The sequence below is a fragment of the Poromitra crassiceps genome, assembly GCF_964638095.1.
Source record: "Poromitra crassiceps genome assembly, chromosome: 26".
Lineage (NCBI taxonomy): Eukaryota > Metazoa > Chordata > Actinopteri > Beryciformes > Melamphaidae > Poromitra > Poromitra crassiceps.
Window position 1 is genome coordinate 7198602 of NC_139640.1, and position 69817 is coordinate 7268418.

General features: G+C 43.5%; 2 protein-coding genes across 3 annotated transcripts in view; one reads left to right on the forward strand and one right to left on the reverse strand.

The window, feature by feature from the left end:
* Positions 1-1701, forward strand: part of LOC310798688 (threonylcarbamoyl-AMP synthase-like) — a 6647-nt gene extending 4946 nt beyond the window's left edge. The window contains exons 5-6 of the mRNA XM_083661245.1: positions 71-201; positions 1402-1701. Of these exons, the coding sequence (XP_083517371.1) occupies positions 71-201; positions 1402-1471 (201 nt within the window). The 3' untranslated portion in view covers positions 1472-1701. The remainder of the gene's footprint in view (positions 1-70; positions 202-1401) is intronic.
* Positions 1702-45430: 43729 nt separating this feature from the next.
* On the reverse strand, positions 45431-60567 carry LOC310798684 (glycoprotein endo-alpha-1,2-mannosidase-like protein; the record flags this gene model as incomplete). Of its 2 annotated transcripts, none has more annotated exons than XM_083661241.1 (4): positions 45431-46067; positions 47013-47089; positions 57647-57756; positions 60039-60567. In XM_083661241.1, the coding sequence occupies 4 exons, from the start codon at positions 60565-60567 to the stop codon at positions 45431-45433; spliced, it is 1353 nt and encodes a 450-aa protein (XP_083517367.1). The 2 variants fall into 2 exon arrangements, with proteins under 2 accessions (XP_083517367.1, XP_083517366.1); XM_083661240.1 differs by having other exon boundaries at positions 57605-57756.
* Positions 60568-69817: the final 9250 nt, after the last annotated feature.

The window sequence follows — 69817 nt, forward strand, 5'->3', positions numbered from 1 at the left end:
AATCTTGAATCTTGAATCTTGAAGTACTACTGATAAAGTGTATTATCTATCAATGCTGCTGTGTTTGCAGGAGTTCCAGGACCTCTGGCCCAAGCTAGCAGTGGTGGTGGATGGTGGACCAATAGGAGACCAGAGCCGCCTGGGGTCAACAGTGGTCGACCTATCAGTACTTGGCAAATACCGTGTCATCAGGCCTGGCTGGTGAGTTCAGCCACTTTCTGGTTGGCTTTCACTGGTTCCATGAGAGCCAGTTTGTCATGGCCTTGCCTGATATTGTGGCAGACAGTCACAATTAAAGTTTGTGTACACTGATAAAAAATATGTGTGGAGTAGGCGTATTGCATTGTGTTTGCATGCTTCTGGGTGGGGTCTGAGGGAAAACATGGCTAACTTCAGCGCAGGACCACGTTCGTCATGTAGCAGGCGTCATGCAACTCAAGCCCATTCGAGGAACAGCCCAAGTTTGGCAGGTTTAAAGATGTTTTCAATATCTTCAATCTCTGGCAGATGTTCAGCTGTGTAAAGGGCTCATTATACTCGAGCAAGCTCCGTGGGGGTGGAGTTCCGCGAGTCTCCGCGAGTCACCGTGCGGACCTTGCGCTGGGGCAGATGCTATTATACTCAGAAGTGATCAGCCAAGTGATCAGCATGTATTGTACAATGGTAATAGTGAGAACAGCCCGTGAAAAGTCGCAATGAAACGCTATTATGTGAGTGCACTTTCACTCTCAAACGACCGCACATCAGCACATGAAGGAATCACCAAACTTGTTTTTACTGGAAGCCGTTTTACTTCTCAGCCCTGATAGCCTACTCTGTGCTGCTTTTAATCTCTCTCAATCATGCTCTCAACACAACACATTTACTTGGTGAAATGACTAAAAACGAACAGTTGCTAATCAAAGTTTATAGTCTACCACATGGGTCAAGAAATGTGGTGAAAACACAGCTCAGTGTTCAGGGCTCAGTGGCTTGAAAGCGGCCATGTTTGGAGAGAAGCCGTGCGCTGCTCGCGCTGTTAGAAAATAAATCAGGCACACGGTGGGCGCCCTACGGAGGTAGCGAATAACCACGCCCAACAAATTTACGTCATTTGACGCGCCCGGCCCTCGCTCCACCCCCGCGCCGTTCACGGCAGGGTGAGCATAATACAAGCTTGACACTGCGGATGACATCATCGCGGATGACATCATCACTGAACTATTAGCCTCAGCCAGGAAGGATGACATCATCACTGATGACATCATCACTGATGACATCATATCCGTTATCCATTCCTGACTGACCATTCCTGATTGAATGAATGCATGACTCACCCCAAAAAACCCTTTCTTGACCGTGACACGCCTGTTTATTGAGACAGTTTCTATTGAAAGACAATGACCATGATTCTCTTTTCAGTGCCCTGTCTGCTACGGTCGACGTGCTGGAGCGCAAATACGGACTGTCAGAGAACCCTGCAGAGGAATGACCTTTGACCTCTCCACACTCCATATCTGACGCTGAGACGCACAGCCAGCTTTGACCCAGGGCTTCTTCAAGATGTTCACATGGAAGAGTGTGTGTTCTCCGGGAACGCTGGATAGGCAGGGAAGTCTGAAACGAGCCTTGTTTCTCCTGTGGTTGACATTGTTCTGGTGGCTGCTTTGAGGAATGAAGACCGTTTCGTTTTTTGGATGACCGCATTTTCTGCCTTTCTAATTGTCCCTTAACCCATTGATACCTGATGCAGCATTTGTGTGTGTATCCCTTTAAGACCGCGTGACGCGGTTCGCGGTCTTGAAGGAATACACACACAAATGCTGCATCAGGTATCAATGGGTTAAAGGATGGCTTTACCGATTATCAACCCACTTTGTATTAGGGGTGTCAAAAATAATCGATTATAAGATGCATCGCGATGCGGACGTGCACGATTCTGCATCGATTCACAAATGTCAAAAATCGATTATTTATTTTTTAATTTTTTAATAATCAAATCAAATATAATAGTACATGCAGTTGTTTATTTTAATTATGGATAATAATACAATGCAATTCCAAAACGCACTTTTATTTTAAAAGTAGCCACACAGTGAGAAAAAAGAAAGTGAGAAAAAATAAATCATGTATTGGGGGGAAAAAGTGATGCATCGATTTAAGATGCATCGATAATCGTAATCGAATCGAATTGTAGCCCTCAGGATGCTGTTACAAAGAGTCGTCATCTCCGACAGGTTGCCCAATTTGCCTTCAATCTCCTCTACGCTCTGTCCCGAGTTACTGCAAATCCACAAACTGGCCCGCAACCTACGGCTGAAACAAGTCCATCAAATCGTCGGTTGATCTACAGAAAATTAAAATGGATTATAATTTTGGTAATAGTTTGTAATTTATCAACGCAAAAACAACATATTTGCTAGTTCAAAAGCTAACTAATGAGTCAATAATGGTGCATTTCCTCCTCTGGGGAAAAAACGCTCCGTTGTTACGTCACAAGTTTTACGTCGCAGCGGAAGTTCTGCTCGAGATGCGAAATCTGCTCCGAGGGCGGCTGTTATTGTTTATTTAAATTTTTTAAGTATCCCGCACATCCATGGAGAATTGCATAGAGAGCCTTAAAAAGCCTTAATGACTTGCAGCTGGTGGGGGCGGAGTTTCTGCAGGCAGACAAGAGGAGGATTTTTCTCTTGAGGAAAACAGAGAGAGAAGGTAAACACCGCCCATGTGTTTATATTACCGAGATTATAATGATACAAAGTGGGTTTATAATCGGTAAAGCCATGCTTTTAAGGTGAGAAGTTTGTGGGAACTTCAAACTTATTAAAATTTCTCTTCCATCTTCATCAGTTTTATTCAGAAACATGGAAGGTCACACTTGTTTTTTGCATTAGAAATTAAAACGTGATGATACATGTTCTATTGTCAAAGCAGTGCGACTTAACTCAGGAAGTAGTTTGAGTTTTTATTTTTGGATTATGGTAACGGTTGTTAGGTCAAGCAAACAGGCCACTAGCCTTTTGTCTTGTTTGAAGAAATGTAGTCCTTTTTTTAAATCCGTTAATGGAAAGGGATGGAAGATTGCATATAGAATATAATTACAGATTGAATTCTATTTATTGGAGTGGAGAATTTTTCTTTTTGGGGGGGGAATTGCCAGATGTCTGCTTTTATGATTTCATGCATGTCTGGCTGCCTAATGATATGCATCTTAACTCTCATTACCAACGATGGTTACAGTAGCATCGTTTAAAGTGGTAATGAAACGGTCACAGCATCATGTAAACTACCTGACATTTTGAAAGTGGGGAAATCCTGTGGTTGGCACAGTGGACCAAGAGGGTGACCTGGTTTGAAAATCATCTGCAAGCTGTGCTTTTCCCCCTGATGGATTGTACAACTTTGTAATGGCAACAGTAAATCCTTCATAACTTTTTCCTCATTGCTGTCGTCTTGATGCGTAATGAGTCATTTGGATGTAATGCGCTCTTTATTTTTAGATGTCGGGCTTTGACTGATAATTGATTCTTAATGGAGTGGGAAATCAAGGGAGTCGGTTTTAAAGAAACCAGCACAAACCACTTAAAATTGCCCTTCACATGAAAATCAACCAATGATTGCATATATTTGACATTTAAATCCTTTTATTCACGAAATAGCCTTTCTGCAAGTGCCATTTACGTCAATAGACGGCTTGATTTCTGTCCGTATACGACCATATTACGAATGCATAGTACTCCACTCAGCTGTACAGTTTTATTCATAACACCAGTCCAAAACAATGATTGACCTTGACCGTGTCCTTTAAAAAAGACTGAGTCTGTTGTGTCACGATGAAAATGCGATAGAGGCCTGGGTTTCTGCGGGCCCCTAAAAAGTCTAAAATCCAATCAGAATTTTAGGCCTTAAAGCAGTGATACCTAACTGGCGGCCCGCGATGGAATTGCAATTTTTTTTTTTTTTTTTTTTACAGTGCACCTGAACGCAACATGCAAGATCCCCGCTGAATAAGTGTCCAAATGTTCATGTCATTCTGGCCAATACTCCACTTCTGTTATAGCATTTAAGTCTGGAATATGGAATATCTTTCAATAATCTATGATTTAGCTGCTAAATTGTCAAATACAGCCGTCTGCTCGCTACCCAGGCACTTATGTATGTACTTAACCTAACTAACTATCCGGTGTGCACAACATTGTCAGACTAAACTCCGGCTGACACCCCAAAAACCTGCAATCTGCTATGGAAAAATGTATATTGATTGTTTATTAACTGGCCCCTGGCCTTCTATCATTTCACGAAAGTGGCCCCCGGGCAAAGCAAGTTGAGTATCCCTGCCTTAAAGTGTTGACTTAAATTGTTTGGGTTAAGAAGTTAACATTTTATTTATCTGTAACAAAACTACGAAATGAAACCAACATGGAACCAATAACCTCTAATGCAAACTGTGCAGCCTGGTCAGAATTGATCGGCGCACACCCAGCTAGTGTGTTGCCATAGAGACAGTCGGCATGTGTGGGAACGCCCACAAAATGTTAAACAGCTGGCGCGCAAGTGGGGTAAAACCGCCGATATATCTCAATGGGCTGACTCACCAAAGGACGGTGCTGTGGCTCTAAACTACAGGTTTGGGGGTTCTAGAGCAGAACACAAGACGTCTGCTCAGATGTGCGTTTACTGCGGTGGTTAAAACCCCCGATCGTGTCTGCCTGGGCTGGGCTAGCAGCTAAATTCTAACTTTGCTGAATGGATAGAACGGGGGATTTAACCCACCCTGACCACGCCCCCAGCCAGGCTGAGCCAGCTAACCCAGCGTCTATGACGAGACATCGCCTCAACCTATGCAGTGTTTTGGGCGAACATTACTTGAATCTAAAATGGGTAGGCCTAAGTGCAAGTTTAATGAGATCTGGCTTGAGAACAGTGAATTTAGGTGGTTGGTTGAAGCCGGGTGAAAATAACAAATTTGAAGTCAAGTCTTGGGCAAGAAAACGCTAGTGGTGCCCTTAAATGGTACATGTTATACCCGGATGTTGTATGTGGGCATGAAACCGAAACCGCAGTTTATGGTGTCAGAAGTGGGATTGGGAAGTATACTGAGGCCCAATTCCAAATCCGCCCCCTAAAGACTCAAGCCCTGAACCCTCAGTCCCTCTAATGGCCGCCATCTGAAAGTGGTTGAGTCATCAAGTGTGGAAGGGATCCACATTGGATAAATAAGAGGATTGGGACAGCAGAGCCCTTTGCACTTGACAAGATGATGTTGACTCTGGCACGTTTGGGGTTCGCTATATATTGTTTATTGTCAAGACGCTTTGAGGAATAGACTCCCTGATGAGTCTGTTCTCATCCAGGCTCTGGCTCTACAGAGTGGACAACAGGTCATTTATAAATAAATGTAGCCTACTGCAAAATCTGCAATCTGCAACATGTGTAATTATAATTAAAATAAGCATAATAATGACATGTCACCCAACATTATACACAATGTCAATACTGTACAATACAGATTCAGTAAAACTATTTCTCATTCATCAAAAAAGTTGTGGATTGCAATTGTAATAGAAATGATCGATGATCATTCTAGGATTGTGTAAAATAACTACTTGCATTCCTCTGATATATTTTGTCTAATCTGAAATCCCTATTAATGTAATGTTTCATTGTCAATTAAGGCATTCCAGCGCACTCGCAAACACCGCGTTCGTTTCGCGCGTGTGTTCTTTTATTTTTTTGACAGATATTTGCAGCCTTCCCTGTTTTATACGTCACAACGCTATGCATTGTGGGCAATTCCCTTTCTGTAAGTGGCCACAGCTCCTCCCTTATAATCTAGCAGAAAGGGCCCTCAGATTTTGAGATAGGTAGAACAAATGACAACAATGATTTTTCTTATCTTTAGGGTCTCCCATTAATGAAATTGATTCTTGTCAAATTTATTTTTGGGGAAAAAATGTTTTTTTGGCTGTTCTTTAGAACTACCCCAATCCCTGAAAAAGAGCCAAATTAGGCCAGTCCGAATAGGGGAAAGGCGACAAAAAAGCCAATAACTTGAGAATGCTCACTCTTTTCCTCATCAGATTTGCTGAGGTATGAACCAGGTGGCTGCCCTACATCACAAAATGTAAGGGGGCAGAAAGGGCTCACTCCGAGCCCTCATTCACTTTGCGCTTTCACATGCGACATCCCTAAAAGCCCTCACTCCCTTCACGTGAACGCGCCTCTAAAAGGGCTTGAGTCAGTAATCACCAGCTCTAATACGGCTGGTGATTGGCTGTCATGTAGAGGCATGCAGGAAATGTTACGCCCACTTTAGCCAGTGTGTGTTTGTTGAGAGGCAGGCAGCGTGCGGTGCGGAGACAGTATACAAGGGCGGAGCAACCGATGGAGCTGTATGGGAAGACGGCGTGGCGGAAAAAAATAGCGGCGGCAATGGCGTTTGAGTGTGCGAGTGAGAATGAATCAGAAAGTGATGAGGATACAAGGGATCTTGAAAATAAACGTAATCGTGTATCAAGTAGTAACTCAAGTGACGGTGGCTATCAGGAAGTGAAGAAAGTGAGGAAAGGGAGTGAGGGTTCATATCTTGTAGGAATGAGAGCGACGTCAAAAGTGGATGGAATTTTCAGTAACCTGCATGAGTTGGGAAAGTTTATGGAAAGGAAAGTTGGTGTGGTAAAAGCGATAAGGGTAACTAGAAGTGGGTTGGTAGTAATAGAGTGTGTGTCACAGGATCAGGGAATGAAAGTAATTGAGATAGGTAAGTATAAGCAGTGTATGGTTGAGTGCTTTAAACTAAGCAAAGAGCCGATGAAGAAAGGAGTAGTCAGTGGTGTGCCGCTTGATGTGGAGGTGGAGTTATTTGAGGAACAGGTAGAGAGTGTGTATGAGGCCAGAAGGATGTCTAGGTTTGTAGAAGGTAGGAAAGAGGATAGTTTATCTGTGTGTCTGTCTTTTAGTGAAGGGATTCCGGAAAGAGTGTTCCTGGACAGTGTGAGCTACAGGGTGAGGCCCTATGAAAGGGCGCCACTCAGATGTTTCAGTTGTCAAGAGTATGGGCATGTAGCTGCGGTGTGTAGAGGAGATAAAAGGTGTGGTCGGTGTGGGAAGGAAGATTGTGATATGAGGTATGGCAAAGAGTGTGAACAGCAGGTGAAATGCCTGCATTGTGAGGGAAAGCACTATACAGGATCAGCACAGTGCCCAAAAAGAATCCGAGAAGGAATAGTGAGTAAAGTCAGAGAAAAGAAAGGGTTGTTATATGCTGAGGCTGTCAAAAGTGTGGAGAGGAAACGTGAGAGGGTGGAAAGAAATGAGGATAGCGTGGGTGTACAAAAGGAACCGAGAAAGGAAATGGACAGATCGAATCAGAGTAATGTTATCTGCATGGATAAGAAGCGATTCTTGGCCTTTATTGCTATGGTGTTGAACTGTGCTGCAAGTATAACTGGGAAGACTGAGAGGACTGAAATGGTGGTGGATGCTGCAAAGAGGTTCCTGGATGTGGTGGATGTATCGGGAACAGATATCGATAAAATACTGAGGGATGCATTTGCGTAAACTCAGACAATTACGTCTGAGTGTTAGTATGGACAATATTTATGAATGGGAGCATTTTGGGAAGAAGAACTATAAAGAAGACATCAAATTCCATTTGACCTGTGGAGGGCAGTAATACGCCGAGTAGCGTCTACACTGCCGGAAATCAAAAAGAAGAAGAAGAAGACAGTATACAAGAAGTGGAACTAGCAAGCTAGTAACAGACAGTCCTATCCTGGAGTACCATATGGCAAAGATGATGAAAAGCAGGGAAAGAAACGAGAGGTGGGTCAGTTTACCGCAAGTTGTTGGAACTCTATCCACCTTATTTTTGAATGCCCCACTGTAAAAAATAATTGTGCGTACAAGGTCCGGTTTAAGTGACTTATCGTTGCAGCTTGCCATTTCCTAAGATGGCTGCCTACACTCAGTCTCTTGTACCCTGGCTGAATTGAACATAACTTGGTCAATAAGTATGTAACATACGAAATAAAACAACCCGTAATATCTTAATTTTATGTAGAATGCAGAGGACATGTAACTGTTTAGTTAAACTTGTGTAACCGAGCGTTTTGGGTTCTTTATATATAGTTTGTGATGAAATGTAATGAGTCAGAGACCGCTTGTTGTTGGGAGCTGCTGCCACTTCCTTACTTGGTCAGGGGCGAGAGAGTGGCGTTTCCGGACATCAAAACAAAACCTTCAAATAAATAGCTTACATACCTCCCCTCCCCCAAAAAGAAATGTCCTCGTTTCAAATAAAGTACAGCACACAATATATATACATCAACAAACAAACTTCCACGCTATAGAACACAGGGCTTTTTACCTTACGAACCTGCGAACCAACGCTAATGGACCATCTCAGACAATGTCAAGACATAGTGTTACGGTTCATACAAAGTGAAAAGACAGACAGGAAATATGCTCATGACAGTGAGAGGAAAAACACGGTAGAAGTGGCTCCAATGCACCGATGTACGTAAATGGAGGCAGACTGCTGCTGTTCTCTTCCGCTCTATTGCACAACCATAACCACACAGTCTCAGTACAGTATGACACACTATTCAGCTGATCTACAGATGCAACTGAGAACGATAGCGGACTTTACACACTATACCGGGTGCGACTACAGCGAGACAGAAAAAAAACATCAGCGTCACACTCGTCAGAACGACACACTCCGTTGTGGCTCCCCGCTGATGCCCGCAACACCAACAGTCCCAGTGTCTCCAGTGAGCAGCGGCTCCTCATCCAGCGACTCCCCATCCTACGACCTCGTACTACCGCGAGCCGAGGGAGTATGAAGAGGTGATCGGACGCTGCTTCCATTTGAAGAACCACCAGGCATGTGCAGTGTCCCTAGGACTCCAGTCAGGAATCCCACACAAACCTTCTCCCACCTGGGCTACCTCACCGTGAAACATGCTCATTACAGAAAAAAACAAGTCAAACAACATGGCAAAACAACATAACACTTCCAGAACAGTTCAGAACTTAGGGCACCCTTAAATCAGTCCATGGCGACCCAGCTGAACTCCCAGAACACCATGCTCTCCGGCACGCAGCTCCAGAGGACGTCCATCCACGCGCTCCTCCAGGCTCTGCACCCGTGCTCCTTCACCGACCAGCTCCCTCATCTCCACCAGACAGCGCTGCCTCACCGACCGCTGCGCCGTCGCCTGCTCCTCCATCATTCTCCAATGCTCTTCCCCATAGCTCTCCACGCTGGGGAGGGAAACTCCACCACGGCTAGCCTGAGCAGCAACTGCTAGCTTATTCCACGTGCGGTGTTTAGCCAGTTAACTCTAGCCACTGCACAGCTAAGCTAACCAAACAGTGCTCACCACGGTCCAACACGTTCAAATAAATAAAAACTGCGGGTCAGAGATGACCACCGCTAACCTCACCTTCGACCACCGCTGCCACCAATGTAACCGAGCGTTTTGGGTTCTTTATATATAGTTTATGTGATCAAGGTCAAGGTCAAGGTCAAGGTAAACTTTATTATCCCATAGGGAAATTCAGGTGGTCAAAGGTGCAAACATGAAAACATATAGAAGCATAATAATAAACCATAAATCACATGAGGACATCGAAGGTGCAAAAATAAAGCATGTAAAAGCATAAAAACATTAAATCACGAGACCTAGAAATTTCAGTTTTGTGCACTGCATGTCTCCATGCAGCTCACACACACACACACACACACAAGATAAAACATGAGGCTACAGTGCACTGTGCATACAGGTAATTATCATCGCCCTAACATATTAAAAAGGAGGAAAAAGAAACAAAAGACAGGCTATTAAGTTTTGCGTTTACTTTTTGTGCTGTCTTGTTCATTCAGCATTCTGATTGCAGATGGAATAAAGGACTTGCTGAACCTCGTGGTTCTAATTTTCCTTTGCAGCATCCTTCCTTTGCCCCGGTGGCTGAGTTGGAACTTGCTGTGTAAGGGGTGAGCAGGGTCATGGATGATGCGCTCGGCCTTGCCCAGAATGAGATCTTGCACAGCTGGGCAGCAGACGTCTGATCACATCCGATGACCCTGCTTGCCATCTTAATCATGCACTGCAGCTTGGCTTGCTATGCAGAGTAGGATAGGCCAGATTAGGCTGTAGATTAGCTAGATCCCCTATGTCCCAGTTAGCTCTGGTTAATGCTTAGAGTAGTCAGTTGTCTGATCTTCTCCCCCCCCTCTCTTTCTCTTTCCCCCTTCCTCCGCTCCTTCCCTTCTTCCCCCTTCCTGTTCTCCCCTCTCCCACATTTCCCACTCCCCCCCACCTCCTCTCTTTCCATGCTCTTTCCTCCCCCACATCCCACTGCCCCCCCCTCCCTTCTCCTGCTCTCTCCTCCTTCTCCCCTCCTCTGCTCCTTCTCCTTCTCTTCTCCCCTATTTTTCCAAATCCCTGCCACTTCCTGCTCTCCCCTCTCTCACATTCCCCCTGCTCTCCTTCCCCTGCACCCTCCCACCTCTCCTTCTCTGCCTCTCTCCTCCTCTCTGTCCTCTCCCCTCTCTCACATTCCCCCTGCTCTCCTTCCCCTGCACCCTCCCACCTCTCCTTCTCTGTTCTCTCCTCCTCTCTGTCCTCTCCCCTCTCTCAAATTCCCCCTGCTCTCCTCCCCCTGCACCCTCCCACCTCTCCTTCTCTGTTCTCTCCTCCTCCACATTTCCAATTTTCTCCCCACCCTCGCCCTAATCCGGGCCCGTATCCTACTGCCTCCCCTCCCCCAACCCTAGACCCTACCTCTACCCTGGCTCTCCCTCCCCTGCACCCTCCCATCTCTCCTTCTCTGTTCCCTCCTCCTCCACATTTCCCATTTTCTCCCCACCTCCTCCCTCTCACATTCCCCCTGCTCTCCCTCCCCTGCACCCTCCCACCTCTCCTTCTCTGTTCTCTCCTCCTCCACATTTCCCATTTTCTCCCCACCCTCGCCCTAATCCGGGCTCGTATCCTACTCCCTCCCCTCCCCCAACCCTAGACCCTACCTCTACCCTGGCTCTCCCTCCCCTGCACCCTCATCTCTCCTCCTCTGTTCTCTCCTCCTCCACATTTCCTATTTTCTCCCCACCTCCTCCCTCACATCCCCCCGCTCTCCCTCCCTCCTCCACTCTCCTGCTTTCTCCTCTTCCCGGTGTTTCTTCCTCTTCCCCCCTTCCCCCACTACTCTAAAGCATAGTACACATTCTACTCCAAAGCATGGCACCCACTCTATCCCCTCCAATATTTCGCCACTATTTAAAGCATGGCACCCATGCTCTTAGTATTTTGCCACTATTCAAAGCATGGCATCCACTCTTCCCTAAAGCAAGGCACCCATAAGCTCTATATGTGAACATGTGCTTATTTGGCAAAAGGACTCACTACTAAAGGCTTGCAGCCAATTAAATTAGGCATAGTTTGGTTGCTAAGAAATTGACATATGTCCGTTTGCAAGATGTGCGTCTATATTTCTCATTCTCTCCCCACCTCCTCCCTCCCCCTGCTCTCTTCTCCCCCACACCCCCCCTCCCCCTCTCCTGCTCTCTCCTCTTGCTCCTTCCCCACCTCCTATACTCTCCAACATCTCCCATTCCCTCCCCACCCCATCACTCTCTCACATTCCCCCTGCTCTTCTCCCTTCTCCTGCTCTCTCCTCTGCTCTCTCTTCATTTCTATATTTTCTATATTATCAATTGTTCAAATGTTATCTTCTGTATATTCTTGTTACTGTTGTGTCAGCTAGAATTAGCTAGACATACTTTCTGTGAAGCCCTCTGAGACATGCTTGTGAATTAGGGCTATATAAATAAACTTGACTTGACTTGACTTGGCTTGGCTTGGTCTTGGTTGTGCATGTTCCCAAACACACAGATCAGGCTCTCAAGGATGGCCTTGTAAAACAGTTGCAGGATGTAACGGTCAACATTAAACAGTTTCAATTTTCGTAGGAAAAACAATCGCTGATGCAGCTTTTTGACCTTAGCAGTAGCACATTCATTGAACTTCAGCTGGTCATCGATTTCTATCCCTAGATATTTATAGGTCCTAACTCTTTCAATCGGTGCCTCGTTAACAAGGGTAGGTGGAACTTCTCCTCCACTCCGCCTGAAGTCTATGACCATTTCCTTTGTTTTGGTCACATTGACCTGAAGGAAGTTGTCAGAGCACCAGTGCTCCACCTCTTCCTCAAAGCTGCTCAGGGAAGCATCGTCAGATTTGAGGAACCCCACCAGGGCTGTGTCGTCTGCGTACTTAAAGTAAGTGTGAGTGGAGCCTAAAGCTCGACACTCATTGGTGTACAATATGTACAGTATGGAAGACAGAACACAGCCCTGGGGGGCTCCTGTGTTGATTAATTTTAGAAGAGAAACCGCTATGTTAAAACGGACCTGCTGAGAGCGGTTCAAAAGAAAGTCATTAATCCAAATAATAAGCCTAGGATTCACATTATAATCCATCAGCTTGCTCACCAGCAGGTGAGGTTGAATGGTGTTGAACGCACTGCTGAAATCAATGAACACTATTTTCACAAAACTGTGAGGTTGTTCTAAGTGTTCATATATGCTGTTGGTCATTGTCAGCAGTGCATCATCCACCCCCCGCTCTGGCCGGTACGCAAACTGGTAGGGATCTAAGGATGTTGAGACTTCATTGAGGAGATGTTTCAGGACAATTTTTTCGAGACATTTCATGGGAACAGAGGTTAATGCAACCGGCCGCAGGTCATTCATCTCCTTAGGCCTGTTGTTCTTCGGCACAGGTATTATTAAGGAGCGTTTCCACTGGTCGGGGATTACCCCTGTATCCAGGGAGCGCTGAAACAGCTTTTGAAAAGGAAAAGCAAGTGAGTCAGCGCATGATCTCAGGACCTTGCAGCTAATGCCATCTGGACCCTGAGATTTATTGATGTTAACATGTAAAAACTCCCTTTTGACCTTGTCCAGAGTAATTGTGATTTCATTAGCTGGAAGACCTGTGAGTTTATCAGCTGCTTCAGCCTGCTGTGTTGAATAATCAACGGAATCAAATCTACAGTAAAAACTGTTTAAATCATTGGCAAAAACAAAGTCATCATCGACAGTCATGGTGTGCCTTTTGGGTTTATAATCTGTCATAATTTGTAGACCTTGCCAGGCTTTCTTTGAGTCGTGGTGATTAAAAAGAGACTGTATCTTGTCTCTGTAGGCAGCCTTGCATTCTGTTATTTTTTTCCTAATTTTACTTTGTACAATTTTAATTTCCTCTTTACTGCCCCCGGAGCTGAACAGCCTCTTTTTCTGATTCAGCAGTTCTTTCAGTTCCGGAGTAACCCAAGGTGATGAAATAATGAGTCAGAGACGCGTGATTTCTAACCCCACATAGGATAAGCAATAACCACGCCCTGTGGCGCCGGGATTGGCCAGGAGCAACACTGGAGGGCACGCAGCCCAGCGATTTCATGAACCAACTGAATAGCTCTTGAGAACAAACAGCGATTTCGAGAGCGGACATTGAGAGCGGACATTGAAATTAATTATGGTCACCTACCTTCCTTAGCATAGTAATAATAATAATAATAAGTATAATAATTGTAATCTACACAATGTACACAATCTACAAAAACATCCAATAATATAAACGGTGTTGTGTTCACGTTCATAGCTCATATAATATAATGTATCGTTAATTTCAAGCTCAATTCTTACCCAGAGAAAAGGTACAGCACTGAAAATGTAACAAGCAATAGTTTTTTAAACATCTTTATTTTAAAAGATGAAAAACCCCAGGTGCTAGTCCCAAGCTTCAATGCTCCTGGCCAATCCCGGCGCCACAGGGCGTGGTTATTGCTTATCCTATGTGGGGTTAGAAATCACGCGGCGATTACCCATGAATGCACTGCGCTCTTAAAGGGATATTTATCGACGAGATTTTTGCCAAGCTGGACCTGATTAGTGATTTGCTCCGTTCGCCCAGACGGGTGTCAAGCTGTCAGCAACAAGGCTGGGAGGATCACACCGGAAGTCACACTCTTAAATAATGATTATAAAATTTTGGCTCTTATTTTTGCTAGTAGACTCAAAGAGGTTTTGGACACTATTGTAGTGGGTTGGATTGTGTGCTACTGTACCTGATCCGGAGTTCATGTGTGAAAATAGCTTGTGTGTTATACTGTTCTGTGCATGGGGGTTAACTGTGGGATCTGATATGTCTGTGGGGATTTACGGGGGTCTGTGAAGGGAGCATAGAGCCAGTGGGTGGGGTGAGAGAGGGGTTCACCTGTGATTGGCTGGGGGGAGGGGAGCCGTGAGGGAGAGGGGAACGGCTCGGGTAGTGTCCTCTAGTAAGAGAGTGGCGTCAGAGGAGGACCAAAATGCGAGACTCATTAGCCAATGAACAGCCAGGAATGGGTCTCGCGCTACTTTTGCATGCTAAAATAAAGCCGATAATGTACAATTTGATTCATTTCAAGGGATGAAAAACCCTTTCAAAGTACATCACTGTCTATTTTGCTGCAACTCGACACAGTGCTGCTTTTTTTACTCAAGAGTTCCACTTTCTACGCCCCTTCAGATGTCCTGAAGAAAAACAAAAGGCAGCCATCTTTTTTCATCGCGTAGCCTAGGCTAGCTAATGTTAGCTTCCCATAGCTCCTTGCAAAGAACCATATCTCGGGAACGGAAGCACCTACAGAGACGGGACTGGCGGCATTGGAAAGCTCGTCAAATTTTACATCTAGTAGAAGGTGCGTTGAAGTTACAAAATCAACGCTGAGCAATGTACCCTTTTTTACACATTTTTACATGAAATAGTTACAACATCAGATGCTCATAACTCCTAGGAAAATGCCTTAAAATGCATGAAAAAAAAATTATGAGGACATCTCCCGACATATATACTACCGTTTAAATTTGGTGCAATTTGGAGGCAATTTTTTTTTTTTTTATTATTCTTCTCCTAATGTTTTTATGTCGAAGCCTTCTTCTTCTTCTTCTTTGAGTTTTATGGCGGTTGGCAAACATATATGTGCATTACCGCCACCTACTGGAGTTTGATATCAGCCAAATGCCTGAGGGGTGGGCGTGGAAATCGAAGGCCACGCGACCAACGACCAAAAATAAGTCGTTGTTCTATGAGAATTGGTTCAAAAACAATATCTTACTTGTTGGTCAACTATTTGACTTGAATGGTAGGCTGTACAACTCTGTAGATTTTTTGAGACGGTTTCAAATTCCCATAACAGTTAAATAATTTGCAGTCGTTTTCGATGCAATTCCTTCTGGAATCACAATGCTGTTGGGGGGTATGAACTTCCCATGGCCGCTTACTCCCATTGTCAAGTTATCTAGTACTGCTATTGGTGGTTTGTGCTTTTCAACAGAGCATCGGGTTAATAACCGCACAATTCAGGCTTTATTCCAAAGGGACATTGTCACACTCCCTTACATAATCTCCTTTTGGAATGGTATAGTAGAGAATGTGCCTTGGAAAAAAGTGTGGTTGTTGCCACTCAGATATTTGATTACCAATAAAGTGAGAGAAGTTACATTTAAATTAATACACAGGTTCTACCGAGCAAAATCCTTTCTTAAAAGATATAAGCGGGACATTGAGTCTGAGTGCTCATTTTGTAAAGATTCTGATGAAAATGTCTCCCATCTGTTTTGGAAGTGTTCTCATACAGAGAAATTTTGGTCAGAGATTTTGAAGTTCATCCAACTGCATTTCATCTCAGATTTTTCTTTCTGTTTTAAGGATGTTTTCTTTGGTGTATTTGATTTCACAATGGAGAATGAGGGGAAATGTTTTATAATTAATCTTTTGTTTTTACTTGCTAAATACCACATCCACAAGTGTAAATTCAATGGTTCTAAACCATTCTTCCCCGTGTTTAAAAATGATTTCACTGAATATATGGACTCTATCAAACACTCAAAGAATACCAAAGCAATCAGGACTGTGCTGCTATTTACAACTTTTGTGACCTCATGAAGTAGCCTACCTTGTTGTTTCTTCTTATAAGTATTATTTGCTTGTACCCCTGAGCAGGCCCGGTTCTACGGGGGTGCAAAAGCATGCATTGCACCCTTATTTTAATTGTCTGCATGCTCAGTTGAAAAGTAAAAAAAAATTTTTTTAAATAAATGCTACAGCTGCACACTTACTGTTTAAACTTGAATTATAGTTGTTGTTTTTCTTTGTTCTTTGATGTGATTTTATGGCTTTTTGGCACCTATATGTAACCTTTTAAGGTTGAGATCATTGTATTATCATTATATGGTCCAAATATTTCAGTAAAGCACTTGAAACACTTGAAATATTCTTGCTTGGGTGGTATCATTCTACTTGAAATGATGGTCAAATGCATTATTTTTAGTAAAATAACATGTCAAATTTTGCAATGCCAGGAATCAACAGGATGAATTAACAGTGAGGACCTCCGTGCCCTACCAACAACACAGAGAAATACATTGAAATACATCAAATAATTGCAACAGCCCCCAGCATGACACACACAATAAAGATACATTTAAGGCACATAATATGAACGTACCGGTGAGCCCGCAAACACACAGCGCTGGCTGTCCCACGAATGGCGTCCTCGCACTAGCAGCCAATGCGCCCACTATAACGTGACAAGACATTTACATTATTGCACCTCCCAATGCAACTAAAAACAGCGTTCATATACACAGTTAAAATATCTACTTACATCTTGTCACGGGCCGCAGGTTCACGCCAAGAAAGGACACGAGGACGCTGCCTCGCCAAACAGACTCGGGAAGGCTTCTCATGAAAGCCGAGGCGCTCTGTGCTTTGAACACTTCCTGGCAGCGTAACCCATACGTGCTGACGCAACACCGTAATGTACGCCCTGCGGGGCCTTACAGTAAGACCACCATCCTGCGGGAGCCCTTACACGTAATTATTGTTGCTGCGTGCTATCATGACGTGGTGATATGTAACAAGTGTCAACCAACCTGTGCTGTGATGCTATGAGCTGTTTTAATTAAAACATATATATATATTTTTGTCGATAATATTAACTCATTCTCTGCCAAAGACGTACTCGGACGTACTTTTAACAATGGCGTTCTGTGCCAAGGACGTACTCGGACGTACTTTCATGTTTTGCTTGTTTACATTAGATCAGACCCTTTCCCAGCCTGTGACATTGTTTCAAGTCAAACTGATGAAAGGAACCCGCTAAATCACGTTTAGTATTTATAGTATAGTCACCCATTTAGCAGTAAACAGAGTCCGAAACAGAGTCCGACGATCATGAGCGGCCATTTGTGCATTGAGCAGCATTTGCGGCCATTGAGCAGCTGCCTGTGATTCCTGTGTGCGTGTGTGTGAGACGTGAGACGAGAGAGAGAGAGAGAGAGAGAGAGAGAGAGAGAGAGAGAGAGAGAGAGAGAGAGAGAGAGAGAGAGAGAGAGAGAGAGAGAGAGAGAGAGAGAGAGAGAGAGAGAGAGAGAGAGAATAAGGGTTCATTTGGTCCGTCCAGTCTTGGACTATCTGGTAAATAAGTTCCAGGAAGTAAAAGTCAGTAAAAACTTATTTTTATTTTTATTTTTATTTTTTGGGGAAAACAAATACTGTATATGTCTGATGTGTCACTGAGGCAAAAAATAAAAGGCTCAAAAGAGAGTTCTGCTTGAAACGGTGTCCTTCACTAAAAACCTGTTTTTCTCATATTTCTGTCCAAAGGAGGGCATTTTTAGTGAAAACAAGCTAACTTCCACTGCTTGTAACTAAACAAGGAAACATGGGAGAGTTTCAGTTTTTTACAAGGGGTAAGAAGAGAGTCTCTGCTTTATTGTGAGATATGTTGTGTAATTTTATTCCTAGCACAGAATATTCTGTGGGTCCTGGAAGATCAGGAAATATGCTCAAAATCCTGGCACTGGGAGCACACAGACCGAAATGACCCTGGCAGAGAATGAGTTAAGCTGCTTCTTGGTGTGTGTGCCTTAACGGCGTTGGAGCCTGTGGCTGTGGTCTCTACGTGCCACAATATGGAAGTAGGCTACATTTCCAGCACGAAAAGTCGAGCAAACAAACAGACATGGCATCACAAAATATATATATGTCGAGCAAACAAACAGACATGGCATCACAAAATATATATAGGCTCTATCGTTGCGCCAGATAAGTCTAGGAAGTCACAGTAGAACCGAGTTACGGCTCACTCATCTCCTAAATTACGTTAAGTCTACAAGGGATATTTATACCACCAGGATGACATATAGGTCTATGTTTCACATAGGGTTGTGTTTTGATTTCGAGATTTTATTTTGTCCAATATTGAAATGTTCGACAATTGCATGTTGTGTTAACATTATTTCTATCTACCTTTCTATCTATTTAGGCTAATTTGGATGCTATTTGTTATCGAAATGTAGCTCAATGTGCCTGTCTGCTGAGGGAGTGAGAGAGAGACAGAGGGGGGACAGAGAGTGGAGAGTCCGCCACATAGAACCGGCTAACTTTTTTCCATCAGTCATTGACTGCTATTTAAACACAAATATTGCTATACACAGACTGAAGATTGTTTCACAAGCGAAAATAGCATTATGTAGCGACCAGAGGAGGCGGTCGCTCTGATTGGTGACAGTTCTGCTCTAAGAAGCGCAAAGGATTATGGGAGTTCATGTTCTTGTGGGAAGCTTATTACTGTTACAGTTAAAAACGTGGTTTAGTGATGTTGTGCTCATGTTTTGATTGCATTATGTGGTATGGCAATGTTTGTGTGGCCAGGATGTTTAGTTTTACTATCAATGTAGCCACCACGACTGAGACTGTTAGTGTGTTTGATCACCTCTGGCCGGAGTTTCTGCAAATGTTTGGTTAAAAGTAAGATATCGGTGTCAGTCCGCATTCTTCCACGCTCGCCACAATATTGTTTGGGGAGGGTTAATCATATTTTTCAAATCACTTGGGGAGGGTCAAGGAAAAATATATTTTGATCGGGGAAGGGGCACAGCTTTTTATTTCAGAGCACACCAAATCCCTCCAGTGACCCCCCTTCTAAATAACGAACGGTCCCTTACTAGAGGACACTAGGACCTTCCATTTCTTAGAAAATGTCTACTTTTCTCTGATTGGATAGTTTGAGGTCGGCGCCAATTTTGATCCAATCAGAGAAAAGTTGACATTTTCTAAGAAACGGAAGGTCCAATCGCGTAGCCTGGGTAAACCCAGCCTCCACGTGACCTGCTCTCAGTCACTACAGTCTGGAACTTGAGCCATTCAAACCGGTTTCTGGGACGAGGCGCAGACCCTCGAGAATCGCAGCCAATGAGTGACGGCGTGACTGCCAACATCAGTCCTGCCGTGATCGGCCAATCAGAGAGTGCGTCTTTGTCAATGACGTGTAACAGCTGCAGCGGCTTCAGCACTACCTAGCCGTTAGCATTTGGCCTCTCTAAAGCATAGCTCCCGAGCTAGCTACTAGCTATATGGCTATGCAACTCCGTTGAGGAAATTCAAGTGAAAACAGCTGTTAATGTTAATGTGGGAATCATGGTGTTGCAGATCGGTGGGGAGAATGATAAAGATGAGGATTTACATGGACGCTGTGAGCTTGTGTATGCAAATCCAGAGAACTTGATGAAAACAAAGTGGCCAAATATCCTGGCATCGGGTACACGAAAATTAACGTTATTAAATGCTGTAACGTTAACGGTAATTCTCATGTGTATTGTTTATTTAGCCTACTCAATCTCTCAGCCCATTTTGAGGCTGAACCAAATGACCAGTCCGGCTGCAATGATTGATTTGTGAGGTTAATGGCAGCCAACAGAACTTCATATTGTTTCCATACTGTACTGTTGTACTGTTCATACTCAAATTGTACTTTTTTGAATGGAACCGAATAAAAATGTTTTTGTTTGATACTCTATTCTGTTGTATTGTCATGTGAGAATGAAAACAGCTATAGTAATAGTAGCTACTTCAAAACAGTGGTTCTCAAAATGTTTCCACATAAGGATCCTTAAACTGAATAATGTGATGCTAGACCTGTGCTTGTTTATTTAGCACACGTAATAGTATAGATCCCCGTTATGAGGTCTGTTGATCAAAATAACACCTATATCGAAATCGGATTTTAGCGGACCATACAAGCCGGGGCTTCAGAGCTGATCACCTGGACACATTTTACGGCGAAATTATCTGATAAACTTGTCTGTGCAGCTCTGTGGTGATCAGCTAATGTCTTCATAGCATTGTGATTATGATTTAATGCATTATGGAAGATAAACGCTGGTTTAACATAATTAAAATAATTCCCTACCAAACATGTAAAGTGACGCTTCTGGGCAGTAGACCATTTGGGCATAACATTATGTAATGTGACATAAGATCACCACATTTCAATAAATATAACGTTTTTGCACATTTGAATGCTGCTGGTCATTTGTTTAATGCTGTATATATTGGATATTTAAAGCTGATACACAACACAATTGTGTTGAGGTAATTCCGCAAAGCTCAGTTAAAAATATAACATGTAACACTTGACACAATCAAATGTAACTTTTTCACAGCAATACTGTACAGTCCAGTGGTATGGTGGGCTAATTGTTTGAATTATATCGAAATATATTTGCATGGTGTAGCATGTAATGCAGTCTGTTAAGATACTGTAGCTAGATACTCTGACACAGAAAGGCAGACAAGCTAGCAGCAGGGATCTTGTCACACTGATTCCAGATAAACTCGTCTGTCTAGCCAGCTATACAATATTACTGTAGCCTACAAGCTAAATGGTAACAAGCTAAATGCAGCATATGCCAATGTAAGGCTGGGTAGCATTAGCTAACGTCATCCAGGCTATACAGTAATGTTAGGCTATTATAAAGTTATGAAACGCTGATTCAAACGTTACAATAATAAGACACAATAGGAGCCAGTTACCCTACTGTAGCTAGAGAGAGTAATTTCAGACCACCAGATATCACCATATTTAATTTCAATAAATATAAAGCATTCATTGATTGAAGCAGACTGTTGGTCGGTTAAGTTTCTCTGTCATGTTTAGGTGACGGGCCGAAGGCTGCTATCTGCTTTAGTTTTTGAGATGATCGAAAGATCAAAGTGAAAAGAATGTTCTAAATGCATCAGCTAGAAAAATATAGCCTATCCCTATATGATGAGATTAATTAGATTGGTGAAAGTTTGTCCAGAAAGATATCGTTTTCTCTCTCCTGCTGCAGGTAGGATGATGCACATAAATATACCCTACATTATGTAAAGTCATTGCATAATGTGTTTTTATTGTAAAACTAAAATGTGAAGTAGAGCCAATTTATTGGAGCGGACATCACAGTAGGACATGACAGTAGAAGCGCGTTACGCTGTCACTTATCTAAATCACATTAAATCGATGAGGGATATATATAGGCCCAGGATTACATATATGTTTCACATAGGGTGGTGTTTTAATTTCGATGTTTTATTTGGTCCAATATTGAAATGTTCTACAATTGCAGGTTGTGTTACCATTACACAAAATTGAGATCTACCTTCATATCTATTTCGGCTCATTTGGTTGCTATTTAGTAGTGAAATGGAGTAGCACAATGCATGCTGGGACATGCCAGGCAGTGAACTTACAACTTATTTTTCCTTCCGTGTGTTGTGTCTGTCTGAGCGAGGGAGTCAGAGAGAGTCGTATTGTGCCTGTCAGACTGAGGAGAGAGAAGAAGACAGATTATCTGTCGAAACGTCACTCAGCCCCTATTAATAAACGTGCAGACAGAAAAGAGTGCTTCATGTGTCTTTACTCCAGGTAGTCTGTGTGAAGTGCCCAGGTCAAACTTTTTTCTATGTAGGTTACACTATAACAGTTCATTGATTGTATTCCAGAGCTTGATTTGTTTTGAAGGTTTTGTCTGGTACTATTCAATATGATTTATGCAGATAAGACAGCGTGTCCCTGATAACTAGATCATATCACTGTATAGATGATGACTGTTCTTCACAGCCACAAATATCTCTCCAGATCTGCGGCCATCTGCAGCAGGGATCGAGGTTTGGGTCCGTGTAGACAGTTGTCCTGTTCCTCTTTCATTCCCTGACCACCGTCACAGGAGTCATTGGCAGAGGCGATGTTCTCTCTTCTTGGAAGCTCTAATAATATAAAACGTAGTAGTTACTGTATGTTACACATGGCTAACGTTAGCTAGCTTCTGACATGTTTTTCTAGAATTCATTAGATCGTTAAATGCTCCCGTAATCTAGCTAACGTTACCTCGCTAACCCACTACAGCCGATGAGGAAAAGTCAGTCATTTATCGAATGTCTTTCTTACCTAACACAATTACGCTAGTTTCTGAGATAATATATAGTGTGGCATATACCTGTGAATAACATATTCTTACCTGGAAATCACACATCAATCCATAGGCCAGCTCTGAGTCTGTTTACATTTCGGGCGGAGGGGCTGCATGGGCACATTGGTTGTAGCCATTGCGTGCTAGCAGTACTGAAATGAAAAGTGTTAGCTCATGTGCTAACAACAAAGGTCGCAGAGTGATGACGCCATCTGTTGCACTGCGCATGTGCTCTGTGTGCTAAGCTGGTTGGCTGATGGAGTGGTCTATCAAGGGAGGTACACCCGCCCCTCCCCGACGGCAGAAACCGGTTTGAATGGCTCAAGTTCCAGACCCTAGTACCAATCGCGATCCCTGTAAAGGACTATATGTATTTTTTCACCCCGAATCCAATGCCGCCATCTCTCAATGAAAGTTAATTGTGAAAAAGGGGCACCCCCTCATAATTATTTATAAAAAATAAAGTGACATACAAGTCAGGCGCGGATACCAGTGACACACTTGAAGTGCTCCCCTGCTATCAATTTATTATAAATAAAAATCTCTTTATTTTCACACAATTGAAATCTCACAATTGATCAGTGAAATACTGTAATTTATAGATTCATTATGCTATAACTTATTTGTACTGATACGTATGCTTATATTAACCCAGTGGCAGTCATATATTCTGGTTTATTTCAAGAAAAACATTTTGGCTAGTGGAAATTAATTGGCTCGTAACTTTAAAATCTAGCAGCCATATTGGCTGGTGATAAAAAAAAGTTTAATCTCAAACCCTGCAGGGAGAGCAGGTGGTGACATAGGAGTGAGTGAGAAAAGGAGCAAATGAATGATTGTTGAAACTGAAGACATCACAACCGTCTAATCCTAATGTTAATTTAAAATGAGATATTCCTATATGAATCTGGCTTCAAACGACCAAAATCTTTATATGATGATAATAATAATAATCAATGATGGTGGTTCACGGACGTGTGTGTGTGTGTGTGTGTGTGGGGGGGGGGGCGCCAAATCAAATCTCGCCTAGGGCACCAATATGACTAGGGTCGACCCTGCATTCAGTCACTAAGCATTATTTGTTCATAAAGTGAGCAGCAGGTGCAAAACAATCATTAAATCAACAAGCATGAGATGGCAGATGGCAGCATAGAATAAAAATCATGTGAAAAAAAATATTTGCGTACTGGAGCAATGTCAGAACAGGGAAGGGAGGGGCGGACGCACGGGTGAAGGCTAGAGCGCGCACGCGCCGCCGGCCCGGGCTATGCTTGGCATCACCATGGTAAGTCCTACCTGACGTCACCTAGGACTTAGCCTGGTAAACCAGCCTGTCACGTGAACTCACATTTCATTTGGTTCTGCGTGACGGTCTGGCCCCGACGCCATGGGGGGGCGTTTAGCAGGGGCGGGAGCATGGGCGGGTGTAGTTGCCTTGACAGACAACTCCTTCAGCCGATCCAATCAAACCCAAATCCACTCTGGAGAACGGGCAAAAACATATTTTCCGCCGAGAAACTCTGCGGTTGCGGCGATACTCCTGTACCTGTTTAATTGTTGTTATTGAGTCTATTTCTGCAATAACTGCACTTTATGGCTGTTTAAACTAGACAAACGCTGACATGACTCCTCGAGACGATCAGGCAAGGAGGCGGCCATTACTGTTTTGTTAGTGCAGTGCTAGTGGTATTCCTGATTGGCCAACTTGCGCTGTCAATCACAGCAGAGTCGCTGATTGGCTCTTCCGCTCTTCCGCTTCTGCTAAACCCCCCCCCACCCGTTCTTTTAATACATCCATGCCCCCACCCCAGACCGTCACGCAGAACCAAATGAAATGTGAGTTCACGTGACGGGCTGGTTTACCAGGCTACCTAGGACTATGGCTCTCGCACAAATCCATCTCCTCTCGTCTACGAGACTTCATGGGGGGGAGGGGGGGTTCATGGTGGTAACATTCAAACACCTTCACGTATTTATTTGAAGCTTAGCCCACGTTTAATATGACCACCCAAGATTGTAACAACATATATATGATACAAAATTAAGAAATGCATAATATGGCCCCTTTATTGATTGGTGATTGGGAGTGCTCTCACATCCCAGTGTTTGTTTTGCTCCCTTCTACCATCTTCTACTCATGATGCAGTGCATGAGTGCATCAGATGCACTGACACTTCCTATTTGCTCTTGTGTTTAGTCTGGTTTGCTTTCACACAACAAACGAACCGCGCCAGGGTTCACTTGGAAGCGAACCGAGACACACATTTTTGTGGGTTTGTTCCGCCCCAGAGTTCGTTTGCACTTTCAGACCACCCCAAACGAAGCGCACTATCCGAGGAAACGAACTCTGGCACATTTAAAGCGGACCAAACAGTTTATATGTGAAAGCGATCTTAGCTGTCTTAAAAACACATTTACAGAGATCACAGTTACAACAGAACCCGCCCAGTCTTAGCTAAGGGTCTTAACTATATGTGTATGAGGCATTGTGTTCCAAAATGTACAGCTACTTGCTTGTCTACATTATATCCAGAGAGGTCTGAGCACTTTCCACACAGCACAGCCAGCCTCCCTCCCTCCATTCTCTCTCCATATCTCTCCATTCAATGGAGCGCGTGGGCTCAATGCAGAGTGCTGGATCCTGTGTGAATCCAGCCTTAGGCGGCATTCAGACAGGATCCAGCGCAACGCAGTGGCCGCTGCATGTAGTGCAGCTGTAGTACATCCGGGTGGGAGGGTCTGGCTTCACCCCCATTTCTGCCCTCCCCCCTTCAAAACAAGCATGTGTGCGAGCGAACCAGGAAAAGGCATTTTTAAAAGGCTGAAGAGAAAAATAAGAAGAGATGAGAGTGATACAGAGCAGCGCTGTGTGTGTGTGTGTGTGTGTGTGTGTGTGTGTGTGTGTGTGTGTGTGTGTGTGTGTGTGTGTGTGTGTGTGTGTGTGTGTGTGTGGCGTCTTAGTGTCTAGATTGGCCAGCTGCAGCGTGACGTCGGGTTGCATCCCCCCAAAGTTGGATCGGCCTGAGCTCTCTCGCCGTACCACCTCCCTCTGCATGTTTTTCACGCATCCCCCTGCTGCACCAACTGTCTGAGCCTGACGGACTACCCCCATTGACTATGATTGGAGCGTGGGGGGGGGGCAATGCAGAGTGCTGGATCCTGTGTGAATCCAGCCTAAAAAAAATAGACGATTATAGAAGTGACTCCATTTCAACTAAGGAAGGGGGAGAAATATCACTGACAGGCTTTTACATGTGTCACTTAAACAGAGCTCCTATAGAAACATGTAGCCTGAATCATGTGAAGGGGCATGGGCACCATGCATTGACCATTTTCATTTCCTTTGTTTTCAGGCAAAAAGTCCCCTTTCGTCAGAAGTTTCTGCTGATACTGATACTGATGCCGATGCTGATGCTCTCTCTGCTTGAGTCAAAAGGTAAATATACATATAAATCTGCGGGGCTTAACATTAAGGCTTGTCTGGGAAAAGTGGATTTTTTTGGTAGAATAAGTGGATGAGAAATGTACTTGCTCCACTGGAAAAGTGTTTCCCACACAGACTTTATTTGGGTGGGCCGCCCAGGTATGTTAACGTCCACCTAAGTGTATTTGGTGACCCATTTTAGCATTTTTGATTCTGCTTTGTGAAACATGACACTGAAGAACTGAGTGAATTGTGAAAAGTGTGTTTGATAAGTTCATTTACAGTTTAAATGACTGATGACGAGGCAAATAAAGTCTTCAACTGTTTCCTACTGTCAGAGAAAAACAAAATGAAAACAAATGAAAAAAGTTAGCTTAATTGTAAAAAAAATGACAAATGTTTTACGCTGCACATTTCACATAAGACATTATCATGATATTGATCTTTGGATGATTCTTTATTAAGTAGTTTTGGGGTTATAAGTGGACTACTGCACGTTGGCGGTTAGGGAGCACTGCAGGGAAAGATACTGACATCCGGGTGGAGAATAGAGGTCAATTGTTAGCAATATATTCCCTGGGAGAGCAAACGCAGCCGGTACTCTTGGGACTAATGACATGCTGAATGGATGCAGAGCAGACAGACGGCTACTGAGCAACGGAGATTGTTTAGCATTATATAAAGCTCTTTGGAATAAAACCAAACATTTTTGGTATTGTAGCTGCTGGCCTGGAGATAAGTGGTTTCCTAGGAAAAGACGTCCTGTTACCCTGTACCTGCAGTCAGGCCGACAAGCTACAGGAACTTAAGGGCATACACTGGCGTTACAAAAACGAGAAGAACGTCTACGACATCATCTACAATGAACCGGACCTTACCTACCAGGAGCCTTCCTACAAGGATCGAACCTACAGTTTCCCTCATCTGTACAGCCAGGGGAACTTCTCTATCGTTCTGCAGAAGGTACAGCGGACTGACAGTGGAGCATTCACCTGCTTCATACCGTCTGCCAGTGCCAGGCTCCAGCGCCAAGAGGTCGAACTCAAAGTCACAGGTTTGTTTGTTTTTGTTTTTGTTGTTGTTGTTGTTGTTGTTGTTGTTGTTGGGGGGGGGGGGGGGGGGGGGGGGTTGGTAGTACCGTGCACAGAAACGCAGCCTAACTCCAGTGTAGGAGCTGATTTATCAAAACCACTCATGCAAATCAAGCCATTCTCAATTTTCCAATTAGAAGACCTGAAGTTATGGCAATTTTGAACTTTCCACTTTCATGTCAATTAAAAACATACATAACATACATGACGAATCACACAGACAATATGTAAAAACAATTACATATAAAAGAATAAAATAAAATAAAAGGGGACAAAAACACAGAATCATCTGGCACAGATTTAAAGTGCAGTAAAATAAAGTGATTTTTTTTAATTAACTCATTGAGTGCCAGCCACTTTTGGAGAACGGACGCTCCCAGTGCCAGAGTTTCAGAGCGTTTTCAGTGATTTCTCGAGGCCCACAGAATATTGTGTGATATTACTATGTAAACACTGAACACGCACAAAGAACGATGAGACTCTATTCTATCATCTGCAAAAAAAAGTATATTGATCCCATTTTCCGTTCTTTAGTTATGAGCCGGAGAAAATAGCTTGATTCATCCCAAAACATAATTTTTTTTCTAGAAGCTGAGATAATTGGCCTTTTGTGAAATTAAACATTTCAAGCACATCACTGACTCTGAAGCTTGCTGCTGGTGGGCATCGGATATTCTGGCTTGCGTTTGTCAATCCTGTCCTGCTGCCTGGGTCTGTCTGGGTGTTGCGTGCTGCTCTGCGTGCCCCCCCCCCCCCCCCCCCGCCCCGCCCCGCCCCGCCTCGCCTCAACTGCACACTCCTCCTCCTGTCTGTGGTGGCTCTCTGCTGAGTTTGCTGTGCCACCCGCGACATCCAGCTTTTTTACAGCGTTCCGCGTGTGTTTGTCACCGGCAACGATGCTTCCAGTTGAGAATAACAACTCCACGGTGTGGATGTGCTGTCGTGCTGTCGCAACCGACACGGAGCGGCTCAATTGTGGGAGCAGATTGGCTGCTGCAGGCACAGCTGCAGTAACGTGCTTCAGCATATCGATGCATACGGATGCGATGCGATTTCCGTTTCCATAACGACTTCTTCTTTGTTTTTTCCTTGCCTTTCTGTTATGTGGAGAGCACTGTCGCCACCTAAGGGTTCTGTAAAATAGGTTATAGACCTCCAATAGCTATAATATTTGTACAGGAGAGGCAGAAGGCTTTGATCGACGCCCCACCGTCAAAAAACGCAATTGACGAACATGTCCGTCCTTGGCACTCTACGTCACTACTTGAAATGACGAACATGTCCGTCCATGGCATTCAATGAGTTAAAAAAGAAAAAAGAAAAAAAGTTTTTTTTTATAAACAGGCTAAAATATTATGCTGTGTGTGGTAGTTGAAACATAAGGCTCTTTCATACACAGATCGCGCAAAAGTTGCCATTTAGGAGTCCCGTAAAGCGAGCCGCTTGACGTTTATTTATGTTTGTAGTTGAAACAAAAACATAAATACTGTAGGTTACATGAATGGAAATGTTTGAAAAAACAGAGAAGAAGTCATGGGGAAACGGAAACCGCATCGGTATGCATCGATATGCATGAAGCATAACGTTAGCTGTGCCTGTGAACAGCAGCCAATCTGCTCCCACAATTGAGCCCCTCCGTCTCCGCTGGGATAGCCCCTCCACATGATTAGTTGCCAGAAAAGGAGTTACAAGTTACATTATTCTCAGCTGGAAGCGCTGGGAGCCGGTGACAAAAACGGCGGAACGCTGTGAAAAAGCTGGGTGTAGCGCACTTTTCAGTGCAGAGCAAACGCAGCAGAGAGCCACCAGAGACACTCCCACGGAGGAGGGGTTTGCAGTTGAGGGGGGTGGGGCACGCAGGGCAGCATACAACACCGACCCAGACAGCAGTCTCGATGGACAGATTGGCAAACACAAGCTAGAATATCTGATGCCCACCAGCAGTAAATCAAGACCAGCAAGAAGGTGTAGGGTCTGCGCACGCAGGGGCCAGCGCTGCTGGTTGCAGCTAAAAAATATTATTTTGCAATCAAAATTCCTTTGTTTTCGCTGTTTTATTGAAGGAAATTATTTTTGAGGTGTCACTACATCAGAAAATATTAGCTTCAGAGTCAGTGATGTGCTTGAAATGCTTCATTTCACAAAAGGCTCATTATCTCAGCTTCTAGTTTGAAACATCTGTTTTTGGTGAAAACAACCTATCTTCTACTGCTGATACAGTAACTAAAGAACGGAAAATTATATCAATAAACTTTTTTTTGCTGATGATACAAGAGAGTCTCATCGTTCTTTGGGCGTGTTCGGTGTTTACATAGTAATATCACACAATATTCTGTGGGTCTTGAGAAATCACTGAAAACGCTCTGAAAGGGCTGGCACTGGGAGCATCCGTTTTCCAGAAGTGGCTGGCAGCCAATGAGTTAATATCTACTTTTAGAAATTATATAGGCTGAAATCAAATCACTGTGCATAATTGTGAAAGTGTCTTTATTGACAGATGAAAAGGATGTTATTTACCCTTTGTCACCACCTGGTGAGTAAATGTGTAACTAAAACCATTAAAATTGACAACAGGTCTGCGGCCTCGTGGGATAACAACTGATCAGCGGGATATATTTGCCACAACACACTAGCTCTCATGCTATATTGCTTAATTAGAACACGGCTCTCTTGAATACTCGATTCTGATTGGTCAATCAACAAGATTCACCGGTCATTATTTCTCGACAACCGACCGCTGCTCTGCCACACCTGGATTAATCAGTTGATAAGAGCTTTTTGTCTGCAGACACTACTAATTAGGCCAACCAGTTGCAGCTGTGGTGTCTTGTGTGCCAATTACGAATGAAACCGCTTTGTCGTTGAAAACGCTATTAAAAAATCTATTTGAATAATTATTTTTGTCAGATTATTGAATGATTTAGTTGTAGGCCGTGTTCTAAGCGGGATAATGTATATTGAGGCGGTGATTACTGGGAAATAATGACCTTCAGGTGAACGATTAAGCCCTCCGCTGCGCGTCGGGCTCAATCCACCTGTCGGTCAATATTTCCCCCGTAATCACCACCTCAATATACATTATCCCTTACTTATAAAACGGCTCTCTCAAATCAAGCAATCTGATTGGTTCACAGCCATTGTATAAATCCAGTAACCCACTCCAATAACCCATGGCCATGGGTTATTGAGTTGCCATGGCAACTCTCTTACTAGAAGGCTTTGGTTACCTCAAATGACAGTGTAGAAAAAACAAATGGCGGAGACAGCTGTCAGATCCTTGTGAATCGATCTTCGCTTATAACTTTAATAATGCCTCGCAGAAAATTATGTTTTGTACAAGAATAGATGCGGGCTAATGTCTTCTTTGCAAAAAAAAGGCTGTTAACCCTGCATTTAACCCCGCATTTAACCCCGTAACGTTAGTTGGTGTCGGGCTTTCCAGAAAGCTCTCAGCTTCTCAGCAAGCGCTGAGAATGCAACGCTGCGCTCGAGCTGCGTGTCGGGCTTTCCAGAAAGCTCTCAGCTTCTCAGCAAGCGCCAGGATTGGCCAATGTCAACTTCAGTCTCCAGAACGATCCAATCAAATCACCCGCACGTTCTTGCGGTCCCGCCTTACAGTAGTGTTTCAACTGACTCTATCAGAATACCATGCCAGTCGGACTTATAGTATTACTATTATTATTATATTATCATACTTGGAAACCGTTTTATAAAAGCAATATAGCACTCGAGCAGCGTGTGTTGTGGCATATATCCCGCTGCTCAGCAGTTATCCCACTCGGCCTCGTGGGATAACAGCTGATCAGCGGGATATATTTGCCACAACACACTGGCTCTCATGCTATATTGCTTAAATATATATATTGCTGATCACTGACAATTCAACTTGTTAATCCACACAGATCGGCCTGTGACAGAAGACAGCGGCGCTAGAGTACCAGGTATTTGGAAGCTAAAGTAAATCAATTAAGGAGTGGAAGGGGACGTTGGTGGTGCACAATCATGCACACATTGAAATACAATACACATATTGGGAATACAATACATATATTGAAAATACAATACACATCTGAAGAATACAATACATGTGTAACAATAAATACAATACCAAAATGCTTAAATACAATACACATATTGAAAATACAATACACATCTCGAAAATACAACAACTGTATTGTATTTTCGATATGTGTATTGTATTTCGATATGTGTATTGCCTTTTCGATATGTGTATTGTATTTCAATGTGTGTATTGTATTGAATTTTGGCATGAATAATCCTGACTGACATTGAAAAACATGGCATTTTTTCGCTAAGCGGATTTAGTTGTGTGTATTGTATTTAGTTGTGTGTATTGTATTTAGTTGTGTGCATTTTTATGACCAGTAGTAGGCCTACTTCTTGATTCTGATTGGCTTGACGTATCACTACGGACCGGAAGCTCCGCTCAGCTGGTGGCTATGGAGCCATGGAGCAAATTCCTCCTCCCAGTACCCCTCCTTCACCAGCCACTCATCCTGGGCCCTCAATATGCCCCAGTATGTGTTAGCCTCATCTGGATCAACTTCTATGGGAGTTTGTGGTGCTGTGCAAGGTAGCGTCAAAACGACAGGACAATTATCTAGCTAGCTAGACCTCTGGTTAGGACATTAACGTTACCTTGCACAGTTGCACAGCACCACAAACTCTTGATTCCATGGAAGTTGATCCATGTGAGGGTAACGTTACAGACATTGGGGGCACAGAATGAGCTGCTGGAGGAGGGGTACTGGGGGGAGGAATTAGATCCATGGCATTAGCTGCCTCCCGCAGCAGATCGGCCCACGTCTTCGTCGACATTTTGCCAGCAAGGTAGCCAAGGTAGCCAACTTAAGCTTAATTTATACTCTTTAGAAAGTGTCTCTCGAGAGACTCGAGAGTCGCAGACTAAAAAGAAGTGTCTCTCAGGGTGGTGCACTCTGAGCCAGCTGAGTGGAGCGGCAACGGAGTGATTACGTCACAACTCAAAAAAACTGGAAACATTCCTGACTGACATTGAAAATACAATACACATCTGAAGAATACAATACATGTGTAACAATAAATACAATACTGAAATGCTTAAATACAATACACATATTGAAAATACAATACACATCTCGAAAATACAACAACTGTATTGTATTTTCTATATGTGTATTGTATTTCGATATGTGTATTGTATTTAGTTGTGTGTGTATTGTATTGTATTTAGTTGTGTGTATTGTATTTAGTTGTGTGTATTGTATTTAGTTGTGTGTATTGTATTTCGATATGTGTATTGTATTTCGATGTGTGTATTGTAATTGATTATGGCACGAATCACCCATGCCAAAATTCAATACAATATACACATTGAAATACAATACACATATTGAAATACAATACACACAACTAAATACAATACACACAACTAAATACAATACACACAACTAAATACAATACAATACACACACAACTAAATACAATACACATATTGAAAATACAATACACATCTCGAAAATACAACAACTGTATTGTATTTTCTATATGTGTATTGTATTTCGATATGTGTATTGTATTTAGTTGTGTGTGTATTGTATTGTATTTAGTTGTGTGTATTGTATTTAGTTGTGTGTATTGTATTTCGATATGTGTATTGTATTTCGATGTGTGTATTGTAATTGATTATGGCACGAATCACCCATGCCAAAATTCAATACAATATACACATTGAAATACAATACACATATTGAAAAGGCAATACACATATCAAAATACAATACACATATCGAAAATACAATACAGTTGTTGTATTTTCAATATGTGTATTGTATTTAAGCATTTCGGTATTGTATTTATTGTTACACATGTATTGTATTCTTCAGATGTGTATTGTATTTTCAATATATGTATTGTATTTCCAATATGTGTATTGTATTTCAATGTGTGCATAGTATTTCAATGTGTGTATTGTATTTGATTTAGGCACGATCCACCCTCCATAGCCAGCACCCTGCGTGGCAGCTTGCCGTCATCGGTGTATGAATGTCTGTGTGAATTGTTGAATGTACCTACTAATTGTAAAGCGCGTTGGATAAAAGCGCTATATAAATGCAGGCCATTTACTGCCTCTTGGCAAACTACTTTGTTACTTTTTTTTTTTTTATGACTTTTATTTGCTGCATTGTACTGCACCTTGCTCTGTCGCAGTGTATTCTCATGTCGTTTTCTTCTATATTTTAGTGTTTTATCTGTGAAGCACTTTGGTCGGCTTTTGCCGTTGTAAATGTGCTCCATAAATAAAGTTAACGACTTGACTTGTTTATCTCATTTATAATATCATGTCATTGTTCCCTTCACCCCTGCCTCTCTCTCTTTCTGACTTGCTCTGGTACTCCCTCCCTCTCTCTCCCTCCCCTCTTCCCCACTCTCCCTCCAACTCTCTCGTCCAGGTGAGCCAAGGTTTCTGGTTTGGAGTGTGTCTGTGATTCTGACTGTGTCATTCTGGCTGTGACTGTGTCTGCTGTGCTGGCTGTCCTGCTGCTCAACAATTGGAAGGGAGACAGAGGGAGTGATGCTGAGTTATCTTAACTCAGATGCCATAAACGTGCAGGTGAGGTTTTTCCTGTGTAATGTCAGTGAATCCCTGCAGTGCTCTACCTCCACCTACTAGTGCTAATCCTGCCATCCCACAATAATGTCATACCATTACCAACTATCAGTGAAGCTAATAAGTAGGACAAGATGATATTCTAGATATTAAGGAATGACTGATCTCCTGCCTCAATATGTATCATAACATAGGGCTGCACTATTAATCGAATATTAATCGTGATCAATATTTTGGCTTCTCACAATCATGTTTCATGTGTTGTTTTTGTATGTCCTTGAAAGTCCTATGTCCACCTTGGTCAATGTCCCTAATGTTTCCTGTTTTTGTTTCATTTGTGTTGCATACCGGAATTGAAGGTCTGTGTGTGCCCACTTGAATTGCAAAGTTGAATGCCTCCTTCGTGTATATGTATGTCTCCTCTCCTTTTTACCCTATGTGTATGTATGTGTCACTTACATTGCTGTATGTATATGTATGCCCTATGTATGCACTAATTTTTGTATTTCTTCTTTTAAACTTTTTTGTACCTCACCTGTCGAGGGACTACGGATGGAAATTAGCTAAGGCTATAATCCGGCACATTTACATGCAAATGTTCATTAATGTTGCACTGTCCCTGAAATATAAAAAAAAAGAAAAAAGAAAAAAAAAAGAAAATTGGGATAAAACGTGCCGCATTCCGTTTAGCAATGTTGCTCTCATTTTGTCTTGTGTTGTAAATCCAGCGCACTTCTTTCCCTCACAGTGGTGCGCTCTGCCCCTCCCCCAAAGCCCAAACACGCTGTGGTGCATGTAGTTTCAGCTCCAGTCCAGCACAGAGAGGCCATTTACACCTGGCATTAACATGCATTTTCTGTCATCAGATTGCAATCAGATTGTGCTTGACCGGTTGAAAGTACAGGTGTAAACACCCCCAAGACACATTGAAGACGGATTGCAATCTGATCGGCCAAACCACCTCCGGAGGTGGTCAGGGATGCATTGTGTACACATTGAACACAAGTGTAAATGAAATGTGTCCTCTCAATCTGGATACAGCAACTTTATGTGGATTAAGAGGAGACCCATTTCAGAAAACACATGTTAACGCCAGGTGTAATTGGAATCAGGCTAATGTGGTCAAGTACAATCTGATTGCAATCTGATGGCAGAGCTGTTTTCGGCTTTAGCTCAGGAGGTAGAGCGGGTCGGCCAATGACGCAAGGGTTGGCGGTTCGATCCCCGCTCCCTCCCAGCTGCTGTCGCTGTGTCCTTGGGCAAGACACTTAACCCTCCTTGCTCCCGATGGTGTGTAGGCACCCTGCGTGGCAGCCTGCCGCCATCGGTGTATGAATGGGTGAATGTAGACTATCTACTGATTGTAAAGCGGCTATATAAATGCAGGCCATTTACCATTTACCATTTATGTTAATGCCAGGTGTAAATGGCCTCAAAGAGCCAGCATGTTTGTCTGTTTGTTTAAACCTTGCTTGGTAGAATAAAGTCAATTAGTAATCGTGTTAAATAATCGTGATCTCAATATTCATCAAAATAATCATGATTATGATTTTGACATTGTTGTTGCAGATTCCCAGATTTCCCACCTATGCTCCATCACCACTGTCAACCCCAATGATGATGACATCATTTAACAGCTGCAGCCTCCAGATCTAAGCCAGACCCCCACTACCAGAACCTCCATCCAGCCACCATGGACGGGTTTATGGCCCGTCTGGTATTCAACCAACCCAAATTCTCTCATGTCACTCCCCTCTTCCGGGACCTTCACTGGCTTCCCATCTCGGCACGCATTCAATTCAAAACACTGGTTCTGGCCTACAGGGCAGTACACCAGACAGCCCCCCTGTACTTACAATCCCTATGGTCAGGTAGCCTAGGTAAACCCAGCCCCCACGTGACCTGCTCTCTCAGTTCCCAGTCAGAACAGGTCTGAGAGCAGGTCACGTGGGGGAAGGGTTTACGTGGCTTACAAGGGGCACGGTGGCTCAGTGGTAGAGCTGTCGCCTCAGAGTCAGAAGGTCCTGAGTTCGATTCTCGCCTGGGACACTGTGGGCGCTGTGGTTGTGTTCCCCCCCATATCTTCAGTGCCTACTGCCCAGGTGGGGTATCTCGTCGTAAGGGCCTTTCTCTCTGTGTGGAGTTTGCATGTTCTCCCCGTGCTCCCCCAGGGGGTTCCTCCGTATATAACCCCCCCACCAAAAACATGCAGAAGATCAGATCGTCATCGTCATCCGACCAGTGACGACAACACCCGAAGTTGGTCCCCGGGCGCTGTACGAGAAAGCGACCACTGCTCCTGGCCTGCCCTCCGGAGGAAAGGACATGCCTGGATGGGTTAAATGCAGAGGACACTTTTCACCGGCCACCGTCAGCATGAGTGTGTTGTGGCCGCATGCATGTGTTGTAGTGTTCGTGTGACAATAAAAGACGGGGCTTGTCCCGTTACGAGAGTTTTTATTTTTTATTTTTACCCAGGCTAATGGTCAGGCTCCAAATCTCTCACGGTTCCCTCCACTCCTCCACCAGTGCAGGACGCCTCGCCCCTCCTTAACTACGGGGGCTCAAAAGTCGCTCATCCCGTTCGCGACTCTTCTCGTCCCTGGCACCTCAATGGTGGAACGAGCTTCCACCTTCGGTCAGGACAGTGGAACGAGCTTCCGCCTTCGGTCAGGACAGCTGAATCACTGCCGATCTTTCGGAAAAGACTAAAGACTCACCTTTTCAGGCTCCATCTGGGCCCTTCTTGAACTAACTTCTTTCTCTTAAAAAAAAAAAAAAAAAAAAAACTAACCTGAACTTAACTTGTACCACTGTTCCTTCAGAAGTTGTAGTTGTCATAGACTGTGTTACAGAGTTGATTGCTCTATAGGGAATGGCCAAGTGACGTCAGCAAATGCAAATCCGCCATCTTTGATGGATACTCCCAGAGACACAGCGCGCGCTCATTCAAACTATTGTTTACTTTTGTTGTCAGACCCCGAACGCAGGCTGAATCACCGTAAGGTTACTTGCCATAGCTAAACATGGTTGTCTGACATATCTAACGTTTCTGCTGCGTTTGTTTTATGTAGTGTTAGCGTAAGTTGACCATCTGGAACCCAGTCTATTTCGGCATGGAAATAGACACTGGGTTCACAGATTGCGTCTTTGATAAACAAAATCTATCCAACAGCCCTGACCATCGCTGGGAGTACTTTCTAGGCTTTAGGTCTGTCGTCTGGTCTGGCACAACAGGTAAATTAGCTGGTCTCCACCAACGTTATTGAAAGTGTTGTTATGGATGAGATATGAAAGCATTAAACATGCATTTTATATGAATGAGAATACACGTTGAACTAACACCATGAAAAAATTGAATATTTGACATGTTGCTGCCAGATCTTGAGTTAAATTGATCAATTTAGTCTTATTTCATTCAACAGTGCATGAAAGACTGCAAAGAAAAGTGAAACTGATTCAACCCAGGCGAGAAAGAGAGAGACAGTCAAAGGAGACAAGACCCAAAGGAGAACTCTGGCACAATATGTTGACACACACTACATTATTATCTATTATCATAACCATTTTGGCATCATTTTATTATTGAAATGAGATAATTTAATGCAAGACCACAAATATGACCAAATCTCGAAATCAGCTAAAAAACCAGGGGTTTTCAAATTGTTCAATATTAGGAAGAAATATGCTCTGCATGCTGAAATTCCATTTGCATGTCACCTGCAGGTGGTATTGGACTGGAATATTTAAAAGGAGGATGACTTGAACAGACACAGGTGCAGTCTGCACAACATTCAACAGAGTCAAACAGATGAAACTGGCTACAGTGTCAATCAGTCCAACACATCTTGAACAGAATCCCAGTTCATCCAAACTGGTCGACAAATGTGGCAGCACTAAAACAGCAGGATGATTTTCCTATCTAACATAGGCCTCATTGATATGTTTTTCCAAAGATAGTCATGTAATGTTTCTCTGCCTGCTTCTCAATTTTATTACATTTTATCACATGAGGTGCATTCAAAGACTGTGATTGGTCACCCACAATGAATGTGGTTGATATACACACTGGGAATTTTAGGGTAATTGAAATAACAAACACTTAATATCTCCAATTACATGATTAGTCATGGGAACATAAAATCGTGATATACAATTATTTACAATTAATTATGCAGTTACACACCTCCATAAACAATATAAAGCTTAAAAGGAGACCAAATACATATCAAGGATGCCAAGACTCAAGTCAATTTTTTTTTATTTAATTAATCAAGATACCAAAATCCAAAATAAATACAAAGCAAAAGGGTGTTAGAGCCCGCTCTCCTAACCATGCATGTGCAATGACCATCTACAACCATGTTTCCTGTCTAAACACAGCAAAGGGTGGTAAGGTGGGTCTGACAGCTGCAGTGATGAATGTAACTGTGCTCTGTTGAGATGTTGTGCTGCTTGACAGGGTCAGTGTACCACCCATCACTAAGTAGGAATCAGGAAGATCAACAATATTATTGCCCAAAGGAGCTTCCATTTTTGTAAATATTGTCCATAATCTGTTCAATTTACTAATGTATCCACTGTTTACTTTGTTGTTAGATCAGTTATATCTTTTGTTGATTGACTTGAAATGCTTTGGCAATTTTGTTGTTACAGACATGCCAATAAAGCAATGATGTGATATGATTGAATGGAAAACTGTTGCATTTAGACTGACAGCATAATTGAACAACTGATATGCCTGCACCCTCATATTGCCTATCAGACACCCCTCCCTTTAACTGTGGTCTTCTCTCCTGTTTTATCTCTGCTACCACATTAAAACAGCATATTCTATCCGTAGACTCTGTCCAGCTGCAGCATGGACATCCAGACTTCTTCTTTTACAGGCCCTGTTACAGTAGCCTATATCTCTCCAGTTTGACTTCCATTCTCTTTTTCGATGTTGCTGGGCTGGTGCTGCTTCGTACTTCTGGACCCAAGCAAAGTGATGGTCCATAGTCTGGGTGGTCTGGATCAGCGTTCGACCTCTCTTAATAGAACAGATAAAGAAAAGAGAACACTGCAATACTACCATAATGAGAATGTGACTCACTGCACAATATATCTCAATTTAAACAGATGTTCAGAGAAACAAGACTTTGGGGCCCAATTCATTTATTTGTAGAAAAGGCATGCCAAATAATGATACCATACACAATGGAACACCACTGTCATGTTATGTTTCAAGTCGACTGCTAGTAGCCTACTGTATGGGCTCTGCCTTACCTCAGCTAGATTGTCCCAATAAAAGCATTAGTGGAAGCTATAACTAATGTAGAGAGCTTATTGTGGTGCTGTAAAGTTAAGTTAACAATGAAGAATACCCTACTCAAACGCAATCCTCATTCCTCTGGCATTATCAACATCAACTAAACTAATTAGTTAACTTACTGGCCTTCAGCTCACACACAAACACACACACACACACACAACCCCAAATAACTTGTTTTTTTTTTATAATGAAAATTAACAATTTAGACAAAAGCTTACTTGCTTCCCACAAATTCGGTCATGGAGACGCTGCCAGGTTTTCCCAGCTCCCCGTCTTTCTGACTGTGTGATACCAGCTGGAAGCCTGTCGACGCTGAATCCAGAGCTGTCTTTGGGCACGTTTGCTCTTCGCAGATGGAAATCTAAAAAAAATCCAAAACTTTCTCCACTCTTTATCGTCACCCGGCACCCCCAAACACAGGAAGACCTAACCATTTCTCTTTTTTTATCGTTATCTCTGTCTGTTTACGTTGCTACGCACGGCTTAAACCCATCCACTTTTTCTATCCATCAAAGATGGCGGCGGCGCACCCAGAATGCTTTGCGGTTGCCATTCCCTATTGCTGACAAAAATGTGAGTGTCGCTTTGGATAAAAGCGCCAAATGACGTAATGCAATGTAATGAAATGTAATGGACCAAAACAAAATGTACTCTACTACTTCCTGAAATGAGTAGGGCATCTTTCCTGTCCTACACAGGGCCGATTTTACCAACGGGCTTACCCGGGCTGAAGCCCGGGGCCCGGGGCATCAAGGGGCCCAAAAGTTTTTTTGGTTTTTTTTTTTTGGGGGGGGGGGGGGGGGGGGGGGGACCCTTGATGTTTTTTTTTTGGGCCCCCTGTCCAGGGTCTTCGCAAAAAATGTTTTTTTTACTGACGCCATTCAATTTTTTTTGCAGAGTAATAACATCCACTGTGAGAGGGTGTCCACCCGCTATGCCGACCACTCGCAATGCCGACCTTAGGTTTAGGCATGGGGGGTGGGAGAGGTTAGGTTTTGGGTTAGGGTCTGGGGGAGGTTAGGTTTAGGCGTGGGGGTGGGAGAGGTTAGGTTTTGGGTTAGGGTCTGGGGGAGGTTAGGTTTAGGCATGGGGGCTGGGAGAGGGGAGGTCGGAACAGCGAGAGGTCGGAACAACGACATGGAACCCTGTGAGAGGGCTCCCGAATTTGTAGATGAAATAGTGCAATTCAAAGAATTCATCAAAAACAAAGACAATAAAAGTGTGCGGCACTTGCTTCAAATAATAAGGAAGAGGAACCTGTCATCAGTTTTTCCAAATGTGGATATTGCCTTCAGGATTTACTTAACTTTCCCTGTAACTCTGCAGAGCGCTCCTTTTCAAAACTTGGGCTTGTCAAGAACAGGATACGGTCTACAATGGGACAAGAAAGGCTCACCCACTTGACATTGATGTCATTGGAAAGTGACATTGTTAGAACATTGGACTTCACCACTCTAGTCAAACGCTTTGCCACGGCAAAAGTCAGGAAGAAGACATTTCAGGTACGAACAGACTTGAATACTGCTTGATTGATTTGTGCAATAATTGTGAGAATGTGTGTGTGCACTGTAATAATAACAGCAATAATAAATACTAAATAATAATAATAAAAGTGCTTGTTGTGACATCTCAGTGGCAATGTTTTCTTTCCAATCAGGCTGTTTATGAAAGAACATGATGGCTAAACCTACAGTTTGTGTTTGTAAGTTAGAATGCTGACAGGAGAGCAGGTGGTGACATGAAAGTTAGTGAGAAAAGGAGAAGATACTGAATAATGACATCACAACAGTATAATCCTAATGTTGATTTAAAATGAGATATTCCTTTAAATACGGCTAAAAAAGGTTAAAAAAAAACACATTTTTTTTCGCCGGTCAAAAGTGAGGTGTGCCTGATCACTGTTGTTGTGACTGCTGCAGTCACAACAACAGTGATCACACCTGACATTAATCAGTTCATCCAATAGTGTGGGACAGGAAACCAAGATGCCCTACTCATTTCAGGAAGTAGTGGAGTTGTGCAAGGATTTCAGCATAAAACCCTACCACCATGGACCGCAGGGCGCTACGAAGAGTGAGACGCGCGGCCCAGCACGTAACAGGATGTGAGTTGCCAGAACTGCATGAACTGTATAACCAGCGGTGCCTCAGGAGGTCCCTGAAGATCATCAAAGACACAAACCATCCCCACAACAGCCTGTTCTCCCTGTTACCCTCAGGGATGAGATACAGGGTTCCAAAAGCACGCACAAATCGCTTGAGGAACAGTTTCGTCCCGCAGGCCACGAGACTCCTTAACATACACAAATAGTGTAGTAGCCGTACTGTACCGTACTGTAGCTGCTACCATTACGTATGTCTAATGTTTAAATGTTTAATTGTATGTTTAATAAAGTATGCTATTTGCACCTGTATGTCAAATACGTCAAATTTAAGATGTAGAAGCACGTCTAAAGTATGCACATGACAATGACATGTGCACCTATGTGCACCTATGTGCACTGTCTCTGACTTGTCTTATGTTGTAAACGGAGTCCACAGCACAAGAATTTCACATGTGATACTTGTACCATGGAGTGACAATAAAAAAAAATCTTGAATCTTGAATCTCTAAGTTACTTAGCTATGCGACCCTATTGAGTTTGGAACTGCTGTTGATTTATAAATATGAAATTCTGCCCCTGTTGTACTGCTGCTGCTGTCTATTGTTTATTGTTGGTCCTTCCTATTTGCTCGTAGTATATTACATTTCGGAAGTAACTTGCCCAACACTGCTCTTTGGTAACATTGTCTGATGTGGTTGTTAGTCTAGTTCAGAGAAGCTCTGATATTTAAGTGTTTTCTTGGCAGGCGCGGACTGCATAATCGGGCGCTTCGGGCAGATGCCCAGTGGCCTGGCCTGGCATGGCCTGCAATTTTTTTTTTTTTTTTTTTTTGTGCAGGCCAGGCCACTCACTGAACAGCAGGCCAGTATGTATACTGTACGTGTTCCTAGTTGCACAGATAGCAGGCAGGCAGGCTGCAGGCAGCCAGGCAGGGAGGAATGAGTGAACTTTTCAGTCAGAAGCTGCTGAGACCACAGCACGGGTGGGCGGGGCTTGCTGTTCAATGGTGCCAAAATGGAGAAGAAAAGAGGTGCAGAGAGGTGGAAAGCAATGTTGTGTCTTGGCCTAAACTACAATATCAGTGGTAGACAATTGTCTATTGCCTCTAGAATATTCAAGATAAATTAAATTAACACTAATTTGTATTTATTTATTTATTTATTTATTTATTTATTTATTTGTTTATTTATATTAGGCTATATAAAAAATTCCATTGGTCAAATGTAAACAGTAGTGGCTAAACTGAAAGTATGGGTTGGATTGCTTTTGGGGTTCTTCACAAAAGTGGAGAAGGAGGCAGAAGCAGCACTAGCACTGCAGCAGGTGCTCCTGCAGAGCTGGAGGTGGTGTTGAACTTATCAGAAGCAGCACTAGCACTGCAGCAGGTGCTCCTGCAGAGCTGGAGGTGGTGTTGAACTTATCAGAAGCAGCACTAGCACTGCAGCAGGTGCTCCTGCAGAGCTGGAGGTGGTGTTGAACTTATCAGAAGCAGCACTAGCTCTGCAGCAGGTGCTCCTGCAGAGCTGGAGGTGGTGTTGAACTTATCAGAATCAGGAACCTTCAGGTAGGCTACAATTTCAGAGCATAAAGTGAAACATGTAGGCTATATGCTTATTGCTTTCACATTAATGTGCTATATGGGATTATCAGTAGGACTGCAGAGTACAGTTTAAAGTGGAGATGAAGCAGTTTGATTTTATTATTTTTGTATTTGCATTTAACCTCAGACGAGCCAGGACACTGCACTCTTCCTTAAATGAAGTTTGCTGTGAAGCTTTTGTACAGAGGCATGTTTTTGTTTTTACGTCTTCATATTATACTTGCAGTTATCTAGGCAATGTTGAATTCTATTAGTGAACAAATAGGTAACATAACATGTAACATCACGTTAGCATTATATTCACCAAATCTTGCTTCAAACGGCCCAAATGTTTCACGTGTGTCCGCGTGTGTTGGCCTGGCCTGCATGGTATCTAATGCCCGGCCTGAATTATGGTCCCAGTCCACCCCTGTTTCTTGGTATAAGCATATAAATACTTGACAGTTTTGTTTTGTTTAGTTTTATTTGAGTTTGATGTTGATGTTGGAAGTAAGCGGTTTTTACCTGGCAGCCATGATGATGTTGTTACTTAGGCCTACATGTTGAAGCATCATGACTGGCCTTCATGTCATGAGGAACGCAAGAAGAACACTTCAGCTTTAGTCTTCAGAATGAAAGCAAAACCATAGAAATGTTCAGCTACCCTGTCTATTCTAATCGCTTGTGTTATTTTAGTACCGGCAAGAAAATTAGGCCATAGAGACACTACGTAACGCGTCATCATTCAGAAGCCACGCCCAAGACGGGGGAAAACAGAACCCCCCCTCCAATCCTGGCGTTCTCCTATGTCCGTGCATGGTTGCGTGTTGCACAAAAATATCGTATATATGGAAGATGAACACTCCAACTTACTTCCTTGACAGCTAGATCCACATTTTTCTTCTCACCAATTCCCAAATGGCTTCCTTGTTTTGCTCAGGAGTACAAAAAAACTTGAACTGGCGATTTTTGACATTTGTTGTCTGCGCAGCCCCACCACACAACAGCTTTTAGCTATGTTTAATTCAAGGAAAATGACGCTGGTGTGTGGAAATGAAGGGAGCTTTTCCCCCGTGATGGGCGTGGCCTATTTCATGCAGTGTCTCTATTGGTTGCAACACTGGTTCCATCAGGCAGTATTGAGTGTTGGGGCTAGCTGTCCATTGGGTTGTGTTGAATGAACATAGTAGAGGTTTGTAGATGTCAATGATGTCTCTGTGCCTGTGAAGGTGATGTGAGCAGGGGAGAACCGGGGGAGAACCAGGGTGGAGAAAAGGCAGAGAGGCCTCCAGAGCAGTGGTTCTCAAACGGTTTCACATCAAGGACCCCTAAACTGACACAAATTAGACCATTACGCTACGTTCACACAGGGCACCTACGCCTTGCCCTGCCTCAAGCCACGCCTACACCTACAGACCTTGAACCTATCACGCTTTTGCGATCACACTGGACGCCTATTCCACGCTGAACCTGAGCCGAGTCACAAGCGCCTCTCCTCTCTCCCGAGTGTTTTTTTTTGTCACGTGTGGTCCCGAATTATCATGGGTAGGTAAAATAAATCGGATATATTTAATGTGCTATTGATGCTGGATATGTATAACCAGGTCTCCTTCTTGGGTCACTGTTGTCATCTTGCTTCTTCGGTCGCTATTCTCTCTCCTGAGGATTTGTTTACTGACGGGGAGAAAGCCCCACGTGATAGCCACCCGCCAATCACTCTCTCTCTGCTCAACACTCTTGTAGTAACCGTTGTATTGTTATTTTGAAATTCAGTTGACTTTGCCATTTCCCACGGATATTGTCGTGTTTTTCCTTCATGGCTTGACAGAAGAAGTCTGCCTTCACGCGCCTAGTCGGCTTGAAAATAGAACTCACACCTAAACGACAAAATCGGCGCAGCTCAGGCGAGGCGTGGGTACACGCAAGGTTCACGCTCAGGCGCCCTGTGCACACAGCCTCATTGACTAAAAAGGACGCCTATTTAAAACCGTGGGTAAAGGCAAGGCGTAGGCAAGGCTTGGGTGCCCTGTGTGAACGTAGCCTTAGGTCCCCGATCTGATCATATTTTTGCTTTGAGATGTTTTATTACAGAAAGTCAGTCATTGTGTTAGTTATGGTATAGTCTAAATAAATTATCCCCCCTTTTGCTGGGGGACTGCCTGGAACCCACCCCCCTCAAGGACCCCTGGGGGGGTCCGCGGACCCCACTTTGAGAACCACTGCTCCAGATCATAATGTTACAAGTCTGGGCTGTCAACGGCAGTAGGAGGGAACCCCCTCAGACTAACCCCATAATGTCAACTTGTTCTAAAATTGAGCTCAATCAAGAGGACCCCCCACACCCCCACCACCACATTGTCCTGTTCTTATTGGTTAGCATGTGTGTGTGTGCGTGCACACACACACACACACACACACACACACACACACACAGAAACTCACAGACACACACACACACACACACAGAAACTCACAGACACATGGTAAAAGATTAATGCAAGTCCATATGCTCACACATCTATGTTCATCTCCCTTTCACTTTTTCTCTCTCACATGCACTGGAGCATAGAGACAGTCCGCATGTTTGGGAACGCCCATACAGGCTCTAGGAACGCCCACAATAGACGCTGGGTTAGCCTGGCTGGGGGCGGGGTCAGGGTGGGGTAAATTCCCCCGTTCTATCCATTCAGCAAAGTTCGAATTTACTGATAGCCCAGCCCAGGCAGACACGATCGGGGGATTTAACCACCGCAGTAAACGCACATCTGAGCAGACGTCTTGTGTTCTGCTCTAGAACCCCCAAACCTGTAGTTTAGAGCCACAGCACCGTCTTTTGGTGAGTCAGCCCATGAGATTTTTGGGCGGTTTTACCCCACTCGCGCGCCAGCCGTTTAACATTTTGTGGGCGTTTCCAGACACTGCGGACTGTCAATGACGAGACGTGGCCTCGACCTATGGCGTTTCAGCTCAGTCTCGACGACAGCTCACATGAGCCACTGTTCCTTCTCTTTGTTGAACTGCTCGGCCCAGCGGCGCGTCAGCTCCAGGTAGTGCTGCGGCCCGTGCGGCTGGTAGTCCAGGTACACCCGGGTCACCGTCTTTTTGGGCACCGCCCGCTCGATCTGCGTGCCCTCGTGCCACTCGTTGAACGACGTGATGGCGACCACCTCCGGCCGCACGTTGAGCGCCGCCTGCAGGGCCGTCTCGTAGTAGCGGCCGTTGACGCGGTTGCGCGTGTTGTGGTTGTTCCACGGCCGGACCGCGGTGTCGATGTAGCCGGGCCCCACGCTGGGGATGAAGAGGAGGCTGTTGCCGTCGCAGAAGGCCTTGACGGCCTTCCAGTTCTGGTGGGAGGAGCCGAAGGAGAAGCCGTTGGAGGCGAAGTACGTGTACATGCCGTCGAAGCCGCCCGCGAGTATGTCGTGCTTGTGGCGCTCCTCCACGAGCAGCGCGATGAAGAGGGCGTCGTAGGCGGAGCCGCGCAGGCTGTGCGAGCCGGTGGGGGTCAGGAGTTCGGACCAGGACTCTGGAGGGGTCAGGTACGAGTCGTAGATGTAGAACAGAGGAAGGCTCTTCCCCGTGCCGGAGGTGAACTTGTAGAAGGCCCCATGGTCACCATACCTTTTAAACACAGGAAAACAATAAGAGCATAACACAATATGGTCAGTTTGGGCTGCCGACATCTGTTGTTTTCTTTTGACAGGTGTTCATTGTAGGAGCAATATATACCGGTTCCTGATGGTAAAACAACAGCTTGTACTTTATAAACTCATCCATAAGTCATCGAGCAACCTGGCGCGATCTGAATGGCTTTCTAAAAGCATGTCGGTTTATTAACGCCTGTTCTTTCAACAACGGCGCATGAAATCTTAATGGTTTTCTTTTTTCTGACTGACTCAGAGGTAGGGCTGGGTTAAAAAAAATCGATTCTACGATTTTTAATCGATTTTTATTTTAATCCTTTGATATCGATTCATATGTCCAGAGATCGATTTTTTAAAATAAACATAGGCATTACTATTATAGTGTGGTATACTATTATAGTGTGGTAGTTGAAACAGTTTCAAGTTTGTAGTTGAAACAAAAACATAAATACTGTAGGCTACATAAATGGAAATGTTTGATCATTAATATCTACTTTTAGAAATTGTATAGGCTGAAATCAAATCACTGTGCATAATTGTGAATGTGTCTTTATTGACAGATGAAAAGGCTGTTATTTACCCTTTGTCACCACCTGGTGAGTAAATATATGTGTAACTAAAACCATTCAAATTGACAACCGGTCTGCAATTTTTCCCCCCATGTATCTACCGGTCCTTGGCGCAAAAAAGGTTGGGAACCCCTGTGTTACATAACTGGACAGTCATGTAATTCAGGTTACAGCTCAAAAAACATGTTTTAGTATCACTAACCAAATCGATATTGAAATTAATCGAATCGGAATCGAATCGAATCGGGATTAATCGATTCGGAACCTTGTGAATCGGAATCGAATCGATTCTTGAAATTTGAACCAATACCCAGCCCTACTCAGAGGTGAGAGCTAGTGAGTCAAGTGCTTACCTGTCAATGATATACTTGACGTTGTCATGGACACTTTGGTCATTTCGTTCGCTGTATGGTTGGATGTGAAATGCCACCTGGGAAGACACACACACACACACACACACACACACACACACACACACACACAACACACACACACACACACATCACACACACACACACACACACACACACACACACACACACACACACACACACACACACACACACACACACCTTGTTGGTCTCCATTCATCATATTACTGTCACAAAAGAAGCCACGGTCAGCAGTTGTTGACCTTAGCCAGTATTGACTTAAACTCAACAACAGTCAGTTGCTCTGGGGAGTCTTCTCATTCGGAGGGGTTGACAAGGGCGACAATATGATGATCCTCTGGTTTCTACCTGATCGAAGCCTGGGCAGCTGCCAGGAGGAAAGCAGGCCAGGATGGTGCACTCATTATATTAATGTCCAGGCTAATTACAGCTGATTGGATGCACCTCTCATCAAACAGCATGCACGAGCGACCTGTGCGACCTCGCGTGACCCCTAAAGCACCCGCATGACACCAGTGGTCTGGTTTCTCTGCTCTAGTAACACGTCGCAGGTGGTCGTATTTGTTAGTAGGCTTTCTTATCACCTACGATTCAAAAAGGATTTCAATCACGAGAGGCCAGTTGGTAGGATTTAACTAACTTTATTTAGCAATCGGCATGCATGGCAAATACTTTGGCGCATGACTCCATTGGACAGTGGCGCTCCTCTTGAGGCGAGGGCACCTGCATAGGCTAGGATAGGGGATCCCCCGATTTTTTTTTTCTCGATTTTTTTAATCCAGAATGCAACTCAGGCAAGTTATCAGATATCTGCACTGATTGCAAAGGGTGGACGAGCTTTTTCATGTGGTGACTTTGTGAAACAGTGTCTGAATGTGGCTGCGGATACTGTGTTCACTCCTGAGATTGCATCCCTGCAAATTGTCATGGCAAATTGTTTACAAAAGATGGACAATAAAGCTGATTTTCAAAGTACCTTGAGGATTTTTCAAGTTGTGAATTAAGTCAAATTTCTCTCTTGATTACAAAGGTGGAAAATACAACTGTTTTTAACTGGGTGTTTACTGATGAAATGTTTAAGCTCCCCACAAATGCAGATGTTTTTTTAAATATATATAACCAATTGCAAATTATTACAATTACCAAACGGATAAAAAGTAGATTATTATATTGAAATGTTATTTTAGATTTAGAATGTTAATTTTCTATAAAACACAATACATTTTAATGTAATTCCACGTTTATTTTTGGCCCTCGGCCCTCCACCCAGATTGAGTTTTGGCTTTCCCTTTGGCTTTCCCTTCATGGGAAAGAATTTGGGCACCCCTGTACTAGAATGAACTGACGTCATATCTGACGTCACGACATACAGTAGCTGACGTCATACTAGAACTTGACTGACGTCGCGGGGTGATCAGGTTATGCATGTGTGGCCTTGTGCTTGAAATTTGGTCCGGAAACCTCACAACATTGACTCGTGCAGCATAATATTGAGGAGGCTTCGCCTGTAAGGACTGCGCTTCCGCTCCATTTAATTTGATGACATGCTCTGGCATACGATGTAGGCGATGTTTTCAACCCTGACTCCTCCCCCTCAGGAGATTTTTTTCAAAGTTCAGTTAATGGCTCTGTCAGAAGTGGCTATTTGCCTCCATTGATGAGCAAAAGCAGCTGCAGCAACATCATGGGACCAGAAGTGAAACATACACAAAAAGTGCTTAAGCTGAATATTTGAAGGCAGAACGAGAGAATCCCGTGACTTTGAATTATATATGATCAAAGCGACAACACTTTTCTTCTTGCACAGTGGAGACCCGAGGGAAACTGCATTTCTAAGAGGATGGAGACCACCATTAACAAAATGGATGTAACACGCCATAGAGTGAGCTAACGCAATAAAGTAGGGCTGCTCGATTATGGCAAAAACCATAATCACGATTATTTTCACTGATAATAAGATCACGATTATTTAACGCAATTACTCATTGACTTTGGCAACATCATGCATTTATTTAACTTGATTTTTTTTTTTTTAATACTGGATGTCTTTGAAGTTTAAATATAATTGAAGGGCAAAACAAATCAAAGTATTATTGTTTTTAGATAGGCTAACTCAAATAAATAATATATAAAAAATAATAATTGTTTTATCTCGATTATCTTGATTTCATAATTGTGGGAATCCAAAATTGTAATTGAGATTAAAATCCGATGAATTGAGCAGCCCTACAATAAAGCATGATTCTTTGCTTAAGCTGTATGATTCCCGATTTGCCCCTGATAAATTCCTAGTCTGACACTGCATTGAACCCTTTATTTGCCCGGGGAAACGCAGCATTATCACTGAAAGAGGATTTACTATCTTAAAGAACATTGACCCATATCTAGCTAAATAAAGAACTTCACAAATATGCCAAAATGCTTTTACATCTTACTTGCCTGCAAATGGTCTTGTGTTGGATGTCATTTAGAATGGGAAACAAATGTGTTTATGTGCTTATTGTCCATTAGGATGTATTGGGGGAAGCTGTGTTGATGGGGGCGGGGCCTATTGGACTCTCAGAACAGCTGCTGTGGAAATGGGTCCACTGGCAGCACTGAGTATGTCACTATGACATTGAGCCATAAGTGTACTAATGAATCGACGTTGAGAGTGAATGTTGAGAGTAGGCTATATAGCCGTGTGAGTTTTCAACTGCAGATCTGGATAGATGTATGATCAGTGCTGGGCAAGTTACTTTCAAAACATAATATACTACATATTACTAGTTACTTTCATTTGAAAGTAATAAGTTACTTTACAATATTACTTTCTGTGTAGAGTAACTCATTACTTATTACACTACTTTTGCATTACTTTCACCAAAATAACAGCAGCAGCAGAATGAACATCCCGGAACATCCCGAAAAATAATTTCAACCCCCTGAAGTCAGTGTAAACAGTCCAAAATTCTAAATGTTATTATTTTCCTTTGTTATTGCCATCTGTAGTGGTTATTTGCATAAAAACACAGTTTGATTAGGAAATTATTGTATCTTTTTGAAACATGTGCTTTGATTTAATCAAATGTAACTCAATTTGTAACTTGAGTTACTTGACAAAGTAACTGGTATAATATTACTGAAATCCTATAAGTAATAAGTTATATTACTGAGTTACTGCTAAAAGTAATATATTACATGTAATATGTTACTTTTGTAATGAGTTACCCCCAACACTGTGTATGAGCTGTAGGCAATGGAAACCATTGTTTTGACGGGGGGAGGGTTTGGGTCGGCTGCACTTTTCCATTTCAATTCTAGGTTGGGCGCAGAGAGAGAGAGATCCTGGCTGGCTAAACTCAATGTGATTAACGTGACAGTGCTGGGCTTCATGTAATGTAACGACACAATCTGCTGCAATAAAAGCGTAGATTGCGTGTTACAAAAGTGGAATGTATTTTAAAAGGGGGGGTTAGAATTTGAGGCCTATTTCCACATAATTATTACCCAGCGGGGAAGAGAGCTGCCATGGTCTCCTGCTCTCTGTAGTTGAATGCAGTAAACCACTAGAACAGCCAACTCATTTTCCAGAGCCATGGGCCCATTACTCGCTGGCAATTTATAAGTAAATGAGTCGAAGCATTTGAATATCTCACAAACATAGACGGCATGATGTCACAAACATAGACAGCATGATGTCACAAACATAGACAGCATGATGTCACAAACATAGACAGCATGATGTCACAAACATAGACAGCATGATATATGCTGGACAGAGTGGCATTTAGCGGCGTGTCACACAGCAAGCAATGAGGGAGGGATATGATAAGATAAGATAAGATATTACTTTATTACTTTATTGTCAACACTTAAACACTTAAAAAATAAAGTATTTAGTCGGGCGTCCATCCAGGCACAATTGGCCATGTCTGTGGGTGGGAAGGTGGATTACGAGGGTATGTGTACTGGTCACTGCACTAGTGCCTCCTCTGGTCGGTCGGGGGGGGGGAGAACTGGGGGGAATATCGTGATCCTCCCACACGCTACGTCCTGCCGGTGAAGCATTTGCTAGTCTACAACTCTCCCCATATTGACGGAGGGAGTGCAGCAATGACCAGGACAGCAGGGGGGGGATTGGCCCAAGTACAATTGAGGAGAAAATTGGGGGGGGGAGGGGGATCTAAGAGTAAAAAAAGAGTAAAGGTCGTGACCTTTACGATCGTTCCTCAGAACAATTAGACCAATCACTTCACTTTGTCATAGCAGCCTATAGGCCCACACACACACACACACACACACACCAATGGAGGACCATACGAGATGGGATGTAGCGGGACGCATGGTTGCCCGGTGCATCTGGAAGCGAGTAAGTGTGGCTGATGGCAGCATCCACTGTGCACCCATGGGCGATATCCCCCTCTGTATGCTGCTACATCATGGCCTACTTACTGGCTACAACATGTTCGGCCCCTCAGGGTTCACATTGTTCAGAGAGGCAAACTAAAGTCATGGGACCCATGGTGCACCCACCCCCCCCCCCCTCACCGCACCCAGCCTCGCCTCCCTTCCTGCCCCCTCCCCCCATGAGCCACAGGCCTGTTTCATTCTGTCTCCTCTCCTCTCAGAGCTGTTCCAATCTGACTGTTATTGAGGGTTGTGTTGTCGATCTGCTCTTGAACGCTGCTGGACACACACGGCACGATACACACGTTGTGTGTGTGTGGGTGCTCTTGAACGCACACGGCACAATACACAAGTTGTGTCTGTGTGGGTGCTGCTGGAATATTGCTCATCTTATATAAATGAGAAGTAAAACTGCCTGCCTTTGCACTGTTACCCAAAGTGAGGTCAGGGAGTTTTAGCAGTGCGATGATGAATGATGTGTGGGAGTGTCAGTTTGTAAGATAGATGGGAAAGTTATAGCACAACTGAAAAGTTGCAAATCCTAGTATCCTTTTTTTTTTATTCTTTATTCGGAGTGTTATCGTTTTCATCCAATGGTGGGTGTTAGTTTTTCTCCTTGGAGGAGATGAGTTATATCCCAGTGGGCACGATAGAACCGGACTGTACTATATCTCTCCACTTTTTCTTGTGAATGCTGCTGCGGCCTGTGTGAATAACAAATAACAAATATAAACCTCTAATCCTGGAAATGCTCGAGTCATATTCAGGCCCCATTGAGCCACACAGGACCATTTCAATGATGAGAGACTAGAAGAAAAGTACAATCAACGTTAATGATGCAACAAACAACACTTAGATTTGGTGTATGACTCCATAGAGACAGTCCGCATGTCTGGGAACGCCCACAAATCCCTCGTATTTTAGGGCTGGCGTGCGAGTGGGGTAAAACCGCCCATATATCTCATGGGCTGACTCACCAAAAGACGGTGCTGCGGCTCTAAACTACAGGTTTGGGGGTTCTAGAGCAGAACACAAGACGCATGCTCAGATGTGCGTTTACTGCGGTGGTTAAATCCCCGATCGTGTCTGCCTGGGCTGGGCTATCAGCTAAATTCTAACTTTGCTGAATGGATAGAACGGGGGAATTTACCCCACCCTGACCCCGCCCCCAGGCTAACCCAGCGTCTATTGTGGGCGTTCCTAGAGCCTGTATGGGCGTTCCCAGACATGCGGACTGTCTCTATGCTATGATGACGCTCCTCTGAGACGTGAGGAGGACGTCAGTGATTTATAGGATAGAGAATCCCCCTATAGGGAATTCTACAGGAGTCATGACATTGGTGGTGTTCAGGGGAGGAGGTGGGGCGAAGCAACTGCTACGGTGAAGACCATCACTGAGGGGAAACACACAAAGTGAGTTACAAGTAACACTCTAAAATACGAGGGAACTGATATAGTACTCCGGTTAGGTGATTGGCCAGCAGGCCAGAGAGAGGGAGAGCATGGGAAAAGCGTGGGAGACATTGATTGGACAGGAATGACGGGGCGTGCATATTTATGAATGAGTGATGTCACCTGAACAGGGCGTTGCTGCGGAGGGAGAGAGAGGTGAATGGAAGGAACAATGGATTCATGAATGAGATTGTTAATCAGACATTGATTAGGGGAAGTCGTCTTGTATGATTGAAAATAGTCTGAGACATTATTTTAACCCATTGATACCTGATGCAGCATTTGTGTGTATATCCCTCATTTGTGTGCGTATCCCTTTAAGACCGCGAACCGCGTTAACGCGGTTCACGGTCTTAAAGGGATACTTTACAACTTTTTAACATAGCTCATCATTTTTTACACTTTTCTTTTTTTACAATCTAGAAACACTGATTAGAAGTATATTTCCGGGGGGTGCATGATACCCCCTTCTTCCTAACTAGACTATACTTCTTCTTTTCTTTCTCTTGTTTTGTCTTGCTTGATTCTCTTTTTCAATCATATAGCATGATTCAGGAAAAAGCCTCGAGACCCAGAGGGCCTGAAGTTGCAACTTCAAACCAAAACTGCTCTCTCGCTCGCACGACCGAGCGTTTCTCAGACCAGCTGCTTTCCTCTGTGCTATTGGAAGCAGATTGCAGAGAGCTGTTTTTACATCCGATGCATTCTGGGCCGTTGCTGACCCACCTCTTGCTGACCCTCCACACCTGCATCCTGGACCTGGTGCGATCAAGAGGCCTCACATTAGGCGTCCCTCTTTTTAGTCTGTCTTTCAGTTGAAAAGCTGCAGGGGAATTATCTATAGTTGTTGCATTAGCAAAATTTGCATTCGAGCTCCAAATGATCAGAGCCAAAGTTCTTTACCTTGTCAGCATTTTAGCTGAGATTCTGCAGGAAAAAAAGACACTCCAAAGATAATGTCCTGTGCAGAGGGAGTGGGAGGAGGCAAAGAAAACACAGACACATACACCACACAACAACGGAATACTGTTATTTCTAAGACGCAGTGAGTCGATGTGTCTTAACTAGGGATGTCACAATATATCGTCCCACGATATATCGCGATATCAAAACGTGACAATATGTATCGTTGAGATGAAATCTCATATCGCGAGAAGAAGAAGCTGAACATGGTAGCACTGATCTGCGTCTGATTGCATGCTCGCTCTCCTTTTCATTGCTTTGTTTGAACAGACGAGGGACGTTACAGACACGGAGGATGAAAATGGTGAAATGACTCAAATTAGCGTGGAGGATGCCCCCTCAACTTACAAATCGATCATAAAAAAATATTGTTAAAATATCGTATCGTTATCGTGAACCCAATATCGTGTATCGTATCGTATCGTCAACTGAGTGTATCGTGACACCCCTAGTAATTACTTTTGATTTGCATAGTGGGTCTGCACTTTTTCACCTCAAGGACCCCTAAACTCACACAAGTTAGACCACGGACTAGATAAGATTTTGTACCAGGGTCCCCCATCTGATAAGATTGTCACTTTTGTGACGACCCTCCCTCCCTCTCTCCTGGCCCAGAAGGTCTTTTAAGCCCAATAAGTGCACCGGGCCCAGGTGCACCCAATCAGCCTAACGGCCCAATCACCAGGCTCCTCCTGCAAGACAGGGCCAGGAGAGAGGGGAAATCCCCACATTTGGATGTTTTATTACAGAAAGTGTATGAAACCCATGACCAAAATAGTCGTACATTCTGTCATTGTGTTACTTATGGTTGGAACACGGCCGGTTCCAGAACAAGATGACCAGGGATGCATCTTAGATAGGAAGTGCACATCATGCACGGGCCGCCCGAAAAATTTGACATGTACATGTACATTTGACATGTACTACAACCTCTCTGAAATGCACCGTTGATATGAAGAAAGCATGCCACAGCGTCCCCCCCCCCCCACACACACACACACACACATGGCTTTTATGAAAAGCCATGCTTGATGGAGCATTACTGACAATAAAGCGTTCACTTCCATCTAGTAGCTGTTTTGCTGACAGCATCATGTCTGAAACGTCGTCAGCCTTGCGTCGCGTGTCTAATCTTTCTTTCTTTCTTAGCAGAGATGCATTATTTCTTCGCCTGCAGCCAAACAGCGGAAGAAACCGATGTGATATCAGATCTGACAGGCAGGGTTTAGAGGACACGCCCCGCTGCCTCTCATCAAAGCTGTTTGTAGAGATGGCAATAAGACCAATACGTATCAGAATGCTGCCTGGAAAATGTAATGATCCCTTATCAAAATATCAAAATATGCATAGACCTTCTAACTGTTTACTACGTCACTACATACACTGTCGTTTAAACAGGAACACTGCTAATTATTAGGCTTGTATAAATGCAATGATATAATGCAGGGGTGTCAGACTCATATTAGGTAGAGGGCTGGATTTGTTCAACTGAGACCTCATGGGGGCCGGATTTTTTTTTTTACTAAAATCAATTCGACTCATTTACCCATTTACTTCACAAAAGAAATACTGCTCTTTCCATTTCTCTTGAAACTGCCTGCATTCCGTGTCAACCTTTCTCTTTTTCGACAGCATCTTGTTGATTCCTTTGTTTTTTGGTAGGTAGCCAAATGCGCGATTCAATTCCAGCATGGCATCATGGCGGCTTTGTTTACACCTGATGACCTACTGACATACTTCCTTGTAGTGCAGGTTAATTAACTTATGAATGAACTCTTAGCTTGCTTATTAGCCACACGTAGTTCATGATAATGGGGTGCAAATTTAATAATAATAATAATTTCCCCCCCCCAAAAAAAAAAAAGAATTATATTCCAAAACATCTCGCGGGCCGGATGAAACCTGCCCGCGGGCCGGATCCGGCCCGCGGGCCGTATCTCTGACATCCCTGATATAATGCATTCACTTTTACAAAGAATTAACTCGATCCCTGGAGAATAATGTGATTTCTAGTGATTCCTCCCCCCCCCCCCCACACACACACACACACACACACACACACACACACTTGTTTTCTGCCATTTAAACTAAACATCCATTTACAGACCCGCCATATCATCTAGTTTGTCATCAAAGATACTGCCATGATCTTGCCAGACAACTCTCTCTCTCTCTCTCTCTCCCTCTAACTATTTCTCTCTCTTTCTTTCTCCCACTTGCTTTTCCCTCTTTCTTTCTGTCTTATCTCTCTATCTAAAGAGCCATCGTGACAGTAAATGTATTGCATTACAAGGGACCCTGTAAAAGTTTTATAAGCCTTCAATACGCTGACAGCAGGCAGAGGGACCAAATATTGAATACAGTTGTTTCCTCTGTCATGTCATTTTCCAGCCTAATTGGCATTTGGTCATGTGGTTTTGTTCCCCCCCCCCCCCCCCCCCCCCACCCCGCTGACGTGCTCGCCGAGCTCCTTCGCTCCCCGCTGGCAACTGATCCCAGAGCAGCTCTGTGACCCCTTTTCAGTCGCATGCGGGAGATGTCACTGCATCGGGAAGCAAATCCCTGAGTGGCTAAAAGACAGCTTTTACAGGAGGAGGTCCAGGTCCAGGAGGTCCAGAGTTTGATGTGAGCGTGTCTCTCACTCCCCCCCGGTGACAGAGAGAGGAGGAACTGGTACACCATCCAGTTTCCACTTTCTCGCATTGCCATTGGCTCGGTTAGAGATGTCTGTCCAGAACCCTCTCTGCTCTCCACTGTGAAGTGTCACAATCCCTTTGTCCTATAGCTGTTGTGTCACTGTGCTCTTAGGAAGACGGCAGAGATGATCACAAGTCATTCTTTGCAAGTCCAAGTCAAGTCTCAAGTCTTTGGTCACAAGTCCAAGTCAAGTCTCAAGTTTCTTATGGATGAGCGTTCTATCATCTGCTACATGCCATCCAGTCTGCTTAGAACACTGCATAGCTAAAACTAAGGAATTCAAAGCATGTACTGTATTATCCTCCTTATCTATTAGAATACAGTAGCGGCATTGATTGGATGACATCAGTATAGATCTCCTTAATGTTAATGCACCAAAAAAATAAAATTTTAAAAAATAAAGATTGTTCACAACTCCCCAACCTCAACTCCAAGTCAAGTATCAAGTCTTTGAGGACGAGTCTCAAGTCAAGTCTCAAGTCACTGTGGGTGAGACTTAAGTGCGACTCAAGTCCAAGTTTCAAGTCCAAGTCCCCATCTCTGGAAGACAGATGGATGGACAGACAGGCAGACACAGTGGGAATTCAAGAAATAATATAAGCAGTCTCTCTCTAGTCGTACAGTATGAGCTTTTACTCATACTGTAGACTAGTTCAATCAGTGCAATTGGGCTGTTTAAATACTCCACACAGCAAAATCACCAGGGTTCATTTAAATCCGAGAGTGTAAAAAGCGACACTATGCCAATGTTTGTACGAGTTCACACCCATCAGCTAATTTAACACTGGCTTTGAACAACCTCGTCAAATCACCTCTATAAGTGGACAAACAACTCTCCAGTCAACAGTTGTCAACTCCAAATAATTGTCTTTGTAAAAAATCAACACTATTTACAAGTGTAAAATTAGCTGTGTACAGTGAAAACTGATCTGATTTTGGCCTATAAGATCATCGTCTTATATAGAATTGATTTATTGCTCTCTTTTGGTACCTTGGACTCTCCATCTCTCTCTCTCTCTCTCTCTCTCTCTCTCTCTTTCTCTCTCTCCCACACACACACACACACAAGATGAGAATGTGCTGATGCCGTTTACCTTGAGGTTGTGTCTATATGCGGCATCCAGTACAGCTGGTACCAGGTCCTCAGTGGGTTCCCCGTTGTCGTCAGCCAGGCCCGGAGGATACCAGGACAGCACCAGAACCCCTGGAGAGACACACAGCAGTGTTTCAGTCTTATCTATTGCCAATCCTGGACCAAAGATACTGTATCATCCAATATACCACATAGCAATGGTGTCTTTGTCTTTTCCCCCCAGATTTCAGAATTTTCTCCCCAATTGTACTTGGCCAATTTCCCCTGTTGCCCCGGTCGCTGCTCCACCCTCTGCCGATCTGGGGAGAGCCGGAGACAGACACACACATGCTTGAAGTGAATTGACTCTGCTTTAGAATACAGCCCGCGCCCCTGTATTACTACCTAACTGAGCAGTTCTAAAGCAGTGTCAATTCCCCCGTACTTACATAGTAACTACAGTGTAACTGCAGTACAGGTGTGGTACCCTGTACTTACCCTGTAAGTACAGATTTGGTACCATGTACTTACAGGGTAAATTCACTTCTGGGTAAGTACAGGTGTGGTACCCCGTACAGGCTTTGTACCCCGTACTTACCCTGTAAGTACAGATCTTGTTACCCTGTACTTACAGGGTAATTTGCGGGCTGTATTCTAAAGCATTAATAAACACGGGGGCACGAACCTGCGACCCTTGTGTTGGTAGGCAGGGAATCTACCCGCTACACTACCCGGACGCCCCAACATAGCACTGCTGTCTATGAGAACTCTTTGGGAATTGGAGAAAAAAATTATTTGGTTGCATTTTTTTAAAATGATACAATGGATTTTTCAACTAGACAATGTATCAATCCTCCCCGTGTGGAATTTGAGAGCTGGGAAAACTTCTGAATAGCTTCCATGGCTGTTACAAGGTTCTCACACTGCAGCGACACTGTATCCCCCCCACGCATGGTCACACAGCCCTTCACACACACTTATTACAGTCCCATTTGAAAGCATTGAATGAACACAGTAAATTGGGTGACATTGATTGAGCGTAGCTGTGAATTTTTTCCTCCTGGCGCTCCATCAGTGTAATGACTTATTTTACAGTGTGCAGACAGATGTTGGGTGAGGTACGTTGCATAATGGTGCGTGGAGAGAACAGTGCATTCTTTTTTTTACCTCCAACGCCTTCACTTCATGCATATCTTGCATCTGATTGATAAATATGCACTTGTCACCTTGGGGACTATTTATAATGTCTCGCTTTAGTAGGCAATTTCTCCGCACAGCTCGAGTGTATGACAGCTCATAAATTTGCGGCAGAGAAACGCTCGTCCATATACTCTGATACGGTCCGAGGAATGGCTTCCATATCAGACAGCGGTGCCTGGCAGCAGACAAGGCGCTGCTGGCACATCCAATATGCACTCAAACCTAATTTGTTAAACTCGTGTCCACTTGCCCGAGAGCTGTGTGGGGGAATATTAGATTACAATATCCATAGCGATGTCGGCATGTATTAAAAAAGATATGGCCACCGCTATTCATTTTATTTATGCCCCTGTGAAGGTGTGGGGGAATCAGTCTTCAAGCCAAGTGGTGCTGTTTAGAGTTTGGCTTTCTGTGCCTTTGTGAGCCAGTGGCTTCTAATTAAATGGATTGTTTTAACTGCACGGTACTGTGCAGTTGGCCTTTTCTCATGGTCCATCTGTCACGGCCGGATGGGTGGTTCTCATTCCGGATGGTGTACAATAACCTACTGAGCCTCAGGGTAGACCGATCTGGGCCTATCATGTGTATAGGCTGCTGTTGGCAGCAGGCTGCAACTCGACACCAGGCGACAGGCTTCAGCTGTCTTGTAGGGTAAACCATACAACTTTTTCAAGAGTGTAGCCTAACATTACATCCAAGTGAGCCACTCAAAGATCTGAAATGGACTTGGTCTACCCAGGTCTTACAGTGGAGAATAGGGATGAGTAAGGCATGATGTGTGGAAAGCCAAAAAAATAGTCATTATTCTAACGTTGCATTCAAGTTTTGTTAATGAATGAAAGTTTAAGAATTCATCAATTTGCTGGGGACCCCCTGGAACCCCCTTCAAGGGCCACTGTTGGTCCCCAGACCCCACATTGAGAAGAACCACACTGGCCTAAGAAACTAAGAAATTACCCTCCTGATCATCTGCACATTTTAAACTCACGAAGCCGCCTCCTGTGCAGTTTCAGGAGTGGAGCTTGTAAGGAGCTGTCCAGCGGGTAAGTGGTGCTGAAACTCTTAGAGTTTCTGTCAGCACGACTCACCCGCCTCGACCTTACACGAAACTCAAACGAAGAGGAGGCAGCTTTCTGTTTACAACAACACTTTTTCCATCTCCCCCCATCCATGAGAGCCTGGATCTGTGCTCACTGCACCGCTGAATCGTATACCTGCAGCAGATGCTCCTATCTGCTCCATGTGTGACTCCAGCACCGCCGGGTCCCTCGAACTGTACGGGTTCAGCTCGGGGTAGAAACTGGAGCCGATGTCTTCCGGCGGCATGTGTCTCCCCCTCGGGTAGCTGGCTGCGACTTTAGGGTCCCAGTGTGGGACCAGGACGTGGTCCCAGTGCGTGTATTTCCCGTCCATATGGGGCGTCCCGTACCAGATGTAATAAAAAATGTGAACATCGTAAAATATCGTTCCATCCGGGCCAGAGTTGGATACAACTCCGTTGGTGTTACTCCCGATCGGCCGAGCTGCTTGACCCGGGGACGGCGTGGTGGTGTCCTGGGACACCGAGCGGCGGTCCATCTTCCCCCCGCCTATCATCGGCAGCAGCTCCAGCCCCCCCGGAGCCAGCTGGTCCGAGAAGCCGTCGCCGGGCTGCTTCAGTGTCCTCAAGCCCATCATGGTCCCGAAGACGAATAAGGTGAAGAGAAACAGAGCTATGCACGCTTTCTTCCGTAGCCGTGCCATGTTTGGGCAGCAGTGTGGCAGGTCGATCTGTTCTGGAGAGCAAAATAAGAAAACCTCTCCGCACCAGAGTTGAAGATCAACTCAACCTAGGCTACAGAGCCTCCTACTCTCCAAAGTGCCGTGCATCAAAATGACATATCATTGCTGTCACCAATACGTCGTTGTCTTCATATTCATAACTTTAGAAAACAGTTACTACATGATTGCAGTCGAGCCACATCATGACGCATTTAAATTGGGTTTTAGTTTCTTCCACACGCTCGTAAATGTTTTGAATTTTGAGTTGCTGTAGTAGGCTAAATAATATCTATGCAAAAAACTCACAAGCGCGCTTATTCTGCTGCTCCACACACAATGGGAAGAAACTGAATACGTACAGGCTATTTAGTCTATAATTCTGGTTTCAGCACCTCCATGGCCCAGACAGTTGCGAGAGAGAGAGAGAGAGAGAGAGAGAGGAGATTTTTGCGGTGTCAGTGTTGTCACGGATCTTCAGTTTGACACTCCTCCAGGCAGCTCGCCGTCTTGTCCCACCCAGAGAAGCTGCAGTCTGCCTGCAGGAGAAGCCGACAGATGACAGCCGGCCCGGCCGAGTTCTTCCGCTCTCCAGTCGCTGTCCGCGGTACTCAGGCGGCTGGTTTGCTCTTCTAGCCTACTGTATAATACTGCCCCCCCCACCCCCGCCTTGCGCAGCAGAATATGACTTGTGTGCGATCCCCGGAGCTATAGAGACAGTCGGCATGTCTGGGAACGCCCACAAAATGTTAAACGGCTAGTGCGCGAGTGGGGTAAAACCGCCCATATATCTCATGGGCTGACTCACCAAAAGACGGTGCTGCGGCTCTAAACTACAGGTTTGGGGGTTCTAGAGCAGAACACAAGACGTCTGCTCAGATGTGCGTTTACTGCGGTGGTTAAATCCCCGATCGTGTCTGCCTGGGCTGGGCTATCAGCTAAATTCTAACTTTGCTGAATGGATAGAATGGGGGTTTTCACCCCACCCTGACCACGCCCCCAGCCAGGCTGAGCCAGCTCAGACCCAGCTAACCCAGCGTCTATTGTGGGCGTTTCTAGAGCCTGTATGGGCGTTCCCAGACATGCGGACTGTCTCTATACAGGGAGGTTTTTGTCTTTTAACCATTTAAAGCTCACAACAAAAACCTGCATCAGCAACAAAATATAAATTGTATAGGTGCCAGTATACCTGCAGCCTGTTAAGAGTTTGTGAATCTCCAATTTTCATGGGTCCATTTATTTGAGAGAGAGAGAGAGAGAGAGAGAGAGAGAGAGAGAGAGAGAGAGAGAGAGAGAGAGATGGAAAGAGAGAGATCTAGTGTGTGTGTGTGTGTGTGTGTGTCGGAGGTTCCCGATAAGGGTTTGTGGATACCGATGCCGATGCTTTACCTACTGGATAGCCAATATTTTGGGGAGGTGTTCCTATCTTTTTTTTTTTTCATGCCAAAAATTACAAGTAGCCTAGGCTAGGTGGAAAATATTATTTTAGCAGCTTCTTAAGGCAGGGTGACACAAGACAGTAGTAGCAGACAAACTATATAGAATGATAATGTAGAAAGACAATGAGATCTGCATTGCAGGTCTCACAGATTTTTTTTTTTTTTTTAATGTAGCTGCCGTCAGGGAGGACCCCGCATCATATCGGCAGTCACTGGCCTATATCGGTCTAACCCCTGTTTTCTTTCCTCTTCAGCGATCATTGACACATTACAATCACAAACTCAAATGATATAAAATATTGTGTCTGTGGATACAAGATTTTAAGATAGATAGATAGATACTGTAGATAGATAGAGATAGATAGATAGATAGATATAGATAGATAGATAGATAGATACTGTAGATAGATAGAGATAGATAGATAGATAGATAGAGATAGATAGATAGATAGATACATAGATAGATAGATAGATAGAGATAGATAGATAGATAGATAGATAGATAGATAGATAGATAGATAGATACAGATAGATAGATAGATAGATAGATAGATAGATAGATAGATACAGATAGATAGATAGATGTCCACGCTTTCAACCTCTGTCCACAATCACATTATTCTCAAAGAGTAGTTGTCAGCTGTAAGACCAGTTTATTATTTTCATTTCATTTATTATTGCCGTTTGTGGTTGCCAGTAAAGGGTCTTCTGCTCTGACTGCTGAATTGGGATCATTTTAATTGGTTCAAGTAGCCTGCTAACTTCAGTGATTAGTGTATTATCATTGTTATTATAAATAACAACAACAATAATAATAATAATAATAATTATTGTTGTTGTTGTTGTTGTTGTTGTTGTTGTTGTTATTGTTATTATTATTATTATTATCTTGTTTTTACTCATCATTTCAAATTGGCAGACTGTTTCCAGGATCCAAACGCTTCAGCTTTGATTTCAATCCCTTTTTCCTTTTCTGTTTAGTAATTAAATATCCACTGTCTGATGCCTATAATACTGGATGCTTGGCTTGCCCTGAGAGCCAAAAGAGTTACACTGACCCCTAGTGGTCATTTTATATAACACAGGTGTCTGTCTCAGTTGCTACCATTGACTGTATATTCACTACATTCACTTGCTGCGTCAATATCATAATGCCAAAGAGCCAACAAAGTGGTACTAGGAAATCAAAATGTTCTGAGTTGCCGAGATGTGATGTTTATAGGGAAGATGGACGGAAGCAGTTGACCAAGGGTGGTAAAAGTATTTTGAGTTATTTTGTAACTAACGTTTCTATTTTCACTCATAAACGTTTAGGTGTCGTGCATTTTGTTAATAATTAGCAATAAATTAATGCAATCAATCAATCAATCAATCAATCAATCAATCAATCAATCCATCAATTAGCATACATGCTTGATGCAATTTTTTCCTCTAAGTCGCTCTATGATTTCTTTCAAACAGACACACAACTTTTTTAAGCTTTTGACCATTTTCTTGTTATTCTTGATAAAAAGCCAAACAAATTAGGCTATTTATGAGAGGAGCATCGTTACAGCACAAAGAAGCCACTCAATTCAGATGTCACTGTTGTCAGTTTGAAAATCCTCAAATCAACTGGAGCTGTTTTGACGTCAAGACAGGGGACGCCATCTTTTGTGAACCTGCATGGTGCATTATACTGCATGACTTGAAAAGCCTTGGTTTAGGCTACATCCAAGATATGGTCCATGAGAACCCCATTCACTGGAAATGTTCTAGGTTATTTTATTTTCTGAAACTTGTCCACTCTGTTGAAAATCTGAGTTTAAGCTGCTGCTTAAAGGAATCCATAGATTAAGATAGGCAACCTGCCTTTTAAGCTATTTAGGCCTTGATAGCCTACTAAACTTCCCGAAAGTGGCAACTGAGCAAGTTCGTTTCAGAAGAGTTAGCCTATCAGATGGGCCTGTTTCCACGACAACAAGCTCTTTAAATATTTAAAATGTATTTTAATAACTCCTTCCGGAGTTCGCACAACATGAAGAGACTCGAGCACACTGGTATCCTTTGTTATGTGGAAATCCCAACGTTTGTGTAGTGTCAACAGACCTTCTTCAGGGGCCAAGGCATAGGCTATGTAAAAATAACATCTCCCATTATCAAGATCAGAAAATATATTCTGCAATAAATAATCATCGTTATTTCTTTAGGACTAAACTAATCTATAAGTCCAACTGCAATTTACTTCTTCTTTCTTTCTTTCTTTCTTTCTTTCTTTCCTTCTTTCTTAATTAATAAATCTGTAAAATAAATAGGGTTAACTAAGTAACTAACGAACGAACGAACTAAATAAACAAACAAACATACAAACAAACAAACAAATACACAAATAAATAAACAAATAAATAAATAAATAGCTAAAAAAACGAATTTAAATGAAACAATACAGAGTAGCCTTTAAATCCCTGTAAGGAGGATCAGAATGTTATGATGTTTTATACTTAAATGGTTCTCTCTCGTCCTTTTCTGATATGAACAGTTATGAATTCGATTCCAGTGTTGATCGTCATCAACGAAAGCATAAAAACGCAGTCTCTGGTCCCAGTCGGTTCAGGCCCACAAGGGGTCGTCGTGGTATGTTGGGGTGAAATCGACAGGTCGGTTCTCAAAGCATCCATCACATGCGCGACAGAAGTGGGCTCTATCCCATTCAGAGAACATCCACAGAACAATTCAAATTGTTTGATGTAGTGCCAATAAATTCAGATACTTCGTGCAGATGCTTCCTCACAATGGTCGAATATAATTTCTGAATTAATCATAATAATATATAGAAATAATAATATATCGAAAAAATAGCCTATATCAGACTATATGTGTAGGTGATGTCTTGCTTAATCAAAACACGAATAAGTGGAGGAATAAAAGTTTTATAAGTTTTCTTTAGGATAATAAACTATCATTGTATGCTGTTTAGCTGTGGCTTGTTATTCATATTGTTATTATAGGCTATTATTGTTATTATGTTGTTGTTTGTGATGTTATTATTATTATTATTATTACTACGGTACTATTATTATTACCTGTAGTATTTAAAATTATTGTTGTTCTTGTATTTCGTTATAATAATCAGATGATTTCTGTTTTGTCCATTTCAGATGATCTGGCTTAGTATGATCAGTTCTCTTGTCTCTCTTTGCTTCATCCATCATTCCACAAGGACAAGAGTCAACAGTCAGCTTAACATAATGCGATCAATCAATATTGACCCATGAATTCGTTTGACCAGCTTGGCTTGTTTTCATGGTACACATTTTTGAATTGCTCTTTCTTGTACGAAAACAGTTTGTCGCCTTATAGTTTCGTCCAAATTCAGTCTTTGTTTTATTCTCTTTCTTACAATTAGCTGTTCCTATGTTGCATGAAAAAACCCTCCTCCCTGCATTTTTCAACTCAAGAGCAACTGGATTACTCTTTAGGCTACATAGGCATGTTAGGACAGCAGCAAACTAACTCACTGATCACAAAGAAATGAATGTTGTGCACCCACCAACAATCAACCTTATACACAGGAAATGTGACATTTTATGCAATACAATGAACCCTATCTGAAGCTTGGTAAGGCTGATCTACAGTAATAACTCCAATAAAATATTACCAAAGCACAAATGACACAGCTGATCATGTCATCTTGTCCTGAACAGCTCCACTATTTGAACCCTTAACTGAATAGACTAAGCCAGGGGTGAGTTTTTGAAATATCAGAGCAAAACTAATAAGAGTCCTCAACTCAAATATAACTATATTAATCCTAAGGATTTTTAGAATATGTGCAAATGTCACAGCAAAACAAAACAAAAGTCCATATAGGCCTGCATGAATATTTTAGTAGTGGAGATGGAAAACAAAATGCAATAAGGTCACTGATGAGTAATGAAAGAAATGTCCTGTACTGGTATAGTGATATCAGGAGATAATGCCACAAATGACAACAACAACAACAACAACAACAACAATAAACAATAAACAGTACCACTGTTGAGCCCCTATATGAATATTATAGGGATTTTTCGTTCGGTGTGATTGGTTGCTTGCCACATTTGGGGCCCTTCCGTCATACAATGTTCAATAAATCCTTAGGGACTATAATTGTGAATCACGTGGACATGACCGAGAGTGTGTGGGGGGTTTGTTGCTGAGGATGAGAAATGGTCATTTGTATTGAGAGCAACAGAGCTGACCACTGGCTGGAGACGGAGAGAGAGAGAGAGAGAGGGGAAAAGATACGTCTCCCAACGCTTTGGGTCAAGACACAACGGTCTGACTGGGGATAAACTCCAGAAATGGCAGAAGGTACGTTTGACTTGAAGCTCTCTGTTTTTTAGGGGCTATCTCTGGAAGAGTGGAGGTGGTTTCTGGAGAAGGGGGCTGGGTTTCCTTGCATTGTCTTTGGGATTTTCGGAGGGATTCTTCAACCAAATTGTGCCCGGCAGGGTGACCCCCCCCCCCTCCCCTCATTGTTTAGGGGGAATAGTTGCCAGCCCCCTTTTGTTTACCTCCCTCTCCCGCTTTCCCTCTCGCTGCGCAGTTTCTTCTTTTCACAGCATTTTGCATGGAAGTGGCAATCTACGAGGATTACCCAGTTTGAGGGCTAAAAGGAGGATAGGCCTACTGTAGTTTGGGTGCTTATTTGGACTCAAGGCAGAACCGAAGACATGGGCTCTGTTTCCAACCAGGAATTTCCAGGTCGAGTAACAAAACGAATTATGCAATTTTCTTTGGGAATTAAAAAAAAAAAGTTAGGGAAGTTGTTTGGGGGGGGAGCTTTTGTAATGTAGGCTAATAGGTTCGAATGTATCATTTTCACGCATTGTTTACGCATGGAGCATTCAATCAATATCCTATCAATAAATTAACGCACTTAGAATCGTTGATTTCTTATAGTCTCAAAACTACTTTAATTTGTATGCGGATGGAATGTTTGACATAGGCTATTTATTAAAGATTGTAGGCCTTAAATGCAGACGCTGTTTTTTTCTTTTCTGAAATTTTGTCACAAATGTCGACGAGATAATTTTACTGCATCGAATTTGCATTGCGGTCACATCAAGTGATAAATGAAACGGAAAAAAGCGCTTGTTCTCCAAACCAGATCGACTTTAAACGTTAAACAAGCTATGTCGCGTCTTTCGGGTTGTGCGCACTTTGTAGGCCTGAAGAGCCATGATGCGCGCCTTTCCCTCGACGTGGGAGTTTTATTATAGGCTTCGATCTTTAATTGAATATGTTTGAAATTGCAGGAGTGTGCAAGACGGAGGAGGACTCGGGGCCGAGCGCCGAGGAGGACTGTGCGCAGCCTGTGCACGGGCTCGGCGTGTGCAAGTGGTTCAACGTCCGCATGGGCTTCGGCTTCCTGTCCATGACCAGCCGGGAGGGAGTCACGCTGGAGGAGCCGGTGGATGTGTTCGTCCATCAGGTAGGGACGGGTGGATTATAGGCTATCTGGTGGGGAGAAACTGTGCAGCAAAACTTCACTTGTCTCGGGTCAGTTAAATTATCCCACTTTGGCCTAATTATTATGATGGAAAAAAGGGCAACAATTTGAGAGCAAAGTGAAATCTTCTCATCCAGTCGCCGGATTTTTCACTTGTTTGAGGAAAACAAAGATTTAAGGAGTTGGTTGGATGGTTTTTGCAGTAGCCTATAGTGGGTGTTGCTCCTCTGGGGAACACGTGTTGCAGGCAGAGGAGACCAGCAGCTTCCCTCGTGGTCATCTAGATTCTAGAGCAGTGATCCTTCTTCTCAACCTTTGTCCATATCAAGCACCCATCATTTGATTATCCAAATCTGAGATTTTTTTTTACATCTGGTTTCCTGAATCCATGACTAATACTATCTGTATTGTAGGCAGTCAATTTATTAAAATAGCCATTCTTCTATATTTTGTAATGGTGTTAACTTCTTGGAAATCAAATAATGGTTTAAAAAAAGTTTAACAATGCATCATCAATTTGCTGGGGACCCCCTGGAACTCCTCCAAGCACCCCTGGTGGTCCGCACTGCAGACCCCATGTTGAGAATGACTGCTCTAGAGCAGTTCCCCAGCTAAAAGGGCCATTTATTTCCACTATAGTTCCATAAGTAGCACAAGGGGTTAGGGTTAGATCTTATAGCAGCATCAAAGTAATGTATGGTGTTTGAAGGAAGTCTTTTTAAGGGAAAACCACATTCAATTCATTATCTTCTCAAACTAACATTTTATTGGCCTATGTTTGCTGTCTGTATGCACTATGATGACTGAAAGTTATAGTTTCTACTTCATCGCCTGATATGGAATATTTTAGGCTATGTATTAGTTTAACCCCATTTCCACTGACTCGATGTGGAGTTGTGGACCTGTTCATTGTATGCATGTTTCTCCAGATAGTCTGGTAGGCCTGATCTGTGTTGCCAGATAGCTACACAGCGAATGGTTTCCATACTGTTCAAAACCCACCAAAACGCACTAGCGCCTCCTCTGGTCGGCCCAGAGGGCGCCTGTTCGCGGTGGAAGGGAACTGGTGGGAATAGCGTGATCCTCCCAGGTGCTACGTCCTGCCGGAGAAGCTCCCCACTGTCACGTGAAAAGAGGCGGCTGGCAACTGCGCATGTGTTGGAGGAAGCATGGTGCTAGTCTACAGCAGTGGTTCTCAAATGGCAGGGGTCCGTGGCACTTTGCAAAGGGGTCCGCGAAAAGTTTTCAGAAAAAAAAATATATATTTTTAAGCTTCATAGTTCAACGAAAATATTTTATGCTTTAAATCTAAAATGGTTCATGGATTACATTCTAATCTAACAAACCTATCAATTTAAAAGTGAAGCACGTTACCGTGGAAACAATTAAGCTTAGCCCCAAAATCACAAATCAGAATGAGGGGGTCCCCGGTATATTTTCTATCTTGTAATGTAAGGGGTCCTTGGCTGAAAAACATTTGAGAACCTCTGGTCTGCGGCTCTCCCCAGATCGGCAGAGAGGTGGAGCAGCGACTGGGGGAGCAGGGGGGGAAATTAAGAAAAATCCAACACACAAACAAAAACGCCAAAATGCACACAAAACTGCAGGCCTATGGAAACAATGGAACCCAAAACAGCCCAATCGGCGGAAAACCGTCCTATCTGGCAACACTGGGCCTACTATCTTGTCTTGAAGTGAACCGAACCCTCCTTGCAGTCTTTAATTAAGGTGTTTACATTTCTTTCTCTGATACTGACCTGCAGATGTAGATGGAAAACTACCCGGTTCATCCAGGTTTGGCCAAAGCCTTCATTCACCTTTGCTAATGGGGGAGGGGGACATGCTCTTGTGTGACTGAGCCGCTGCGCTGCACTGCTGTCTGATAAGATAAAGACTTTGCATCTGAATGAGAGGAGTCCCCACTAGCTGCTCTTTCACCTCAGGTTCCTGTCATAAAGTGATTAAAGGCACTTTGCTGTGTGTGTGTGTGTGTGTGTGTGTGTGTGTGTGTTTAGTGTTTACTGGGTTTAACTTGCTTAAATGTCCTTCCCCTCACCATGCCACCACCCTTCCAAGACCCCCCGCTGTGGAGGCATTTGCCCCCCCCCAACTACATCCTTTTCAGAGATGTAGGTCTTTATATGCATCCCCAAAATGGTAGGTCTCTGTTTTAAGTTACATTTCCGTTAATCTGCTCTCATTTAAGGCTGGTGTTTATGATGATGCATAATAGTGTAGGAACATTATTTTAATTTTCTGTTGAGCGGTTGAGATTTGTATTCAATTATGTTTTGACACGGGAAGTCGGTTTGTGACGACTCGT